We start from the raw sequence: 72,089 nt of genomic DNA, 5'->3' as shown, positions 1-72,089 counted from the left end.
CTGGTGGAGCCACGCCCTAGAGCGAAGCCTAGGTTGCCCGGAACGTAGAATTGGCCATCACTTTCAAACTGGTTGCAATTACTCCTGTTATATGATGGAAACACTGTTGTATTTTTTTTGCATTTTATGGTTCGGGCGTTGACTTCTAAGGCCCTAACTATTCAATCTGTTGGAGCAACGCCCTAGGGTGAAGCCTAGGTTGCTCGGAAAGTAGAAATGACCATAAGTTTCATACTGGTTGCAATTCTTCGTTTTATACGATGGAAAAGCTGTTGTATTTATATCGTACTTTATGCTTCTGGCGTTGACTTCTTAGGCCGTATCTTCTCGGTCCGGTGGAGCAACGCCCTGGAGTGAAACCTAGGTTGCACGGAACGTAGAATTGGCCATCACTTTCAAACTGGTTGAATTATTCCTGTTATATGATGGAAACACTGTTGTATTTTTTTTGCATTTTATGGTTAGGGCGTCGACTTCTAAGGTCCTAACTATTCAATCTGTTGGAGCAACGCCCTAGGGTGAAGCCTAGGTTGCTCGGAAAGTAGAAATGACCATAAGTTTCATGCTGGTTGCAATTATTCGTTTTATACGATGGAAAAACTGTTGTATTTATATTGTATTTTATGCTTCTGGCGTTGACTTCTAAGGCACTAACTATTCGATCTGGTGGAGCAACGCAATAGAGTGATGCCTAGGTTGCTCGGAACGTAGAATTGGCCATCAATTTCAAACTGGTTGCAATTATACCTGTTATATGATGGAAACACTGTTGTATTTTTTTTGCATTTTATGGTTAGGGCGTCGACTTCTAAGGTCCTAACTATTCAATCTGTTGGAGCAACGCCCTAGGGTGAAGCCTAGGTTGCTCGGAAAGTAGAAATGACCATAAGTTTCATACTGGTTGCAATTATTCGTTTTATACGATGTAAGAGCTGTTGTATTTATATCGTACTTTATGCTTCTGGCGTTGACTTCTTAGGCCGTAACTATTCGGTCTGGTGGAGCAACGCCCTGGAGTGAAACCTAGGTTGCCCGGAACGTAGAATTGGCCATCACTTTCAAACTGGTTGCAATTATTCCTGATATATGATGGAAACACTGTTGTATTTTTATTGCATTTTATGCTTCGGGCGTAGACTTCTAAGGCCCTAACTATTCGATCTGTTGGAGCAACGCCCTAGAGTGAAGCCTAGGTTGCCCGGAACGTAGAATTGGCCATCACTTTCAAACGGGTTGCAATTATTCCTGTTATATGATGGATACACTGTTGTATTCTTATTGCATTTTATGTTTCGGGCGTTGACTTCTAAGGCCCTAACTATTCAATCTATTGGAGCAACGCCCTAGGCTGAAGCCTAGCTTGCTCGGAAAGTAGAAATGACCATAAGTTTCATACTGGTTGCAATTATTCGTTTTATACGATGGAAAAGCTGTTGTATTTATATAGTATTTTATGCTTCTGGCGTTGACTTCTTAGGCCGTAACTATTCGGTCTGGTGGAGCAACGCCCTGGAGTGAAACCTAGGTTGCCCGGAACGTAGAATTGGCCATCAATTTCAAACTGGTTGCAATTATACCTGTTATATGATGGAAACACTGCTGTATTTTTTTTGCATTTTATGGTTCGGGCGTTGACTTCTAAGGCCCTAACTATTCAATCCGTTGGAGCAACGCCCTAGGGTGAAGCCTTGGCTGCTCGGAAAGTTGAAATGACCATAAGTTTCATACTGGTTGCAATTATTCGTTTTATACGATGGAAAAACTGTTGTATTTATATTGTATTTTATGCTTCTGGCGTTGACTTCTAAGGCACTAACTATTCGATCTGGTGGAGCCACGCCCTAGAGCGAAGCCTAGGTTGCCCGGAACGTAGAATTGGCCATCACTTTCAAACTGGTTGCAATTACTCCTGTTATATGATGGAAACACTGTTGTATTTTTTTTGCATTTTATGGTTCGGGCGTTGACTTCTAAGGCCCTAACTATTCAATCTGTTGGAGCAACGCCCTAGGGTGAAGCCTAGGTTGCTCGGAAAGTAGAAATGACCATAAGTTTCATACTGGTTGCAATTCTTCGTTTTATACGATGGAAAAGCTGTTGTATTTATATCGTACTTTATGCTTCTGGCGTTGACTTCTTAGGCCGTATCTTCTCGGTCCGGTGGAGCAACGCCCTGGAGTGAAACCTAGGTTGCACGGAACGTAGAATTGGCCATCACTTTCAAACTGGTTGAATTATTCCTGTTATATGATGGAAACACTGTTGTATTTTTTTTGCATTTTATGGTTAGGGCGTCGACTTCTAAGGTCCTAACTATTCAATCTGTTGGAGCAACGCCCTAGGGTGAAGCCTAGGTTGCTCGGAAAGTAGAAATGACCATAAGTTTCATGCTGGTTGCAATTATTCGTTTTATACGATGGAAAAACTGTTGTATTTATATTGTATTTTATGCTTCTGGCGTTGACTTCTAAGGCACTAACTATTCGATCTGGTGGAGCAACGCAATAGAGTGATGCCTAGGTTGCTCGGAACGTAGAATTGGCCATCAATTTCAAACTGGTTGCAATTATACCTGTTATATGATGGAAACACTGTTGTATTTTTTTTGCATTTTATGGTTAGGGCGTCGACTTCTAAGGTCCTAACTATTCAATCTGTTGGAGCAACGCCCTAGGGTGAAGCCTAGGTTGCTCGGAAAGTAGAAATGACCATAAGTTTCATACTGGTTGCAATTATTCGTTTTATACGATGTAAGAGCTGTTGTATTTATATCGTACTTTATGCTTCTGGCGTTGACTTCTTAGGCCGTAACTATTCGGTCTGGTGGAGCAACGCCCTGGAGTGAAACCTAGGTTGCCCGGAACGTAGAATTGGCCATCACTTTCAAACTGGTTGCAATTATTCCTGATATATGATGGAAACACTGTTGTATTTTTATTGCATTTTATGCTTCGGGCGTAGACTTCTAAGGCCCTAACTATTCAATCTGTTGGACCAACGCCCTAGGGTGAAGCCTAGCTTGCTCGGAAAGTAGAAATGACCATAAGTTTCATGCTGGTTGCAATTATTCGTTTTATACGATGGAAAAACTGTTGTATTTATATTGTATTTTATGCTTCTGGCGTTGACTTCTAAGGCACTAACTATTCGATCTGGTGGAGCAACGCAATAGAGTGATGCCTAGGTTGCTCGGAACGTAGAATTGGCCATCAATTTCAAACTGGTTGCAATTATACCTGTTATATGATGGAAACACTGTTGTATTTTTTTTGCATTTTATGGTTAGGGCGTCGACTTCTAAGGTCCTAACTATTCAATCTGTTGGAGCAACGCCCTAGGGTGAAGCCTAGGTTGCTCGGAAAGTAGAAATGACCATAAGTTTCATACTGGTTGCAATTATTCGTTTTATACGATGTAAGAGCTGTTGTATTTATATCGTACTTTATGCTTCTGGCGTTGACTTCTTAGGCCGTAACTATTCGGTCTGGTGGAGCAACGCCCTGGAGTGAAACCTAGGTTGCCCGGAACGTAGAATTGGCCATCACTTTCAAACTGGTTGCAATTATTCCTGATATATGATGGAAACACTGTTGTATTTTTATTGCATTTTATGCTTCGGGCGTAGACTTCTAAGGCCCTAACTATTCAATCTGTTGGACCAACGCCCTAGGGTGAAGCCTAGCTTGCTCGGAAAGTAGAAATGACCATAAGTTTCATACTGGTTGCAATTATTCGTTTTATACGATGGAAAAGCTGTTGTATTTATATCGTATTTTATGCTTCTGGCGTTGACTTCTTAGGCCGTAACTATTCGGTCTGGTGGAGCAACGCCCTGGAGTGAAACCTAGGTTGCCCGGAACGTAGAATTGGCCATCACTTTCATACTGGTTGCAATTATTCCTGATATATGATGGAAACACTGATGTATTTTTTTTGCATTTTATGGTTCGGGCGTTGACTTCTAAGGCCCTAACTATTCAATCTGTTGTAGCAACGCCCTAGGGTGAAGCCTAGGTTGCTGGGAAAGTAGAAATGACCATAAATTTCATACTGGTTGCAATTATTCGTTTTATACGATGGAAAAACTGTTGTATTTATATTGCATTTTATGCTTCTGGCGTTGACTTCTAAGGCACTAACTATTCGATCTGGTGGAGCAACGCCCTAGGGTGAAGCCTAGGTTGCCCGGAACGTAGAATTGGCCATCACTTCCAAACTGGTTGCAATTATTCCTGTTATATGATGGATACACTGTTGTATTCTTATTGCATTTTATGCTTCGGGCGTTGACTTCTAAGGCCCTAACTATTCAATCTGTTGGAGCAACGCCCTAGGGCGAAGCCTAGCTTGCTCGGAAAGTAGAAATGACCATAAGTTTCATACTGGTTGCAATTATTCGTTTTATACGATGGAAAAGCTGTTGTATTTATATCGTATTTTATGCTTCTGGCGTTGACTTCTTAGGAAGTAACTATTCGGTCTGGTGGAGCAACGCCCTGGAGTGAAACCTAGGTTGCCCGGAACGTAGAATTGGCCATCACTTTCAAACTGGTTGCAATTATTCCTGATATATGATGGAAACACTGTTGTATTTTTATTGCATTTTATGCTTCGGGCGTAGACTTCTAAGGCCCTAACTATTCAATCTGTTGGACCAACGCCCTAGGGTGAAGCCTAGCTTGCTCGGAAAGTAGAAATGACCATAAGTTTCATACTGGTTGCAATTACTCGTTTTATACGGTGGAAAAGCTGTTGTATTTATATCGTATTTTATGCTTCTGGCGTTGACTTCTTAGGTCGTAACTATTCGGTCTGGTGGAGCAACGCTCTGGAGTGAAACCTAGGTTGCCCGGAACGTAGAATTGGCCATCACTTTCATACTGGTTGCAATTATTCCTGATATATGATGGAAACACTGTTGTATTTTTTTTGCATTTTATGGTTCGGGCGTTGACTCCTAAGGCCCTAACTATTCAATCTGTTGGCGCAACGCCCTAGGGTGAAGCATAGGTTGCTCGGAAAGTAGAAATGTCCATAAGTTTCATACTGGTTGCAATTATTCGTTTTATACGATGGAAAAACTGTTGTATTTATATTGTATTTTATGCCTCTGGCGTTGACTTCTAAGGCACTAACTATTCGATCTGGTGGAGCAACGCAATAGAGTGATGCCTAGGTTGCTCGGAACGTAGAATTGGCCATCAATTTCAAACTGGTTGCAATTATACCTGTTATATGATGGAAACACTGCTGTATTTTTTTTGCATTTTATGGTTCGGGCGTTGACTTCTAAGGCCCTAACTACTCAATCCGTTGGAGCAACGCCCTAGGGTGAAGCCTTGGCTGCTCGGAAAGTTGAAATGACCATAAGTTTCATGCTGGTTGCAATTATTCGTTTTATACGATGGAAAAACTGTTGTATTTATATTGTATTTTATGCTTCTGGCGTTGACTTCTAAGGCACTAACTATTGGATCTGGTGGAGCCACGCCCTAGAGTGAAGCCTAGGTTGTCGGGAACGTAGAATTGGCCATCACTTTCAAACTGGTTGCAATTATTCCCGTTATATGATGGAAACACTGTAGTATTTTCTTTGCATTTTATGGTTCGGGCGTTGTCTTCTAAGGCCCTCACTATTCAATCTGTTGGAGCAACGCCCTAGGGTGAAGCCTAGGTTGCTCGGAAAGTAGAAATGACCATAAGTTTCATACTGGTTGCAATTATTCGTTTTATACGATGTAAAAACTGTTCTATTTATTTTGCATTTTATGCCTCGGGCGTCGACTTCTAAGGCCCTAACTGATTGATCTGGAGGAGCAACGCCCTAGAGTGAAGCCTAGATTGCCCGGAACGTTGAAATGACCATAACTTTCACACTGGTTGCTAATATTCGTTTTATACGATGGAAAAACTGTTATATTTCTATTGTATTTTATACTTATGGCGTTGAATTCTATGTCCCTAGCTAGTTGATCTGGTGGAGCAACGCCCTAGAGTGAAACCTAGGTTACCCGGAACGTAGAAAGGACCAGTACTTTCACACTGTTTGCAGTTATTCCTGTTATACGATGGAAAAACCGTTGCATCTTTATTGTATTTTATGCTTCTGGCGTTGACTTCTAAGACCCTAGCTATTCGATTTGGTGGAGCAACGCCCTAGAGTGGGGCCTAGGTTGCACGGTACGTAGAAATGTCCATTACTTTCACACTGTTTGCAAATATACATTATATACGATGGAAAATCTGTTGTATTTATGTTGCATTTTATGCTTCTGGCGTTGACTTCTTAGGCCCTAACTATGTGATCTGGTGGAGCAACGCCCTAAAGTGAAGCCTAGGTTGCCCGGAACGTAGAAGTGACCATAACTTCCACACTGGTTGCTATCACTCGTTTTATATGATGGAAAAACTGTTCTATTTATATCGTATTTTATGCTTCTGGCGTTGACTACTAAGGCCCTCAACTATCCGATCTGGTGGAGGAACGCCCTAGAGTGAAGCCTAGGTTGCCCGGAACGTAGAAATGACCATTACTTTCACACTGTTTGCAATTATTCGTTTTATACGATGGCAATGCTGTTGTATTTATATCGTATTTTATGCTTCGGGCGTTGACTTCTTAGGCCCTAACATTTCGATCTGGTGGAGGAACCCTCTACAGTGAAGCCTATGTTGCCCGGAACGTAGATATGACCATAACCTTCACACAGGTTGCAATTACTCGTTTTATACGGTGTAAAGGCTGTTGTGTTTATTTTGTATTTTATTATTCTGGTGTTGACTTCTTAGGCCCTAACTATTCGATCTGGTGGAACAACGCCTTAGCGTGAAGCCTAGGTTACCCGGAACGTAGAAATGACCATTACTTTCACACTGTTTGCAATTATTCCTGTTATACGATGGAAAAACTCTCGTATATTTATCGTATTTTATGCTTCGGGCGTTGACTTCTATGGCCCTACCTATTCGATCTTGTGGAGCAACTCCCTACAGTGAAGCCTAGCTTGCCCGGAACGTAGATATGTCCATAACCATCACACAGGTTGCAATTATTCGTTTTATACGATGGAAAGACTGTTGTATTTATTCTGTAGTTTATGCTTCTGGCGTTGATTTCTAAGGCCCTAACTATTCCATCTGGTGGAACGACGCCCTAGGGTGAAGCCTAGGTTGCCCGGAACGTAGAAATGACCATAACTTTCACACTGTTTGCAATTATTCATTTTATACGATGGAAAAGCTGTTGTATTTATATCGTATTTTATGCTTCTGGCGTTGACTTCTAAGGACCTAACTATTCGATCTGGTGGTGCAACGCCCTACAATGATGGCTAGGTTGCCCGGAACGTAGATACGACCATAACCTTCACTCTGGTTGCAAATTATTCCTGCTATACGATGGAAAAACTGTTGTATTTTTACTGCATTTTATGCTTCGGGCATTGACTTCTAAGGCCCTAACTATGCAATCTGTTGGAGCAACGCCCTAGGGGGAAGCCTAGGTTGCCCGGAACGTAGAAATGACCATAACTTTCACACTGGTTACCATTATTCGTTTTATATGATGGAAAAGCTGTTGTATTTATATCGTATTTTATGCTTCTGGCGTTGACTTTGAAGGCCGTAGCTATTAGATGTGGTGGAGCAACGCCCTAGAGTGTCGCATGGGTTGCCCGGAACGTAGAAATGACCATTACTTTCACAATGTTTGCAAATATTCATTTTATACGATGGAAAAACTGTTGTACTTATATTGTATTTTATTCTTCTGGCGTTGAATTCTAAGTCCCTAGCTATTCTATCTGGTGGAGCAACGGCCTAGAGTGAAACCTAGGTTACCCGGAACGTAGACATGACCATTACTTTCACACTGTTTGCAATTATTCATTTTATACGATGGAAAAGCTGTTGTATTTATAATGTATTTTATGCTCCTGGCGTTGACTTCTAAGGCCGTAGCTATTAGATGTGGTGGAGCAACCCATTAGAGTGACGCCTAGGTTGAACGGAACGTAGAAATGACCATTACTTTCACAATGTCTGCAATTATTCATTTTATACGATGGAAAAACTGTTGTAATTATATTGTATTTTATGCTTCCAGTGTTAGCTTCTAAGGCCGTAGCTATCAGATGTGGAGCAGCAACGCCCTAGAGTGACGCGTAGGTCTCCAGGCACTTAGAAATGACCATTACTTTCACAATGTTCGCAATCATTCATTTTATACGATGGAAAAGCTGTTGTACTTATATTGTATTTTATGCTTCGGGCGTTGACTTCTAAGGACCTAACTATTCGATCTGGTGGTGCAACGCCCTACAGTGATGGCTAGGTTGCCCGGAACGTAGATACGACCATAACCTTCACTCTGGTTGCAAATTATTCCTGCTATACGATGGAAAAACTGTTGTATTTTTACTGCATTTTATGCTTCGGGCATTGACTTCTAAGGCCCTAACTATGCAATCTGATGGAGCAACGCCCTAGGGGGAAGCCTAGGTTGCCCGGAACGTAGAAATGACCATAACTTTCACACTGGATGCAATTATTCGTTTTATACGATGGAAAAGCTGTTGAATTTATATCGTATTTTAAGCTTCTGGCGTTGACTTCTTAGGCCCTAACTATTCCATCTGGTGGATCAACGCCCTTGGGGGAAGCGTAGGTTGCCCGGAAAGTAGAAATGACCATAACTCTCACACTGGTTGCTATTATTCGTTTTATACGATTGAAAAGCTGTTATATTTATATTTCATTTGATGCTTCTGGCATTGAATTCTAAGTCCCTAGCTATTCCACCTGGTGGAGCAACAGCCTGGAGTGAAGCCTAGGTTGCCCGGAAAGTAGAAGTGACCATTACTTCCACACTGTTTGCAAATATACATTATATACGATGGAAAAGCTGTTGTACTTATATTGTAATTTATGCTTCTTGCGTTGACTTCTTAGGCCCTAACTATTTGATCTGGTGGAGCACCGCACTAGAGTGAAGCCTAGGTTGCCCGGAACGTAGAACATACCATTTCCTTCACACTGGTTGCAATTATTCCTGTTATACGATGGAAAAACTGTTGCACCTTTATTGTATTTTATTCTCCTCGCGTTGAATTCTAAGTCCCTAGCTATTCCATCTGGTGGAGCAATGCCCTAGAGTGAAACCTAGGTTGACCGGAACGTAGAAATGACCATAACTTTCACACTGGTTACCATTATTCGTTTTATATGATGGAAAAGCTGTTGTATTTATATCGTATTTTATGCTTCTGGCGTTGACTTTGAAGGCCGTAGCTATTAGATGTGGTGGAGCAACGCCCTAGAGTGTCGCATGGGTTGCCCGGAACGTAGAAATGACCATTACTTTCACAATGTTTGCAAATATTCATTTTATACGATGGAAAAACTGTTGTACTTATATTGTATTTTATTCTTCTGGCGTTGAATTCTAAGTCGCTAGCTATTCTATCTGTTGGAGCAACGCCCTAGAGTGAAACCTAGGTTACCCGGAACGTAGACATGACCATTACTTTCACACTGTTTGCAATTATTCATTTTATACGATGGAAAAACTGTTGTAATTATATTGTATTTTATGCTTCCAGTGTTAGCTTCTAAGGCCGTAGCTATCAGATGTGGAGCAGCAACGCCCTAGTGTGACGCGTAGGTTGCCAGGCACGTAGAAATGACCATTACTTTCACACTGTTTGCAATTACTCATTTAATACGATGGAAATGCTGTTGTATTTATATCGTATTTTATGCTTCGGGCGTAGACTTCTTAGGCCCTCACATTTCGATCTGGTGGAGCAACGCCCGACAGTGAAGCCTAGGTTGCCCGGAACGTAGATATGACCATAACCTACACACAGGTTGCAATTATTCGTTTTATACGGTGTAAAGGCTGTTGTATTCATTTTGTATTTTATTCTTCTGGTGTTGACTTCTTAGGCCCTAACTATTCGATCTGGTGGAACAACGCCGTATAGTGAAGCCTAGGTTGCCCGGAACGTAGAAATGACCATTACTTTCACACTGTTTGCAATTATTCCTTTTATAAGATGGAAAAGCTGTTGTATTTATATCGTATTTTATGTTTCTGGCGTTGACTTCTTAGGCCCTAACTACTCGACCTGGTGGAGCAACGCCCTAGAGTGAAACCTAGGTTGCCCGGAACGTAGAAATGACCATTACATTCACACTGGTTGCAATTATTCCTGTTATACGATGGAAAAACTGTTGAATTTTTATGGTATTCTATGCTTCTGGCGTTTAATTCTAAGTCGCTAGCTATTTGATCTGGTGGAGCAACGCCCTAGAGTGAAACCTAGGTTATCCGGAACGTAGAAATGACCAGTACATTCACACTGGTTGCAGTTATTCCTGTTAAACGATGGAAAAACTGTTGCATCTTTATTGTATTTTATGCTTCTGGCGTTGACTTCTTAGGCCGTAACTATTCGATCTGGTGGAGCAACGGCCTGGAGTGAAACCTGGGTTGCCCGGAACGTAGAAATGACCACTACTATCACTCTGGTTGCAAATTATTCCTGCTATACGATGGAAAAACTGTTGTATTTTTATTGCATTTTATGCTTCTGGCGTTCACTTCTTAGGACCTAACTATTCGATCTGGTGGAACAACGGCCTAGGGTGAAGCCTAGGTTGCCCGGAACGTAGAGATGACCATAACTTTCACACTGGTTGCAATTATTTGTTTTATACGATGGAAAAGCTGTTGTATTTATATAGTATTTTATGCTTCTGGCGTTGACTTCTTAGGCCCTAACTATTCAGTCTGTTGGAGCAACGTCCTAGGGTGATGCCTAGGTTGCCCGGAACGTAGAAATGACCATAACTTTCACACAGGTTGCAATTATTCGTTTTATACGATGGAAAAGCTGTTGTATTTATATCGTATTTTATGCTTATGGCGTTGAATTCTAAGTCCCTAGCTATTCGATCTGGTGGAGCAACGCCCTAGAGCGAAACCTAGGTTACCCGGAACGTAGAAATGACCAGTACTTTCACACTGTTTGCAGTTATTCCTGTTATACGATGGAAAAACTGTTGCATCTTTATTGTATTTTATGCTTCTGGCGTTGACTTCCAAGGCCCTAACTATTCGATCAGGTGGAGCAACGCCCTAGAGTGAAACCTAGGTTACCCGGAACGTAGAAATGTCCATTACTTTCACACTGTTTGCAAATATACATTATATACGATGGAAAATCTGTTGTATTTATGTTGCATTTTATGCTTCTGGCGTTGACTTCTTGGGCCCTAACTATTTGATCTGGTGGAGCAACGCCCTAGAGTGAAGCCTAGGTTGCCCGAAACGTAGAAGTGACCATAACTTCCACACTGGTTGCTATCACTCGTTTTATATGATGGAAAAACTGTTCTATTTATATCGTATTTTATGCTTCTGGCGTTGACTACTAAGGCCCTCAACTATCCGATCTGGTGGAGGAACGCCCTAGAGTGAAGCCTAGGTTGCCCGGAACGTAGAAATGACCATTACTTTCACACTGTTTGCAATTATTCGTTTTATACGATGGCAATGCTGTTGTATTTATATCGTATTTTATGCTTCGGGCGTTGACTTCTTAGGCCCTAACATTTCGATCTGGCGGAGGAACTCTCTACAGTGAAGCCTATGTTGCCCGGAACGTAGATATGACCATAACCTTCCCACAGGTTGCAATTACTCGTTTTATACGGTGTAAAGGCTGTTGTGTTTATTTTGTATTTTATTATTCTGGTGTTGACTTCTTAGGCCCTAACTATTCGATCTGGTGGAACAACGCCTTAGCGTGAAGCCTAGGTTACCCGGAACGTAGAAATGACCATTACTTTCACACTGTTTGCAATTATTCCTTTTATACGATGGAAAAGCTGTTCTATTTATATCGTATTTTACGCTTCTGGCTTTGACATCTAAGGCCCTAGCTATTCGATTTGGTGGAGCAACGCCCTAGAGTGGAGCGTAGGTTGCCCGGTACGTAGAAATGACCATTACTTTCACAATGTTTGCAAATATACATTATATACGATGGAAAGTCAGTTGTATTTATGTTGTATTTTATGCTCCTGGCGTTGACTTCTTAGGCCATAACTATTTGATCTGGTGGTACAACGCCCTAGAGTGAAAGCTAGGTTGCCTGCAACGTAGAAATGACCATCACTTTCACACTGGTTGCAATTATTCCTGTTATACGATGGAAAAACTCTCGTATATTTATCGTATTTTATGCTTCGGGCGTTGACTTCTATGGCCCTACCTATTCGATCTGGTGGAGCAACACCCTACAGTGAAGCCTAGTTTGCCCGGAACGTAGATATGTCCATAACCATCACACAGGTTGCAATTATTCGTTTTATACGATGGAAAGACTGTTGTATTTATTCTGTAGTTTATGCTTCTGGCGTTGACTTCTAAGGCCCTAACTATTCCATCTGGTGGAACGACGCCCTAGGGTGAAGCCTAGGTTGCCCGGAACGTAGAAATGACCATAACTTTTACACTGGTTGCAGTTATTCGTTTTATACAATGGAAAAACTGTTCTATTTATTTTGTATTTTATGCTTCGGGCGATGACTTCTAAGGCCCTAACTGTTTGATCTGGTGGAACAACGCCCTAGGGTGAAGCCTAGGTTGCCGGGAACGTAGAAATGACCATAACTTTCACACTGTTTGCAATTATTCATTTTATACGATGGAAAAGCTGTTGTATTTATATCGTATTTTATGCTTCTGGCGTTGACTTCTAAGGACCTAATTATTCGATCTGGTGGTGCAACACCCTACAGTGATGGCTAGGTTGCCCGGAACGTAGATACGACCATAACCTTCAGTCTGGTTGCAAATTATTCCTGCTATACGATGGAAAAACTGTTGTATTTTTACTGCATTTTATGCTTCGGGCATTGACTTCTAAGGCCCTAACTATGCAATCTGTTGGAGCAACGCCCTAGGGGGAAGCCTAGGTTGCCCGGAACGTAGAAATGACCATAACTTTCACACTGGATGCAATTATTCGTTTTATACGATGGAAAAGCTGTTGAATTTATATCGTATTTTATGCTTCTGGCGTTGACTTCTTAGGCCCTAACTATTCCATCTGGTGGATCAACGCCCTTGGGGGAAGCGTAGGTTGCCCGGAAAGTAGAAATGACCATAACTTTCACACTGGTTGCTATTATTCGTTTTATACGATGGAAAAGCTGTTATATTTATATTTCATTTGATGCTTCTGGCATTGAATTCTAAGTCCCTAGCTATTCCACCTGGTGGAGCAACACCCTGGAGTGAAGCCTAGGTTGCCCGGAACGTAGAAATGACCATAACTTTCACACTGTTTGCAATTATTCATTTTATACGATGGAAAAGCTGTTGTATTTATATCGTACTTTATGCTTCTGGCGTTGACTTCTAAGGACCTAACTATTCGATCTGGTGGTGCAACGCCCTACAGTGATGGCTAGGTTGCCCGGAACGTAGATACGACCATAACCTTCACACTGGTTGCAAATTATTCCTGCTATACGATGGAAAAACTGTTGTATTTTTACTGCATTTTATGCTTCGGGCATTGACTTCTAAGGCCCTAACTATGCAATCTGTTGGAGCAACGCCCTAGGGGGAAGCCTAGGTTGCCCGGAACGTAGAAATGACCATAACTTTCACACTGGATGCAATTATTCGTTTTATACGATGGAAAAGCTGTTGAATTTATATCGTATTTTATGCTTCTGGCGTTGACTTCTTAGGCCCTAACTATTCGATCTGGTGGAGAAACGCCCTAGAGTGAAGCCTAGGTTGCCCGGTACGTAGAAATGACCATCAGTTTCAAACTGGTTGCAATTATTCCTGTTGTATGATGGAAAAACCGTTGTATTTTTATTGCATTTTATGCTTCGGGCATTGACTTCTAAGGCCTTAACTATTCACTCTGTTGGAGCAACGCCCTAGGGTGAAGCCTAGGTTGTCCGGAAAGTAGAAATGACCGTAACTTTCATACTGGTTGCTATTATTCGTTTTATATGGTGGAAAAACTGTTGTATTTATATTGTATTTTATTATTCTGGCGTTGACTTCTAAGGCCCCAACTATTCGATCAGGTGGAGCAACGCCCTAGAGTGAAGCCTAGGTTGCTCGACGTGTAGAAATGACCATAACATTCACATTGGTTACAATTATTCGTTTTATACGATGGAAAAGCTGTTGTATTTATATCGTATTTTATGCCTCTGGCGTTGACTTCTTAGGCCCTAACTATTCCATCTGGTGGAACAACGCCCTAGGGTAAAGCCAAGATTGCGCGGAACGTAGAAATGACCATAACTTTCATACTGGTTGGAATTATTCGTTTTATATGGTGGAAAAACTGTTGTATTTATATTGTATTTTATGCTTCTGGCGTTGACATCTAAGGCCCTAACTATTCGATCAGGTGGAGCAGCGCCCTAGAGTGAAGCCTAGGTTGCTCGAAATGTAGAAATGACCATAACTTTCACACTGGCTGCAATTATTCGTTTTATACGATGGAAAAAATGTTGTATTTATATTGTATTTTATGCTTCTGGCGTTCACTTCTTAGGCCCTAACTATTCGATCTGGTGGTACAACGCCAAAGGGTGAAGCCAAGATTGCGCGGAACGTAGAAATGACGATAACTTTCATACTGGTTGCAATTATTCGTTTTATATGGTGGAAAAACTGTTGTATTTATATTGTATTTTATGCTCCTGGCGTTGACTTCTAAGGCCGTAGCTATTAGATGTGGTGGAGCAACCCATTAGAGTGACGCCTAGGTTGACCGGAACGTAGAATTGACCATTACTTTCACAATGTCTGCAATTATTCATTTTATACGATGGAAAAACTGTTGTAATTATATTGTATTTTATGCTTCCAGTGTTAGCTTCTAAGGCCGTAGCTATCAGATGTGGAGCAGCAACGCCCTAGAGTGACGCGTAGGTTGCCAGGCACGTAGAAATGACCATTACTTTCACAATGTTCGCAATCATTCATTTTATACGATGGAAAAACTGTTGTACTTATATTGTATTTTATGCTTCGGGCGTTGACTTCTAAGGCCCTAACTATTCGATTTGGTGGAGCAACGCCCTACAGTGTAGCCTAGATTGCCCGGAACGTAGATATGCCCATAACCATCACACAGGTTGCAATTATTCGTTTTATACGATGGAAAGACTGTTGTATTTATTCTGTAGTTTATGCTTCTGGCGTTGACTTCTAAGGCGCTAACTATTCCATCTGGTGGAACGACGTCCTAGGGTGAAGCCTAGGTTGCCCGGAACGTAGAAATGACCATAACTTTTACACTGGTAGCAATTATTCGTTTTATACAATGGAAAAACTGTTCTATTTATTTTGTATTTTATGCTTCGGGCGTTGACTTCTAAGGCCCTAACTGTTTGATCTGGTGGAACAACGCCCTAGGGTGAAGCATAGGTTGCCCGGAACGTAGAAATGACCATAACTTTCACACTGTTTGCAATTATTCATTTTATACGATGGAAAAGCTGTTGTATTTATATCGTATTTTATGCTTCTGGCGTTGACTTCTAAGGACCTAACTATTCGATCTGGTGGTGCAACGCCCTACAGTGATGCCTAGGTTGCCCGGAACGTAGATACGACCATAATCTTCACACTGGTTGCAAATTATTCCTGCTATACGATGGAAAAACTGTTGTATTTTTACTGCATTTTATGCTTCGGGCATTGACTTCTAAGGCCCTAACTATGCAATCTGTTGGAGCAACGCCCTAGGGGGAAGCCTAGGTTGCCCGGAACGTAGAAATGACCATAACTTTCACACTGGATGCAATTATTCGTTTTATACGATGGAAAAGCTGTTGAATTTATATCGTATTTTATGCTTCTGGCGTTGACTTCTTAGGCCCTAACTATTCCATCTGGTGGATCAACGCCCTTGGGGGAAGCGTAGGTTGCCCGGAAAGTAGAAATGACCATAACTTTCACACTGGTTGCTATTATTCGTTTTATACGATGGAAAAGCTGTTATATTTATATTTCATTTGATGCTTCTGGCATTGAATTCTAAGTCCCTAGCTATTCCACCTGGTGGAGCAACACCCTGGAGTGAAGCCTAGGTTGCCCGGAACGTAGAAATGACCATAACTTTCACACTGTTTGCAATTATTCATTTTATACGATGCAAAAGCTGTTGTATTTATATCGTACTTTATGCTTCTGGCGTTGACTTCTAAGGACCTAACTATTCGATCTGGTGGTGCAACGCCCTACAGTGATGGCTAGGTTGCCCGGAACGTAGATACGACCATAACCTTCACACTGGTTGCAAATTATTCCTGCTATACGATGGAAAAACTGTTGTATTTTTACTGCATTTTATGCTTCGGGCATTGACTTCTAAGGCCCTAACTATGCAATCTGTTGGAGCAACGCCCTAGGGGGAAGCCTAGGTTGCCCGGAACGTAGAAATGACCATAACTTTCACACTGGATGCAATTATTCGTTTTATACGATGGAAAAGCTGTTGAATTTATATCGTATTTTATGCTTCTGGCGTTGACTTCTTAGGCCCTAACTATTCGATCTGGTGGAGAAACGCCCTAGAGTGAAGCCTAGGTTGCCCGGTACGTAGAAATGACCATCAGTTTCAAACTGGTTGCAATTATTCCTGTTGTATGATGGAAAAACCGTTGTATTTTTATTGCATTTTATGCTTCGGGCATTGACTTCTAAGGCCTTAACTATTCACTCTGTTGGAGCAACGCCCTAGGGTGAAGCGTAGGTTGTCCGGAAAGTAGAAATGACCGTAACTTTCATACTGGTTGCTATTATTCGTTTTATATGGTGGAAAAACTGTTGTATTTATATTGTATTTTATTATTCTGGCGTTGACTTCTAAGGCCCCAACTATTCGATCAGGTGGAGCAACGCCCTAGAGTGAAGCCTAGGTTGCTCGACGTGTAGAAATGACCATAACATTCACATTGGTTACAATTATTCGTTTTATACGATGGAAAAGCTGTTGTATTTATATCGTATTTTATGCCTCTGGCGTTGACTTCTTAGGCCCTAACTATTCCATCTGGTGGAACAACGCCCTAGGGTAAAGCCAAGATTGCGCGGAACGTAGAAATGACCATAACTTTCATACTGGTTGGAATTATTCGTTTTATATGGTGGAAAAACTGTTGTATTTATATTGTATTTTATGCTTCTGGCGTTGACATCTAAGGCCCTAACTATTCGATCAGGTGGAGCAGCGCCCTAGAGTGAAGCCTAGGTTGCTCGAAATGTAGAAATGACCATAACTTTCACACTGGCTGCAATTATTCGTTTTATACGATGGAAAAAATGTTGTATTTATATTGTATTTTATGCTTCTGGCGTTCACTTCTTAGGCCCTAACTATTCGATCTGGTGGTACAACGCCAAAGGGTGAAGCCAAGATTGCGCGGAACGTAGAAATGACGATAACTTTCATACTGGTTGCAATTATTCGTTTTATATGGTGGAAAAACTGTTGTATTTATATTGTATTTTATGCTCCTGGCGTTGACTTCTAAGGCCGTAGCTATTAGATGTGGTGGAGCAACCCATTAGAGTGACGCCTAGGTTGACCGGAACGTAGAATTGACCATTACTTTCACAATGTCTGCAATTATTCATTTTATACGATGGAAAAACTGTTGTAATTATATTGTATTTTATGCTTCCAGTGTTAGCTTCTAAGGCCGTAGCTATCAGATGTGGAGCAGCAACGCCCTAGAGTGACGCGTAGGTTGCCAGGCACGTAGAAATGACCATTACTTTCACAATGTTCGCAATCATTCATTTTATACGATGGAAAAACTGTTGTACTTATATTGTATTTTATGCTTCGGGCGTTGACTTCTAAGGCCCTAACTATTCGATTTGGTGGAGCAACGCCCTACAGTGTAGCCTAGATTGCCCGGAACGTAGATATGCCCATAACCATCACACAGGTTGCAATTATTCGTTTTATACGATGGAAAGACTGTTGTATTTATTCTGTAGTTTATGCTTCTGGCGTTGACTTCTAAGGCGCTAACTATTCCATCTGGTGGAACGACGTCCTAGGGTGAAGCCTAGGTTGCCCGGAACGTAGAAATGACCATAACTTTTACACTGGTAGCAATTATTCGTTTTATACAATGGAAAAACTGTTCTATTTATTTTGTATTTTATGCTTCGGGCGTTGACTTCTAAGGCCCTAACTGTTTGATCTGGTGGAACAACGCCCTAGGGTGAAGCATAGGTTGCCCGGAACGTAGAAATGACCATAACTTTCACACTGTTTGCAATTATTCATTTTATACGATGGAAAAGCTGTTGTATTTATATCGTATTTTATGCTTCTGGCGTTGACTTCTAAGGACCTAACTATTCGATCTGGTGGTGCAACGCCCTACAGTGATGCCTAGGTTGCCCGGAACGTAGATACGACCATAATCTTCACACTGGTTGCAAATTATTCCTGCTATACGATGGAAAAGCTGTTGTATTTTTACTGAATTTTATGCTTCGGGCATTGCCTTCTAAGGCCCTAACTATGCAATCTGTTGGAGCAACGCCCTAGTGGGAAGCCTAGGATGCCCGGAACGTAGAAATGACCATAACTTTCACACTGGTTGCAATTATTCGTTTTATACGATGGAAAAGCTGTTGAATTTATATCGTATTTTATGCTTCTGACGTTGACTTCTTAGGCCCTAACTATTCCATCTGGTGGATCAACGCCCTAGGGGGAAGCGTAGGCTGCCCGGAAAGTAGAAATGACCATAACTTTCAGACTGGTAGCAACTATTCGTTTTATACGATGGAAAAACTGTTCTATTTATTTTATACTTTATGCTTCGGGCGTTGGCTTCTAAGGCCCTAACTATTCGATCTGGTGGAGCAACGCCCTAGAGTGAAGCCTAGGTTGCCCGGTACGTAGAAATGACCATCACTTTCAAACTGGTTGCAATTATTCCTGTTATATGATGGAAAAACCGTTGTATTTTTATTGCATTTTATGCTTCGGGCATTGACTTCTAAGGCCCTAACTATTCACTCTGTTGGAGCAACGCCCTAGGGTGAAGCCTAGGTTGTCCGGAAAGTAGAAATGACCGTAACTTTCATACTGGTTGCTATTATTCGTTTTATATGGTGGAAAAACTGTTGTATTTAGATTGTATTTTATTATTCTGGCGTTGACTTCTAAGGCCCCAGCTATTCGACCAGGTGGAGCAACGCCCTAGAGTGAAGCCTAGGTTGCTCGACGTGTAGAAATGACCATAACATTCACATTGTTTGCAATTATTCGTTTTATACGATGGAAAAGCTGTTGTATTTATATCGTATTTTATGCCTCTGGCGTTGACTTCTTAGGCCCTAACTATTCCATCTGGTGGAACAACGCCCTAGGGTAAAGCCAAGATTGCGGGGAACGTAGAAATGACCATAACTTTCATACTGGTTGCAATTATTCGTTTTATATGGTGGAAAAACTGTTGTATTTATATTGTATTTTATGCTTCTGGCGTTGACTTCTAAGGCCCTAACTATTCGATCAGGTGGAGCAGCGCCCTAGAGTGAAGCCTAGGTTGCTCGAAATGTAGAAATGACCATAACTTTCACACTGGCTGAAATTATTCGTTCTATACGATGAAAAAACTGTTGTATTTATATTGTATTTTATGCTTCTGGCGTTCACTTCTTAGGCCCTAACTATTCGATCTGGTGGTACAACGCCATAGAGTGAAGCCAAGATTGCGCGAAACGTAGAAATGACCATAACTTTCACACTCGCTGCAATTATTCGTTTTATGCGATGGAAAAACTGTTGTATTTATATTGTATTTTATGCTTCTGGCGTTCACTTCTTAGGCCCTAATTATTCGATCTGGTGGTACAACGCCATAGGGTGAAGCCTAGGTTGCCCGGAACGTAGATATGACCATTACTTTCACACTGTTTGCAATTATTCCTTTTATACGATGGAAAAGCTGTTGTATTTATATCGTATTTTATGCTTCTGGCGTTGACTTCTAAGGACCTAACTATTCGATCTGGTGGAGCAACGCCCTACAGTGATGCCTAGGTTGCCCGGAACGTAGATACGACCATAACCTTCACACTGGTTGCAAATTATTCCTGCTATACGATGGAAAAACTGTTGTATTTTTACTGCATTTTATGCTTCTGGCGTTCACTTCTTAGGCCCTAACTATTCGATCTGGTGGTACAACGCCATAGAGTGAAGCCAAGATTGCGCGAAACGTAGAAATGACCATAACTTTCACACTCGCTGCAATTATTCGTTTTATGCGATGGAAAAACTGTTGTATTTATATTGTATTTTATGCTTCTGGCGTTCACTTCTTAGGCCCTAATTATTCGATCTGGTGGTACAACGCCATAGGGTGAAGCCTAGGTTGCCCGGAACGTAGATATGACCATAACCTTCACACAGGTTGCAATTATTCGTTTTATACGGTGTAAAGGCTGTTGTACTTATTTTGTATTTTATTCTTCTGGTGTTGATTTCTTAGGCCCTAACTATTCGATCTGGTGGAACAACGACGCAGAGTGAAGCCTAGGTTGCCCGGAACGTAGAAATGACCATTACTTTCACACTGTTTGCAATTATTCCTTTTATACGATGGAAAAGCTGTTGTATTTATATCGTATTTTATGCTTCTGGCGTTGACTTCTAAGGACCTAACTATTCGATCTGGTGGAGCAACGCCCTACAGTGATGCCTAGGTTGCCCGGAACGTAGATACGACCATAACCTTCACACTGGTTGCAAATTATTCCTGCTATACGATGGAAAAACTGTTGTATTTTTACTGCATTTTATGCTTCTGGCGTTGACTTCTTAGGCCCTAACTATTCCATCTGGTGGAACAACGCCCTAGGGTAAAGCCAAGATTGCGCGGAACGTAGAAATGACGATAACTTTCAATCTGGTTGCAATTATTCGTTTTGTATGGTGGAAAAACTGTTGTATTTAAATTGTATTTTATGATTCTGGCGTTGACTTCTAAGGCCCTAACTATTCGATCAGGTGGAGCAACGCCCTAGAGTGATGCCTAGGTTGCTCGAAATGTAGAAATGACCATAACTTTCACACTGGTTGCAATTATTCGTTTTATACGATGGAAAAACTGTTGCATTTATATTGTATTTTATGCTTCTGGCGTTCACTTCTTAGGCCCTAACTATTCGATCTGGTGGTACAACGACCTAGGGTGAAGCCTAGGTTGCCCGGAACGTAGATATGACCATAACCTTCACACAGGTTGCAATTATTCGTTTTATACGGTGTAAAGGCTGTTGTACTTATTTTGTATTTTATTCTTCTGGTGTTGATTTCTTAGGCCCTAACTATTCGATCTGGTGGAACAACGCCCTAGAGTGAAGCCTAGGTTGCACGGAACGTAGAAATGACCATCACTTTCAAACTGTTTGCAATTAATCCTGTTATACGATGGAAAAACTGTTGTATTTTTATTGCATTTTATACTTCGGGCGTTGACTTCTAAGGCCCTACCTAATCAATCTGTTGGAGCAACGCCCTAGAGTGAAGCCTAGGTTGCTCGGAATGTAGAAATGACCATAACTTTCACACTGGTTGCAATTATTCGTTTGATACGTTGGAAAAGCTGTTGTATTTATATTGTATTTTATGCTTCTGGCGTTCACTTCTTAGGCCCTAACTATTCGATCTGGTGGAACAACGCCCTAGGGTAAAGCCTGGGTTGCCCGGAACGTAGAAATGACCATAACTTTTACACTGGTAGCAATTATTCGTTTTATACAATGGAAAAACTGTTCTTTCTATTTTGTATTTTATGCTTCGGGCGTTGACTTCTAAGGCCCTAACTGTTTGATCTGGTGGAGCAACGCCCTAGAGTGAAGCTTAGGTTGCCCGGAACGTAGAAATGACAATTACTTTCACACTGTTTTCAATTATTCCTTTTATACTATGCAAAAGCTGTTGTATTTATATCGTATTTTCTGCTTCTGGCGTTGACTTCTAAGGCCCTAACTATTCGATCAGGTGGAGCAACGCCCTACAGTGATGCCTAGGTTGCTCGAAATGTAGAAATGACCATAACTTTCACACAGGTTGCAATTATTCGTTTTATACGGTGTAAAGGCTGTTGTACTTATTTTGTATTTTATTCTTCTGGTGTTGATTTCTTAGGCCCTAACTACTCGATCTGGTGGAACAACGCCCTAGAGTGAAGCCTAGGTTGCCGGAACGTAGAAATGACCATCACTTTCAAACTGTTTGCAATTAATCCTGTTATACGATGGAAAAACTGTTGTATTTTTATTGCATATTATGCTTCGGGCGTTGACTTCTAAGGCCCTAACTAATCAATCTGTTGGAGCAACGCCCTAGAGTGAATCCTAGGTTGCTCGGAATGTAGAAATGACCATAACTTTCACACTGGTTGCAATTATTCGTTTGATACGATGGAAAAGCTGTTGTATTTATATTGTATTTTATGCTTCTGGCGTTCACTTCTTAGGCCCTAACTATTCGATCTGGTGGAACAACGCCCTAGGGTGAAGCCTGGGTTGCCCGGAACGTAGAAATGACCATAACTTTTACACTGGTAGCAATTATTCGTTTTATACAATGGAAAAACTGTTCTTTCTATTTTGTATTTTATGCTTCGGGCGTTGACTTCTAAGGCCCTAACTGTTTGATCTGGTGGAGCAACGCCCTAGAGTGAAGCCTAGGTTGCCCGGAACGTAGAAATGACAATTACTTTCACACTGTTTTCAATTATTCCTTTTATACTATGCAAAAGCTGTTGTATTTATATCGTATTTTCTGCTTCTGGCGATGACTTCTAAGGCCCTAACTGTTTGATCTGGTGGAACAACGCCCTAGGGTGAAGCCTAGGTTGCCGGGAACGTAGAAATGACCATAACTTTCACACTGTTTGCAATTATTCATTTTATACGATGGAAAAGCTGTTGTATTTATATCGTATTTTATGCTTCTGGCGTTGACTTCTAAGGACCTAACTATTCGATCTGGTGGTGCAACACCCTACAGTGATGGCTAGGTTGCCCGGAACGTAGATACGACCATAACCTTCAGTCTGGTTGCAAATTATTCCTGCTATACGATGGAAAAACTGTTGTATTTTTACTGCATTTTATGCTTCGGGCATTGACTTCTAAGGCCCTAACTATGCAATCTGTTGGAGCAACGCCCTAGGGGGAAGCCTAGGTTGCCCGGAACGTAGAAATGACCATAACTTTCACACTGGATGCAATTATTCGTTTTATACGATGGAAAAGCTGTTGAATTTATATCGTATTTTATGCTTCTGGCGTTGACTTCTTAGGCCCTAACTATTCCATCTGGTGGATCAACGCCCTTGGGGGAAGCGTAGGTTGCCCGGAAAGTAGAAATGACCATAACTTTCACACTGGTTGCTATTATTCGTTTTATACGATGGAAAAGCTGTTGAATTTATACCGTATTTTATGCTTCTGGCGTTGACTTCTAAGGCCCTAACTATTCCATCTGGTGGTACAACGCCAAAGGGTGAAGCCAAGATTGCGCGGAACGTAGAAATGACGATAACTTTCATACTGGTTGCAATTATTCGTTTTATATGGTGGAAAAACTGTTGTATTTATATTGTATTTTATGCTCCTGGCGTTGACTTCTAAGGCCGTAGCTATTAGATGTGGAGCAGCAACGCCCTAGAGTGACGCGTAGGTTGCCAGGCACGTAGAAATGACCATTACTTTCACAATGTTCGCAATCATTCATTTTATACGATGGAAAAACTGTTGTACTTATATTGTATTTTATGCTTCGGGCGTTGACTTCTAAGGCCCTAACTATTCGATTTGGTGGAGCAACGCCCTACAGTGTAGCCTAGATTGCCCGGAACGTAGATATGCCCATAACCATCACACAGGTTGCAATTATTCGTTTTATACGATGGAAAGACTGTTGTATTTATTCTGTAGTTTATGCTTCTGGCGTTGACTTCTAAGGCGCTAACTATTCCATCTGGTGGAACGACGTCCTAGGGTGAAGCCTAGGTTGCCCGGAACGTAGAAATGACCATAACTATAACACTGGTAGCAATTATTCGTTTTATACAATGGAAAAACTGTTCTATTTATTTTGTATTTTATGCTTCGGGCGTTGACTTCTAAGGCCCTAACTGTTTGATCTGGTGGAACAACGCCCTAGGGTGAAGCATAGGTTGCCCGGAACGTAGAAATGACCATAACTTTCACACTGTTTGCAATTATTCATTTTATACGATGGAAAAGCTGTTGTATTTATATCGTATTTTATGCTTCTGGCGTTGACTTCTAAGGACCTAACTATTCGATCTGGTGGTGCAACGCCCTACAGTGATGCCTAGGGTGCCCGGAACGTAGATACGACCATAATCTTCACACTGGTTGCAAATTATTCCTGCTATACGATGGAAAAACTGTTGTATTTTTACTGAATTTTATGCTTCGGGCATTGACTTCTAAGGCCCTAACTATGCAATCTGTTGGAGCAACGCCCTAGTGGGAAGCCTAGGTTGCCCGGAACGTAGAAATGACCATAACTTTCACACTGGTTGCAATTATTCGTTTTATACGATGGAAAAGCTGTTGAATTTATATCGTATTTTATGCTTCTGACGTTGACTTCTTAGGCCCTAACTATTCCATCTGGTGGATCAACGCCCTAGGGGGAAGCGTAGGCTGCCCGGAAAGTAGAAATGACCATAACTTTCAGACTGGTAGCAACTATTCGTTTTATACGATGGAAAAACTGTTCTATTTATTTTATACTTTATGCTTCGGGCGTTGACTTCTAAGGCCCTAACTATTCGATCTGGTGGAGCAACGCCCTTGAGTGAAGCCTAGGTTGCCCGGTACGTAGAAATGACCATCACTTTCAAACTGGTTGCAATTATTCCTGTTATATGATGGAAAAACCGTTGTATTTTTATTGCATATTATGCTTCGGGCATTGACTTCTAAGGCCCTAACTATTCCATCTGGTGGAACAACGCCCTAGGGTAAAGCCAAGATTGCGGGGAACGTAGAAATGACCATAACTTTCATACTGGTTGCAATTATTCGTTTTATATGGTGGAAAAACTGTTGTATTTATATTGTATTTTATGCTTCTGGCGTTGACTTCTAAGGCCCTAACTATTCGATCAGGTGGAGCAGCGCCCTAGAGTGAAGCCTAGGTTGCTCGAAATGTAGAAATGACCATAACTTTCACACTGGCTGAAATTATTCGTTCTATACGATGGAAAAACTGTTGTATTTATATTGTATTTTATGCTTCTGGCGTTCACTTCTTAGGCCCTAACTATTCGATCTGGTGGTACAACGCCATAGAGTGAAGCCAAGATTGCGCGAAACGTAGAAATGACCATAACTTTCACACTCGCTGCAATTATTCGTTTTATGCGATGGAAAAACTGTTGTATTTATATTGTATTTTATGCTTCTGGCGTTCACTTCTTAGGCCCTAATTATTCGATCTGGTGGTACAACGCCATAGGGTGAAGCCTAGGTTGCCCGGAACGTAGATATGACCATAACCTTCACACAGGTTGCAATTATTCGTTTTATACGGTATAAAGGCTGTTGTACTTATTTTGTATTTTATTCTTCTGGTGTTGATTTCTTAGGCCCTAACTATTCGATCTGGTGGAACAACGACGCAGAGTGAAGCCTAGGTTGCCCGGAACGTAGAAATGACCATTACTTTCACACTGTTTGCAATTATTCCTTTTATACGATGGAAAAGCTGTTGTATTTATATCGTATTTTATGCTTCTGGCGTTGACTTCTAAGGACCTAACTATTCGATCTGGTGGAGCAACGCCCTACAGTGATGCCTAGGTTGCCCGGAACGTAGATACGACCATAACCTTCACACTGGTTGCAAATTATTCCTGCTATACGATGGAAAAACTGTTGTATTTTTACTGCATTTTATGCTTCTGGCGTTGACTTCTTAGGCCCTAACTATTCCATCTGGTGGAACAACGCCCTAGGGTAAAGCCAAGATTGCGCGGAACGTAGAAATGACGATAACTTTCAAACTGGTTGCAATTATTCGTTTTGTATCGTGGAAAAAATGTTGTATTTAAATTGTATTTTATGATTCTGGCGTTGACTTCTAAGGCCCTAACTATTCGATCAGGTGGAGCAACGCCCTAGAGTGATGCCTAGGTTGCTCGAAATGTAGAAATGACCATAACTTTCACACTGGTTGCAATTATTCGTTTTATACGATGGAAAAACTGTTGCATTTATATTGTATTTTATGCTCCTGGCGTTCACTTCTTAGGCCCTAACTATTCGATCTGGTGGTACAACGACCTAGGGTGAAGCCTAGGTTGCCCGGAACGTAGATATGACCATAACCTTCACACAGGTTGCAATTATTCGTTTTATACGGTGTAAAGGCTGTTGTACTTATTTTGTATTTTATTCTTCTGGTGTTGATTTCTTAGGCCCTAACTATTCGATCTGGTGGAACAACGCCCTAGAGTGAAGCCTAGGTTGCCCGGAACGTAGAAATGACCATCACTTTCAAACTGTTTGCAATTAATCCTGTTATACGATGGAAAAACTGTTGTATTTTTATTGCATTTTATACTTCGGGCGTTGACTTCTAAGGCCCTACCTAATCAAACTGTTGGAGCAACGCCCTAGAGTGAAGCCTAGGTTGCTCGGAATGTAGAAATGACCATAACTTTCACACTGGTTGCAATTATTCGTTTGATACGATGGAAAAGCTGTTGTATTTATATTGTATTTTATGCTTCTGGCGTTCACTTCTTAGGCCCTAACTATTCGATCTGGTGGAACAACGCCCTAGGGTAAAGCCTGGGTTGCCCGGAACGTAGAAATGACCATAACTTTTACACTGGTAGCAATTATTCGTTTTATACAATGGAAAAACTGTTCTTTCTATTTTGTATTTTATGCTTCGGGCGTTGACTTCTGAGGCCCTAACTGTTTGATCTGGTGGAGCAACGCCCTAGAGTGAAGCTTAGGTTGCCCGGAACGTAGAAATAACAATTACTTTCACACTGTTTTCAATTATTCCTTTTATACTATGCAAAAGCTGTTGTATTTATATCGTATTTTCTGCTTCTGGCGTTGACTTCTAAGGCCCTAACTATTCGATCAGGTGGAGCAACGCCCTACAGTGATGCCTAGGTTGCTCGAAATGTAGAAATGACCATAACTTTCACACTGGTTGCAATTATTCGTTTTATACGATGGAAAAACTGTTGTATTTATATTGTATTTTATGCTTCTGGCGTTCACTTCTTAGGCCCTAACTATTCGATCTGGTGGTACAACGCCCTAGGGTGAAGCCTAGGTTGCCCGGAACGTAGATATGACCATAACCTTCACACAGGTTGCAATTATTCGTTTTATACGGTGTAAAGGCTGTTGTACTTATTTTGTATTTTATTCTTCTGGTGTTGATTTCTTAGGCCCTAACTATTCGATCTGGTGGAACAACGCCCTAGAGTGAAGCCTAGGTTGCCGGAACGTAGAAATGACCATCACTTTCAAACTGTTTGCAATTAATCCTGTTATACGATGGAAAAACTGTTGTATTTTTATTGCATTTTATGCTTCGGGCGTTGACTTCTAAGGCCCTAACTAATCAATCTGTTGGAGCAACGCCCTAGAGTGAATCCTAGGTTGCTCGGAATGTAGAAATGACCATAACTTTCACACTGGTTGCAATTATTCGTTTGATACGATGGAAAAGCTGTTGTATTTATATTGTATTTTATGCTTCTGGCGTTCACTTCTTAGGCCCTAACTATTCGATCTGGTGGAACAACGCCCTAGGGTGAAGCCTGGGTTGCCCGGAACGTAGAAATGACCATAACTTTTACACTGGTAGCAATTATTCGTTTTATACAATGGAAAAACTGTTCTTTCTATTTTGTATTTTATGCTTCGGGCGTTGACTTCTAAGGCCCTAACTGTTTGATCTGGTGGAGCAACGCCCTAGAGTGAAGCCTAGGTTGCCCGGAACGTGGAAATGACAATTACTTTCACACTGTTTTCAATTATTCCTTTTATACTATGCAAAAGCTGTTGTATTTATATCGTATTTTCTGCTTCTGGCGTTGACTTCTAAGGCCCTAACTATTCGATCTGGTGGAGCAACGCCCTAGAGTGAAGCCTAGGTTGCTCGGAATGTAGAAATAACCATAACTTTCACACTGGTTGCAATTACGCGTTTTTTACGATGGAAAAGCTGTTGTATTTATCTTGTATTTTATGCCTCTGGCGTTGACTTCTAAGGCCCTAGCTATTCGATCTAGTGGAGCAACGCCCTAGAGTGAAGCCTAGGTTGCCGGGAACGTAGAAATGACCATCACTTTCAAACTGTTTGCAATTATTCCTGTTGTATGATGGAAAAACCGTTGTATTTTTATTGCATTTTATGCTTCGGGCATTGACTTCTAAGGCCTTAACTATTCACTCTGTTGGAGCAACGCCCTAGGGTGAAGCCTAGGTTGTCCGGAAAGTAGAAATGACCGTAACTTTCATACTGGTTGCTATTATTCGTTTTATATGGTGGAAAAACTGTTGTATTTATATTGTATTTTATTATTCTGGCGTTGACTTCTAAGGCCCCAACTATTCGATCAGGTGGAGCAACGCCCTAGAGTGAAGCCTAGGTTGCTCGACGTGTAGAAATGACCATAACATTCACATTGGTTACAATTATTCGTTTTATACGATGGAAAAGCTGTTGTATTTATATCGTATTTTATGCCTCTGGCGTTGACTTCTTAGGCCCTAACTATTCCATCTGGTGGAACAACGCCCTAGGGTAAAGCCAAGATTGCGCGGAACGTAGAAATGACCATAACTTTCATACTGGTTGGAATTATTCGTTTTATATGGTGGAAAAACTGTTGTATTTATATTGTATTTTATGCTTCTGGCGTTGACATCTAAGGCCCTAACTATTCGATCAGGTGGAGCAGCGCCCTAGAGTGAAGCCTAGGTTGCTCGAAATGTAGAAATGACCATAACTTTCACACTGGCTGCAATTATTCGTTTTATACGACGGAAAAAATGTTGTATTTATATTGTATTTTATGCTTCTGGCGTTCACTTCTTAGGCCCTAACTATTCGATCTGGTGGTACAACGCCAAAGGGTGAAGCCAAGATTGCGCGGAACGTAGAAATGACGATAACTTTCATACTGGTTGCAATTATTCGTTTTATATGGTGGAAAAACTGTTGTATTTATATTGTATTTTATGCTCCTGGCGTTGACTTCTAAGGCCGTAGCTATTAGATGTGGTGGAGCAACCCATTAGAGTGACGCCTAGGTTGACCGGAACGTAGAATTGACCATTACTTTCACAATGTCTGCAATTATTCATTTTATACGATGGAAAAACTGTTGTAATTATATTGTATTTTATGCTTCCAGTGTTAGCTTCTAAGGCCGTAGCTATCAGATGTGGAGCAGCAACGCCCTAGAGTGACGCGTAGGTTGCCAGGCACGTAGAAATGACCATTACTTTCACAATGTTCGCAATCATTCATTTTATACGATGGAAAAACTGTTGTACTTATATTGTATTTTATGCTTCGGGCGTTGACTTCTAAGGCCCTAACTATTCGATTTGGTGGAGCAACGCCCTACAGTGTAGCCTAGATTGCCCGGAACGTAGATATGCCCATAACCATCACACAGGTTGCAATTATTCGTTTTATACGATGGAAAGACTGTTGTATTTATTCTGTAGTTTATGCTTCTGGCGTTGACTTCTAAGGCGCTAACTATTCCATCTGGTGGAACGACGTCCTAGGGTGAAGCCTAGGTTGCCCGGAACGTAGAAATGACCATAACTTTTACACTGGTAGCAATTATTCGTTTTATACAATGGAAAAACTGTTCTATTTATTTTGTATTTTATGCTTCGGGCGTTGACTTCTAAGGCCCTAACTGTTTGATCTGGTGGAACAACGCCCTAGGGTGAAGCATAGGTTGCCCGGAACGTAGAAATGACCATAACTTTCACACTGTTTGCAATTATTCATTTTATACGATGGAAAAGCTGTTGTATTTATATCGTATTTTATGCTTCTGGCGTTGACTTCTAAGGACCTAACTATTCGATCTGGTGGTGCAACGCCCTACAGTGATGCCTAGGTTGCCCGGAACGTAGATACGACCATAATCTTCACACTGGTTGCAAATTATTCCTGCTATACGATGGAAAAGCTGTTGTATTTTTACTGAATTTTATGCTTCGGGCATTGCCTTCTAAGGCCCTAACTATGCAATCTGTTGGAGCAACGCCCTAGTGGGAAGCCTAGGATGCCCGGAACGTAGAAATGACCATAACTTTCACACTGGTTGCAATTATTCGTTTTATACGATGGAAAAGCTGTTGAATTTATATCGTATTTTATGCTTCTGACGTTGACTTCTTAGGCCCTAACTATTCCATCTGGTGGATCAACGCCCTAGGGGGAAGCGTAGGCTGCCCGGAAAGTAGAAATGACCATAACTTTCAGACTGGTAGCAACTATTCGTTTTATACGATGGAAAAACTGTTCTATTTATTTTATACTTTATGCTTCGGGCGTTGGCTTCTAAGGCCCTAACTATTCGATCTGGTGGAGCAACGCCCTAGAGTGAAGCCTAGGTTGCCCGGTACGTAGAAATGACCATCACTTTCAAACTGGTTGCAATTATTCCTGTTATATGATGGAAAAACCGTTGTATTTTTATTGCATTTTATGCTTCGGGCATTGACTTCTAAGGCCCTAACTATTCACTCTGTTGGAGCAACGCCCTAGGGTGAAGCCTAGGTTGTCCGGAAAGTAGAAATGACCGTAACTTTCATACTGGTTGCTATTATTCGTTTTATATGGTGGAAAAACTGTTGTATTTAGATTGTATTTTATTATTCTGGCGTTGACTTCTAAGGCCCCAGCTATTCGACCAGGTGGAGCAACGCCCTAGAGTGAAGCCTAGGTTGCTCGACGTGTAGAAATGACCATAACATTCACATTGTTTGCAATTATTCGTTTTATACGATGGAAAAGCTGTTGTATTTATATCGTATTTTATGCCTCTGGCGTTGACTTCTTAGGCCCTAACTATTCCATCTGGTGGAACAACGCCCTAGGGTAAAGCCAAGATTGCGGGGAACGTAGAAATGACCATAACTTTCATACTGGTTGCAATTATTCGTTTTATATGGTGGAAAAACTGTTGTATTTATATTGTATTTTATGCTTCTGGCGTTGACTTCTAAGGCCCTAACTATTCGATCAGGTGGAGCAGCGCCCTAGAGCGAAGCCTAGGTTGCTCGAAATGTAGAAATGACCATAACTTTCACACTGGCTGAAATTATTCGTTCTATACGATGAAAAAACTGTTGTATTTATATTGTATTTTATGCTTCTGGCGTTCACTTCTTAGGCCCTAACTATTCGATCTGGTGGTACAACGCCATAGAGTGAAGCCAAGATTGCGCGAAACGTAGAAATGACCATAACTTTCACACTCGCTGCAATTATTCGTTTTATGCGATGGAAAAACTGTTGTATTTATATTGTATTTTATGCTTCTGGCGTTCACTTCTTAGGCCCTAATTATTCGATCTGGTGGTACAACGCCATAGGGTGAAGCCTAGGTTGCCCGGAACGTAGATATGACCATAACCTTCACACAGGTTGCAATTATTCGTTTTATACGGTGTAAAGGCTGTTGTACTTATTTTGTATTTTATTCTTCTGGTGTTGATTTCTTAGGCCCTAACTATTCGATCTGGTGGAACAACGACGCAGAGTGAAGCCTAGGTTGCCCGGAACGTAGAAATGACCATTACTTTCACACTGTTTGCAATTATTCCTTTTATACGATGGAAAAGCTGTTGTATTTATATCGTATTTTATGCTTCTGGCGTTGACTTCTAAGGACCTAACTATTCGATCTGGTGGAGCAACGCCCTACAGTGATGCCTAGGTTGCCCGGAACGTAGATACGACCATAACCTTCACACTGGTTGCAAATTATTCCTGCTATACGATGGAAAAACTGTTGTATTTTTACTGCATTTTATGCTTCTGGCGTTCACTTCTTAGGCCCTAACTATTCGATCTGGTGGTACAACGCCATAGAGTGAAGCCAAGATTGCGCGAAACGTAGAAATGACCATAACTTTCACACTCGCTGCAATTATTCGTTTTATGCGATGGAAAAACTGTTGTATTTATATTGTATTTTATGCTTCTGGCGTTCACTTCTTAGGCCCTAATTATTCGATCTGGTGGTACAACGCCATAGGGTGAAGCCTAGGTTGCCCGGAACGTAGATATGACCATAACCTTCACACAGGTTGCAATTATTCGTTTTATACGGTGTAAAGGCTGTTGTACTTATTTTGTATTTTATTCTTCTGGTGTTGATTTCTTAGGCCCTAACTATTCGATCTGGTGGAACAACGACGCAGAGTGAAGCCTAGGTTGCCCGGAACGTAGAAATGACCATTACTTTCACACTGTTTGCAATTATTCCTTTTATACGATGGAAAAGCTGTTGTATTTATATCGTATTTTATGCTTCTGGCGTTGACTTCTAAGGACCTAACTATTCGATCTGGTGGAGCAACGCCCTACAGTGATGCCTAGGTTGCCCGGAACGTAGATACGACCATAACCTTCACACTGGTTGCAAATTATTCCTGCTATACGATGGAAAAACTGTTGTATTTTTACTGCATTTTATGCTTCTGGCGTTGACTTCTTAGGCCCTAACTATTCCATCTGGTGGAACAACGCCCTAGGGTAAAGCCAAGATTGCGCGGAACGTAGAAATGACGATAACTTTCAATCTGGTTGCAATTATTCGTTTTGTATGGTGGAAAAACTGTTGTATTTAAATTGTATTTTATGATTCTGGCGTTGACTTCTAAGGCCCTAACTATTCGATCAGGTGGAGCAACGCCCTAGAGTGATGCCTAGGTTGCTCGAAATGTAGAAATGACCATAACTTTCACACTGGTTGCAATTATTCGTTTTATACGATGGAAAAACTGTTGCATTTATATTGTATTTTATGCTTCTGGCGTTCACTTCTTAGGCCCTAACTATTCGATCTGGTGGTACAACGACCTAGGGTGAAGCCTAGGTTGCCCGGAACGTAGATATGACCATAACCTTCACACAGGTTGCAATTATTCGTTTTATACGGTGTAAAGGCTGTTGTACTTATTTTGTATTTTATTCTTCTGGTGTTGATTTCTTAGGCCCTAACTATTCGATCTGGTGGAACAACGCCCTAGAGTGAAGCCTAGGTTGCACGGAACGTAGAAATGACCATCACTTTCAAACTGTTTGCAATTAATCCTGTTATACGATGGAAAAACTGTTGTATTTTTATTGCATTTTATACTTCGGGCGTTGACTTCTAAGGCCCTACCTAATCAATCTGTTGGAGCAACGCCCTAGAGTGAAGCCTAGGTTGCTCGGAATGTAGAAATGACCATAACTTTCACACTGGTTGCAATTATTCGTTTGATACGTTGGAAAAGCTGTTGTATTTATATTGTATTTTATGCTTCTGGCGTTCACTTCTTAGGCCCTAACTATTCGATCTGGTGGAACAACGCCCTAGGGTAAAGCCTGGGTTGCCCGGAACGTAGAAATGACCATAACTTTTACACTGGTAGCAATTATTCGTTTTATACAATGGAAAAACTGTTCTTTCTATTTTGTATTTTATGCTTCGGGCGTTGACTTCTAAGGCCCTAACTGTTTGATCTGGTGGAGCAACGCCCTAGAGTGAAGCTTAGGTTGCCCGGAACGTAGAAATGACAATTACTTTCACACTGTTTTCAATTATTCCTTTTATACTATGCAAAAGCTGTTGTATTTATATCGTATTTTCTGCTTCTGGCGTTGACTTCTAAGGCCCTAACTATTCGATCAGGTGGAGCAACGCCCTACAGTGATGCCTAGGTTGCTCGAAATGTAGAAATGACCATAACTTTCACACAGGTTGCAATTATTCGTTTTATACGGTGTAAAGGCTGTTGTACTTATTTTGTATTTTATTCTTCTGGTGTTGATTTCTTAGGCCCTAACTACTCGATCTGGTGGAACAACGCCCTAGAGTGAAGCCTAGGTTGCCGGAACGTAGAAATGACCATCACTTTCAAACTGTTTGCAATTAATCCTGTTATACGATGGAAAAACTGTTGTATTTTTATTGCATATTATGCTTCGGGCGTTGACTTCTAAGGCCCTAACTAATCAATCTGTTGGAGCAACGCCCTAGAGTGAATCCTAGGTTGCTCGGAATGTAGAAATGACCATAACTTTCACACTGGTTGCAATTATTCGTTTGATACGATGGAAAAGCTGTTGTATTTATATTGTATTTTATGCTTCTGGCGTTCACTTCTTAGGCCCTAACTATTCGATCTGGTGGAACAACGCCCTAGGGTGAAGCCTGGGTTGCCCGGAACGTAGAAATGACCATAACTTTTACACTGGTAGCAATTATTCGTTTTATACAATGGAAAAACTGTTCTTTCTATTTTGTATTTTATGCTTCGGGCGTTGACTTCTAAGGCCCTAACTGTTTGATCTGGTGGAGCAACGCCCTAGAGTGAAGCCTAGGTTGCCCGGAACGTAGAAATGACAATTACTTTCACACTGTTTTCAATTATTCCTTTTATACTATGCAAAAGCTGTTGTATTTATATCGTATTTTCTGCTTCTGGCGATGACTTCTAAGGCCCTAACTGTTTGATCTGGTGGAACAACGCCCTAGGGTGAAGCCTAGGTTGCCGGGAACGTAGAAATGACCATAACTTTCACACTGTTTGCAATTATTCATTTTATACGATGGAAAAGCTGTTGTATTTATATCGTATTTTATGCTTCTGGCGTTGACTTCTAAGGACCTAACTATTCGATCTGGTGGTGCAACACCCTACAGTGATGGCTAGGTTGCCCGGAACGTAGATACGACCATAACCTTCAGTCTGGTTGCAAATTATTCCTGCTACACGATGGAAAAACTGTTGTATTTTTACTGCATTTTATGCTTCGGGCATTGACTTCTAAGGCCCTAACTATGCAATCTGTTGGAGCAACGCCCTAGGGGGAAGCCTAGGTTGCCCGGAACGTAGAAATGACCATAACTTTCACACTGGATGCAATTATTCGTTTTATACGATGGAAAAGCTGTTGAATTTATATCGTATTTTATGCTTCTGGCGTTGACTTCTTAGGCCCTAACTATTCCATCTGGTGGATCAACGCCCTTGGGGGAAGCGTAGGTTGCCCGGAAAGTAGAAATGACCATAACTTTCACACTGGTTGCTATTATTCGTTTTATACGATGGAAAAGCTGTTGAATTTATACCGTATTTTATGCTTCTGGCGTTGACTTCTAAGGCCCTAACTATTCCATCTGGTGGAACGACTCCCTAGGGTGAAGCCTAGGTTGCCCGGAACGTAGAAATGACCATAACTTTTACACTGGTAGCAATTATTCGTTTTATACAATGGAAAAACTGTTCTATTTATTTCGTATTTTATGCTTCGGGCGATGACTTCTAAGGCCCTAACTGTTTGATCTGGTGGAACAACGCCCTAGGGTGAAGCCTAGGTTGCCGGGAACGTAGAAATGACCATAACTTTCACACTGTTTGCAATTATTCATTTTACACGATGGAAAAGCTGTTGTATTTATATCGTACTTTATGCTTCTGGTGTTGACTTCTAAGGACCTAACTATTCGATCTGGTGGTGCAACGCCCTACAGTGATGGCTAGGTTGCCCGGAACGTAGATACGACCATAACCTTCACACTGGTTGCAAATTATTCCTGCTATACGATGGAAACACTGTTGTATTTTTACTGCATTTTATGCTTCGGGCATTGACTTCTAAGGCCCTAACTATGCAATCTGTTGGAGCAACGCCCTAGGGGGAAGCCTAGGTTGCCCGGAACGTAGAAATGACCATAACTTTCACACTGGATGCAATTATTCGTTTTATACGATGGAAAAGCTGTTGAATTTATATCGTATTTTATGCTTCTGGCGTTGACTTCTTAGGCCCTAACTATTCGATCTGGTGCAGCAACGCCCTAGAGTGAAGCCTAGGTTGCCCGGTACGTAGAAATGACCATCAGTTTCAAACTGGTTGCAATTATTCCTGTTATATGATGGAAAAACCGTTGTATTTTTATTGCATTTTATGCTTCGGGCATTGACTTCTAAGGCCCTAACTATTCACTCTGTTGGAGCAACGCCCTAGGGTGAAGCCTAGGTTGTCCGGAAAGTAGAAATGACCGTAACTTTCATACTGGTTGCTATTATTCGTTTTATAAGGTGGAAAAACTGTTGTATTTATATTGTATTTTATTATTCTGGCGTTGGCTTCTAAGGCCCCAACTATTCGATCAGGTGGAGCAACGCCCTAGAGTGAAGCCTAGGTTGCTCGACGTGTAGAAATGACCATAACATTCACATTGGTTACAATTATTCGTTTTATACGATGGAAAAGCTGTTGTATTTATATCGTATTTTATGCCTCTGGCGTTGACTTCTTAGGCCCTAACTATTCCATCTGGTGGAACAACGCCCTAGGGTAAAGCCAAGATTGCGCGGAACGTAGAAATGACCATAACTTTCATACTGGTTGGAATTATTCGTTTTATATGGTGGAAAAACTGTTGTATTTATATTGTATTTTATGCTTCTGGCGTTGACATCTAAGGCCCTAACTATTCGATCAGGTGGAGCAGCGCCCTAGAGTGAAGCCTAGGTTGCTCGACGTGTAGAAATGACCATAACTTTCACACTGGCTGCAATTATTCGTTTTATACGATGGAAAAGCTGTTGTATTTATATCGTATTTTATGCCTCTGGCGTTGACTTCTTAGGCCCTAACTATTCCATCTGGTGGAACAACGCCCTAGGGTAAAGCCAAGATTGCGGGGAACGTAGAAATGACCATAACTTTCATACTGGTTGCAATTATTCGTTTTATATGGTGGAAAAACTGTTGTATTTATATTGTATTTTATGCTTCTGGCGTTGACTTCTAAGGCCCTAACTATTCGATCAGGTGGAGCAGCGCCCTAGAGTGAAGCCTAGGTTGCTCGAAATGTAGAAATGACCATAACTTTCACACTGGCTGAAATTATTCGTTCTATACGATGAAAAAACTGTTGTATTTATATTGTATTTTATGCTTCTGGCGTTCACTTCTTAGGCCCTAACTATTCGATCTGGTGGTACAACGCCATAGAGTGAAGCCAAGATTGCGCGAAACGTAGAAATGACCATAACTTTCACACTCGCTGCAATTATTCGTTTTATGCGATGGAAAAACTGTTGTATTTATATTGTATTTTATGCTTCTGGCGTTCACTTCTTAGGCCCTAATTATTCGATCTGGTGGTACAACGCCATAGGGTGAAGCCTAGGTTGCCCGGAACGTAGATATGACCATAACCTTCACACAGGTTGCAATTATTCGTTTTATACGGTGTAAAGGCTGTTGTACTTATTTTGTATTTTATTCTTCTGGTGTTGATTTCTTAGGCCCTAACTATTCGATCTGGTGGAACAACGACGCAGAGTGAAGCCTAGGTTGCCCGGAACGTAGAAATGACCATTACTTTCACACTGTTTGCAATTATTCCTTTTATACGATGGAAAAGCTGTTGTATTTATATCGTATTTTATGCTTCTGGCGTTGACTTCTAAGGACCTAACTATTCGATCTGGTGGAGCAACGCCCTACAGTGATGCCTAGGTTGCCCGGAACGTAGATACGACCATAACCTTCACACTGGTTGCAAATTATTCCTGCTATACGATGGAAAAACTGTTGTATTTTTACTGCATTTTATGCTTCTGGCGTTCACTTCTTAGGCCCTAACTATTCGATCTGGTGGTACAACGCCATAGAGTGAAGCCAAGATTGCGCGAAACGTAGAAATGACCATAACTTTCACACTCGCTGCAATTATTCGTTTTATGCGATGGAAAAACTGTTGTATTTATATTGTATTTTATGCTTCTGGCGTTCACTTCTTAGGCCCTAATTATTCGATCTGGTGGTACAACGCCATAGGGTGAAGCCTAGGTTGCCCGGAACGTAGATATGACCATAACCTTCACACAGGTTGCAATTATTCGTTTTATACGGTGTAAAGGCTGTTGTACTTATTTTGTATTTTATTCTTCTGGTGTTGATTTCTTAGGCCCTAACTATTCGATCTGGTGGAACAACGACGCAGAGTGAAGCCTAGGTTGCCCGGAACGTAGAAATGACCATTACTTTCACACTGTTTGCAATTATTCCTTTTATACGATGGAAAAGCTGTTGTATTTATATCGTATTTTATGCTTCTGGCGTTGACTTCTAAGGACCTAACTATTCGATCTGGTGGAGCAACGCCCTACAGTGATGCCTAGGTTGCCCGGAACGTAGATACGACCATAACCTTCACACTGGTTGCAAATTATTCCTGCTATACGATGGAAAAACTGTTGTATTTTTACTGCATTTTATGCTTCTGGCGTTGACTTCTTAGGCCCTAACTATTCCATCTGGTGGAACAACGCCCTAGGGTAAAGCCAAGATTGCGCGGAACGTAGAAATGACGATAACTTTCAATCTGGTTGCAATTATTCGTTTTGTATGGTGGAAAAACTGTTGTATTTAAATTGTATTTTATGATTCTGGCGTTGACTTCTAAGGCCCTAACTATTCGATCAGGTGGAGCAACGCCCTAGAGTGATGCCTAGGTTGCTCGAAATGTAGAAATGACCATAACTTTCACACTGGTTGCAATTATTCGTTTTATACGATGGAAAAACTGTTGCATTTATATTGTATTTTATGCTTCTGGCGTTCACTTCTTAGGCCCTAACTATTCGATCTGGTGGTACAACGACCTAGGGTGAAGCCTAGGTTGCCCGGAACGTAGATATGACCATAACCTTCACACAGGTTGCAATTATTCGTTTTATACGGTGTAAAGGCTGTTGTACTTATTTTGTATTTTATTCTTCTGGTGTTGATTTCTTAGGCCCTAACTATTCGATCTGGTGGAACAACGCCCTAGAGTGAAGCCTAGGTTGCACGGAACGTAGAAATGACCATCACTTTCAAACTGTTTGCAATTAATCCTGTTATACGATGGAAAAACTGTTGTATTTTTATTGCATTTTATACTTCGGGCGTTGACTTCTAAGGCCCTACCTAATCAATCTGTTGGAGCAACGCCCTAGAGTGAAGCCTAGGTTGCTCGGAATGTAGAAATGACCATAACTTTCACACTGGTTGCAATTATTCGTTTGATACGTTGGAAAAGCTGTTGTATTTATATTGTATTTTATGCTTCTGGCGTTCACTTCTTAGGCCCTAACTATTCGATCTGGTGGAACAACGCCCTAGGGTAAAGCCTGGGTTGCCCGGAACGTAGAAATGACCATAACTTTTACACTGGTAGCAATTATTCGTTTTATACAATGGAAAAACTGTTCTTTCTATTTTGTATTTTATGCTTCGGGCGTTGACTTCTAAGGCCCTAACTGTTTGATCTGGTGGAGCAACGCCCTAGAGTGAAGCTTAGGTTGCCCGGAACGTAGAAATGACAATTACTTTCACACTGTTTTCAATTATTCCTTTTATACTATGCAAAAGCTGTTGTATTTATATCGTATTTTCTGCTTCTGGCGTTGACTTCTAAGGCCCTAACTATTCGATCAGGTGGAGCAACGCCCTACAGTGATGCCTAGGTTGCTCGAAATGTAGAAATGACCATAACTTTCACACAGGTTGCAATTATTCGTTTTATACGGTGTAAAGGCTGTTGTACTTATTTTGTATTTTATTCTTCTGGTGTTGATTTCTTAGGCCCTAACTACTCGATCTGGTGGAACAACGCCCTAGAGTGAAGCCTAGGTTGCCGGAACGTAGAAATGACCATCACTTTCAAACTGTTTGCAATTAATCCTGTTATACGATGGAAAAACTGTTGTATTTTTATTGCATATTATGCTTCGGGCGTTGACTTCTAAGGCCCTAACTAATCAATCTGTTGGAGCAACGCCCTAGAGTGAATCCTAGGTTGCTCGGAATGTAGAAATGACCATAACTTTCACACTGGTTGCTATTATTCGTTTTATACGATGGAAAAGCTGTTGAATTTATATCGTATTTTATGCTTCTGGCGTTGACTTCTTAGGCCCTAACTATTCCATCTGGTGGATCAACGCCCTTGGGGGAAGCGTAGGTTGCCCGGAAAGTAGAAATGACCATAACTTTCACACTGGTTGCTATTATTCGTTTTATACGATGGAAAAGCTGTTGAATTTATACCGTATTTTATGCTTCTGGCGTTGACTTCTAAGGCCCTAACTATTCCATCTGGTGGAACGACTCCCTAGGGTGAAGCCTAGGTTGCCCGGAACGTAGAAATGACCATAACTTTTACACTGGTAGCAATTATTCGTTTTATACAATGGAAAAACTGTTCTATTTATTTCGTATTTTATGCTTCGGGCGATGACTTCTAAGGCCCTAACTGTTTGATCTGGTGGAACAACGCCCTAGGGTGAAGCCTAGGTTGCCGGGAACGTAGAAATGACCATAACTTTCACACTGTTTGCAATTATTCATTTTATACGATGGAAAAGCTGTTGTATTTATATCGTACTTTATGCTTCTGGTGTTGACTTCTAAGGACCTAACTATTCGATCTGGTGGTGCAACGCCCTACAGTGATGGCTAGGTTGCCCGGAACGTAGATACGACCATAACCTTCACACTGGTTGCAAATTATTCCTGCTATACGATGGAAACACTGTTGTATTTTTACTGCATTTTATGCTTCGGGCATTGACTTCTAAGGCCCTAACTATGCAATCTGTTGGAGCAACGCCCTAGGGGGAAGCCTAGGTTGCCCGGAACGTAGAAATGACCATAACTTTCACACTGGATGCAATTATTCGTTTTATACGATGGAAAAGCTGTTGAATTTATATCGTATTTTATGCTTCTGGCGTTGACTTCTTAGGCCCTAACTATTCGATCTGGTGCAGCAACGCCCTAGAGTGAAGCCTAGGTTGCCCGGTACGTAGAAATGACCATCAGTTTCAAACTGGTTGCAATTATTCCTGTTATATGATGGAAAAACCGTTGTATTTTTATTGCATTTTATGCTTCGGGCATTGACTTCTAAGGCCCTAACTATTCACTCTGTTGGAGCAACGCCCTAGGGTGAAGCCTAGGTTGTCCGGAAAGTAGAAATGACCGTAACTTTCATACTGGTTGCTATTATTCGTTTTATAAGGTGGAAAAACTGTTGTATTTATATTGTATTTTATTATTCTGGCGTTGGCTTCTAAGGCCCCAACTATTCGATCAGGTGGAGCAACGCCCTAGAGTGAAGCCTAGGTTGCTCGACGTGTAGAAATGACCATAACATTCACATTGGTTACAATTATTCGTTTTATACGATGGAAAAGCTGTTGTATTTATATCGTATTTTATGCCTCTGGCGTTGACTTCTTAGGCCCTAACTATTCCATCTGGTGGAACAACGCCCTAGGGTAAAGCCAAGATTGCGCGGAACGTAGAAATGACCATAACTTTCATACTGGTTGGAATTATTCGTTTTATATGGTGGAAAAACTGTTGTATTTATATTGTATTTTATGCTTCTGGCGTTGACATCTAAGGCCCTAACTATTCGATCAGGTGGAGCAGCGCCCTAGAGTGAAGCCTAGGTTGCTCGAAATGTAGAAATGACCATAACTTTCACACTGGCTGCAATTATTCGTTTTATACGATGGAAAAAATGTTGTATTTATATTGTATTTTATGCTTCTGGCGTTCACTTCTTAGGCCCTAACTATTCGATCTGGTGGTACAACGCCAAAGGGTGAAGCCAAGATTGCGCGGAACGTAGAAATGACGATAACTTTCATACTGGTTGCAATTATTCGTTTTATATGGTGGAAAAACTGTTGTATTTATATTGTATTTTATGCTCCTGGCGTTGACTTCTAAGGCCGTAGCTATTAGATGTGGAGCAGCAACGCCCTAGAGTGACGCGTAGGTTGCCAGGCACGTAGAAATGACCATTACTTTCACAATGTTCGCAATCATTCATTTTATACGATGGAAAAACTGTTGTACTTATATTGTATTTTATGCTTCGGGCGTTGACTTCTAAGGCCCTAACTATTCGATTTGGTGGAGCAACGCCCTACAGTGTAGCCTAGATTGCCCGGAACGTAGATATGCCCATAACCATCACACAGGTTGCAATTATTCGTTTTATACGATGGAAAGACTGTTGTATTTATTCTGTAGTTTATGCTTCTGGCGTTGACTTCTAAGGCGCTAACTATTCCATCTGGTGGAACGACGTCCTAGGGTGAAGCCTAGGTTGCCCGGAACGTAGAAATGACCATAACTATAACACTGGTAGCAATTATTCGTTTTATACAATGGAAAAACTGTTCTATTTATTTTGTATTTTATGCTTCGGGCGTTGACTTCTAAGGCCCTAACTGTTTGATCTGGTGGAACAACGCCCTAGGGTGAAGCATAGGTTGCCCGGAACGTAGAAATGACCATAACTTTCACACTGTTTGCAATTATTCATTTTATACGATGGGAAAGCTGTTGTATTTATATCGTATTTTATGCTTCTGGCGTTGACTTCTAAGGACCTAACTATTCGATCTGGTGGTGCAACGCCCTACAGTGATGCCTAGGGTGCCCGGAACGTAGATACGACCATAATCTTCACACTGGTTGCAAATTATTCCTGCTATACGATGGAAAAACTGTTGTATTTTTACTGAATTTTATGCTTCGGGCATTGACTTCTAAGGCCCTAACTATGCAATCTGTTGGAGCAACGCCCTAGTGGGAAGCCTAGGTTGCCCGGAACGTAGAAATGACCATAACTTTCACACTGGTTGCAATTATTCGTTTTATACGATGGAAAAGCTGTTGAATTTATATCGTATTTTATGCTTCTGACGTTGACTTCTTAGGCCCTAACTATTCCATCTGGTGGATCAACGCCCTAGGGGGAAGCGTAGGCTGCCCGGAAAGTAGAAATGACCATAACTTTCAGACTGGTAGCAACTATTCGTTTTATACGATGGAAAAACTGTTCTATTTATTTTATACTTTATGCTTCGGGCGTTGACTTCTAAGGCCCTAACTATTCGATCTGGTGGAGCAACGCCCTTGAGTGAAGCCTAGGTTGCCCGGTACGTAGAAATGACCATCACTTTCAAACTGGTTGCAATTATTCCTGTTATATGATGGAAAAACCGTTGTATTTTTATTGCATATTATGCTTCGGGCATTGACTTCTAAGGCCCTAACTATTCCATCTGGTGGAACAACGCCCTAGGGTAAAGCCAAGATTGCGGGGAACGTAGAAATGACCATAACTTTCATACTGGTTGCAATTATTCGTTTTATATGGTGGAAAAACTGTTGTATTTATATTGTATTTTATGCTTCTGGCGTTGACTTCTAAGGCCCTAACTATTCGATCAGGTGGAGCAGCGCCCTAGAGTGAAGCCTAGGTTGCTCGAAATGTAGAAATGACCATAACTTTCACACTGGCTGAAATTATTCGTTCTATACGATGGAAAAACTGTTGTATTTATATTGTATTTTATGCTTCTGGCGTTCACTTCTTAGGCCCTAACTATTCGATCTGGTGGTACAACGCCATAGAGTGAAGCCAAGATTGCGCGAAACGTAGAAATGACCATAACTTTCACACTCGCTGCAATTATTCGTTTTATGCGATGGAAAAACTGTTGTATTTATATTGTATTTTATGCTTCTGGCGTTCACTTCTTAGGCCCTAATTATTCGATCTGGTGGTACAACGCCATAGGGTGAAGCCTAGGTTGCCCGGAACGTAGATATGACCATAACCTTCACACAGGTTGCAATTATTCGTTTTATACGGTATAAAGGCTGTTGTACTTATTTTGTATTTTATTCTTCTGGTGTTGATTTCTTAGGCCCTAACTATTCGATCTGGTGGAACAACGACGCAGAGTGAAGCCTAGGTTGCCCGGAACGTAGAAATGACCATTACTTTCACACTGTTTGCAATTATTCCTTTTATACGATGGAAAAGCTGTTGTATTTATATCGTATTTTATGCTTCTGGCGTTGACTTCTAAGGACCTAACTATTCGATCTGGTGGAGCAACGCCCTACAGTGATGCCTAGGTTGCCCGGAACGTAGATACGACCATAACCTTCACACTGGTTGCAAATTATTCCTGCTATACGATGGAAAAACTGTTGTATTTTTACTGCATTTTATGCTTCTGGCGTTGACTTCTTAGGCCCTAACTATTCCATCTGGTGGAACAACGCCCTAGGGTAAAGCCAAGATTGCGCGGAACGTAGAAATGACGATAACTTTCAAACTGGTTGCAATTATTCGTTTTGTATCGTGGAAAAAATGTTGTATTTAAATTGTATTTTATGATTCTGGCGTTGACTTCTAAGGCCCTAACTATTCGATCAGGTGGAGCAACGCCCTAGAGTGATGCCTAGGTTGCTCGAAATGTAGAAATGACCATAACTTTCACACTGGTTGCAATTATTCGTTTTATACGATGGAAAAACTGTTGCATTTATATTGTATTTTATGCTCCTGGCGTTCACTTCTTAGGCCCTAACTATTCGATCTGGTGGTACAACGACCTAGGGTGAAGCCTAGGTTGCCCGGAACGTAGATATGACCATAACCTTCACACAGGTTGCAATTATTCGTTTTATACGGTGTAAAGGCTGTTGTACTTATTTTGTATTTTATTCTTCTGGTGTTGATTTCTTAGGCCCTAACTATTCGATCTGGTGGAACAACGCCCTAGAGTGAAGCCTAGGTTGCCCGGAACGTAGAAATGACCATCACTTTCAAACTGTTTGCAATTAATCCTGTTATACGATGGAAAAACTGTTGTATTTTTATTGCATTTTATACTTCGGGCGTTGACTTCTAAGGCCCTACCTAATCAAACTGTTGGAGCAACGCCCTAGAGTGAAGCCTAGGTTGCTCGGAATGTAGAAATGACCATAACTTTCACACTGGTTGCAATTATTCGTTTGATACGATGGAAAAGCTGTTGTATTTATATTGTATTTTATGCTTCTGGCGTTCACTTCTTAGGCCCTAACTATTCGATCTGGTGGAACAACGCCCTAGGGTAAAGCCTGGGTTGCCCGGAACGTAGAAATGACCATAACTTTTACACTGGTAGCAATTATTCGTTTTATACAATGGAAAAACTGTTCTTTCTATTTTGTATTTTATGCTTCGGGCGTTGACTTCTGAGGCCCTAACTGTTTGATCTGGTGGAGCAACGCCCTAGAGTGAAGCTTAGGTTGCCCGGAACGTAGAAATAACAATTACTTTCACACTGTTTTCAATTATTCCTTTTATACTATGCAAAAGCTGTTGTATTTATATCGTATTTTCTGCTTCTGGCGTTGACTTCTAAGGCCCTAACTATTCGATCAGGTGGAGCAACGCCCTACAGTGATGCCTAGGTTGCTCGAAATGTAGAAATGACCATAACTTTCACACTGGTTGCAATTATTCGTTTTATACGATGGAAAAACTGTTGTATTTATATTGTATTTTATGCTTCTGGCGTTCACTTCTTAGGCCCTAACTATTCGATCTGGTGGTACAACGCCCTAGGGTGAAGCCTAGGTTGCCCGGAACGTAGATATGACCATAACCTTCACACAGGTTGCAATTATTCGTTTTATACGGTGTAAAGGCTGTTGTACTTATTTTGTATTTTATTCTTCTGGTGTTGATTTCTTAGGCCCTAACTATTCGATCTGGTGGAACAACGCCCTAGAGTGAAGCCTAGGTTGCCGGAACGTAGAAATGACCATCACTTTCAAACTGTTTGCAATTAATCCTGTTATACGATGGAAAAACTGTTGTATTTTTATTGCATTTTATGCTTCGGGCGTTGACTTCTAAGGCCCTAACTAATCAATCTGTTGGAGCAACGCCCTAGAGTGAATCCTAGGTTGCTCGGAATGTAGAAATGACCATAACTTTCACACTGGTTGCAATTATTCGTTTGATACGATGGAAAAGCTGTTGTATTTATATTGTATTTTATGCTTCTGGCGTTCACTTCTTAGGCCCTAACTATTCGATCTGGTGGAACAACGCCCTAGGGTGAAGCCTGGGTTGCCCGGAACGTAGAAATGACCATAACTTTTACACTGGTAGCAATTATTCGTTTTATACGATGGAAAAACTGTTCTTTCTATTTTGTATTTTATGCTTCGGGCGTTGACTTCTAAGGCCCTAACTGTTTGATCTGGTGGAGCAACGCCCTAGAGTGAAGCCTAGGTTGCCCGGAACGTGGAAATGACAATTACTTTCACACTGTTTTCAATTATTCCTTTTATACTATGCAAAAGCTGTTGTATTTATATCGTATTTTCTGCTTCTGGCGTTGACTTCTAAGGCCCTAACTATTCGATCTGGTGGAGCAACGCCCTAGAGTGAAGCCTAGGTTGCTCGGAATGTAGAAATAACCATAACTTTCACACTGGTTGCAATTACGCGTTTTTTACGATGGAAAAGCTGTTGTATTTATCTTGTATTTTATGCCTCTGGCGTTGACTTCTAAGGCCCTAGCTATTCGATCTAGTGGAGCAACGCCCTAGAGTGAAGCCTAGGTTGCCGGGAACGTAGAAATGACCATCACTTTCAAACTGTTTGCAATTAATCCTGTTATACGATGGAAAAACTGTTGTATTTTTATTGCATTTTATGCTTCTGGCGTTGACTTCTTAGGCCCTAACTATTCCATCTGGTGGAACAACGCCCTAGGGTAAAGCCAAGATTGCGCGGAACGTAGAAATGACGATAACTTTCAAACTGGTTGCAATTATTCGTTTTATATGGTGGAAAAACTGTTGTATTTATATTGTATTTTATGATTCTGGCGTTGACTTCTAAGGCCCTAACCATTCGATGAGGTCGATCAACGCCCTAGAGTGATGCCTAGGTTGCTCGAAATGTAGAAATGACCATAACTTTCACACTGGTTGCAATTATTCGTTTTATACGATGGAAAAACTGTTGTATTTATCTTGTATTTTATGCCTCTGGCGTTGATTTCTTAGGCCCTAACTATTCGATCTGGTGGAACAACGCCCTAGAGTGAAGCCTAGGTTGCCCGGAACGTAGAAATGACCATCACTTTCAAACTGTTTGCAATTAATCCTGTTATACGATGGAAAAACTGTTGTATTTTTATTGCATTTTATGCTTCTGGCGTTGACTTCTTAGGCCCTAACTATTCCATCTGGTGGAACAACGCCCTAGGGTAAAGCCAAGATTGCGCGGAACGTAGAAATGACGATAACTTTCAAACTGGTTGCAATTATTCGTTTTATATGGTGGAAAAACTGTTGTATTTATATTGTATTTTATGATTCTGGCGTTGACTTCTAAGGCCCTAACCATTCGATGAGGTCGATCAACGCCCTAGAGTGATGCCTAGGTTGCTCGAAATGTAGAAATGACCATAACTTTCACACTGGTTGCAATTATTCGTTTTATACGATGGAAAAACTGTTGTATTTATCTTGTATTTTATGCCTCTGGCGTTGATTTCTTAGGCCCTAACTATTCGATCTGGTGGAACAACGCCCTAGAGTGAAGCCTAGGTTGCCCGGAACGTAGAAATGACCATCACTTTCAAACTGTTTGCAATTAATCCTGTTATACGATGGAAAAACTGTTGTACTTATATTGTATTTTATGCTTCGGGCGTTCACTTCTTAGGCTCTAACTATTCGATCTGGTGGAACAACGCCCCAGAGTGAAGCCTAGGTTGCTCGGAACGTAGATATGACCATAACCTTCACACAGGTTGCAATTATTCGTTTTATACGGTGTAAAGGCTGTTGTACTTATTTTGTATTTTATTCTTCTGGTGTTGACTTCTAAGGACCTAACTATTCGATCTGGTGGAGCAACGCCCTACAGTGATGCCTAGGTTGCCCGGAACGTAGATACGACCATAACCTTCACACTGGTTGCAAATTATTCCTGCTATACGATGGAAAAACTGTTGTATTTTTACTGCATTTTATGCTTCGGGCATTGACTTCTTAGGCCCTAACTATGCAATCTGTTGGAGCAACGCCCTAGAGTAAAGCCTAGGTTGATCGGAATGTAGAAATGACCATAACTTTCACACTGGTTGCAATTATTCGTTTTATACGATGGAAAAACTGTTGTATTTATATGGTATTTTATGCTTCTGGCGTTCACTTCTTAGGCCCTAACTATTCGATCTGGTGGAACAACGCCCTAGAGTGAAGCCTAGGTTGCTCGGAACGTAGAAATGACCATCACTTTCAAACTGTTTGCAATTAATCCTGTTATACGATGGAAAAACTGTTGTATTTTTATTGCATTTTATGCTTCGGGCGTTGACTTCTTAGGCCCTAACTATTCCATCTGGTGCAAAAACGCCCTAGGGTAAAGCCAAGATTGCGCGGAGCGTAGAAATGACCATAACTTTCATACTGGTTGCAATTATTCGTTTTATAAGGTGGAAAAACTGTTGTATTTATATTGTATTTTATGCTTCTGGCGTTGACTTCTAAGGCCCTATCTATTCGATCAGGTGGAGCAACGCCCTAGAGTGAAGCCTAAGTTGCCCGGAACGTAGCAATTACCATCACTTTCAAACTGGTTGCAAATATTCCTGTTATATGATGGAAGAACTCTTGTATATTTATTGTATTTTATGCTTCGGGCATTGACTTCTAAGGTCCCAACTGTTCAATCTGTTGGAGCATCGACCTAGGGTGAAGACTAGGTTGCGCGGAAAGTAGAAATGACTATAACTTTCACACTGGGTGCAATTATTCGTTTTATACGCTGGAAAAGCAGTTGCATCTTCATTGTATTTTATGCTTCTGTCGTTGACGTCTAAGGCCGTAGCTGTTAGATGTGGTGGAGCAACGCACTAGAGTGACGCCTAGGTTGCCCGGAACGTGGAATGACCATTACTTTCGCAATGTTTGCAATTATTCATTTTATACGATGGAAAAACTGTTGTACTTATATTGTATTTTATGCTTCTGGCGTTGACTTCTAAGGCCCTAACTATTCGATCTGGTGGAGCAACGCCCTAGAGTGAAGCCTACGTTGCCCGGAACGTTGAAATGAACATAACTTTCACACTGGTTGCTATTATTCCTTTTATACGATGGAAAAGCTGTTAAATTTATATTGCATTTTATGCTTCTGGCATTGAATTCTAAGTCCCTAGCAATTCCACCTGGTGGAGCAACACACTGGAGTGAAGCCTAGGTTGCCCGGAACGTAGAAGTGACCATTACTTCCACACTGCTTGCAAATATACATTATATACGATGGAAAAGCTGTTGTACTCATATTGTAATTTATGCTTCTGGCGTTGACTTCTTAGGCCCTAACTATTTGATCTGGTGGAGCACCGCCCTAGAGTGAAGCCTAGGTTGCCCGGAACGTAGAACATACCATTACCTTCACACTGGTTGCAATTATTCCTGTTATACGATGGAAAAACTGTTGCACCTTTATTGTATTTTATGCTTCTGGCGTTGACTTCATAGGCCCTAACTATTCGATCTGGTGGAGCAACGTCATAGAGTGAAGCCAAGGTTGACCGGAACGTAGAAAGGACCATAACTTTCACACTGGTTACCATTATTCGTTTTATATGATGGGAAAGCTGTTGTATTTATATCGTATTTTATGCTTCTGGCGTTGACTTTTAAGGCCGTAGCTATTAGATGTGGTGGAGAAAGGCCCTAGAGTGTCGCATGGGTTGCCCGGAACGTAGAAATGACCATTACTTCCACACTGATTGCAAATATACATTATATACGATGGAAATGCTGTTGTACTTATATTGTAATTTATGCTTCTGGCGTTCACTTCTTAGGCCCTAGCTATTCGATGTGGTGGAACAACGCCCTAGGGTGAAGCCTAGGTTGCCCGGAACGTAGAAATGACCATAATTTTTACACTGGTAGCAAGTGTCCGTTTTATACCATGGAAAAACTGTTCTATTTATTTTGTATTTTATGCTTCGGGCGTTGACTTCTTAGGCACTAACTATTCGATCTGGTGGAAGAACGCCCTATGGTGAAGCCTAGGTTGCCCGGAACGTAGAAATGACCATAACTTTCATACTGGTTGCAATTATTCGCTTTATATGATGGAAAGACTGTTGTATTTATATTGTATGTTATGCTTCGGGCGTTGACTGCTAAGGCCCTAACTATTCAATCTGTTGGATCAACGCCCTAGAGTGAAGCCTAGGTTGCTCGGAACGTAGAAATGACCATAACATTCACACTGGTTGAAATTATTCGTTTAATACGATGGAAAAGCTGTTGCATCTTTATTGTATTTTATGCTTCGGCCGTGGACTTCTAAGGCCCTAGTTATTCGATCTGGTTGAGGAACGCCCTAGAGTGAAGCCTAGGTTGCCCGGAACGTAGAAATGACCATCACTTTCAAACTGGTTGCAATTAATCCTTTTATAGGATGGAAAAACTGTTGTATTTTTATTGCATTATATGCTTCCGGCGTTGACTTCTAAGGCCCTAGCTATTCAATCTGTTGGAGCAGCGCCCTAGGGTGAAGCCTAGGTTGCCCGGAAGGTAGAAATGACGTTAACTTTCATACTGGTTGCAATTATTCGTTTTATACGATGGAAAAACTGTTGTATTTATATTGTGTTTTATGCTTCTGGCGTTGACTTCTAAGGCACTAACTATTCGATCTGGTGGAGCAACGCCCTAGAGTGAAGCCTAAGTTGCCTGGAACGTAGCAATTACCATCACTTTCAAACTGGTTGCAAATATTCCTGTTATATGATGGAAGAACTCTTGTATATTTATTGTATTTTATGCTTCGGGCATTGACTTCTAAGGTCCCAACTGTTCAATCTGTTGGAGCAACGCCCTAGAGTGAAGCCTAGGTTGCGCGGAACGTAGAAATGACCATAACTTTCACACAGGTTGCTATTATTCGTTTTATACAATGGAAAAACTGTTCTATTTATCTTGTATTTGATGCTTCGGGCGTTGATTTCTAAGGCCCTAACTGTTTGATCTGGTGGAGCAACGCCCTAGAGTGAAGCCTAGGTTGCCCGGAACGTAGAAGTGACCATAACTTTCACACTTGTTGCTATTATTCGTTCTATACGATGGAAAAACTGTTATATTTATATTGTAGCTTATGCTTCTGGCGTTGACTTCTTAGGCCCTAACAATTCGATCTTGTGGAACAACGCCCTAGAGTGAAGCCTAGGTTGCCTGGAACGTACAAATGACCATCACTTTCACACGGGTTTCAACTATTCCTGTTATAGGACGGAAAGACTGTTGTATTTTTATTGTATTCTATGCTTCAGGCGTTGACTTGAGGCCGTAGCTATTCGATGTGGTGGAAGAACGCCATAGAGTGAAGCCTAGGTTGCCCGGAACGTGGAAATGACCATAACTTTCATACTGGTTGCAATTATTCGTTTTATACGATGGAAAAACTGTTGTATTTATATTGTATTTTATGCTTCTGGCGTTGACTTCTAAGGCACTAACTATTCGATCTGGTGGAGCAACGCTCTGGAGTGAAGCCTAGGTTGCCCGGAACGTAGAAATGACCATCACTTTCAAACTGGTTGCTATTACTCCTGTTATATGATGGAAAGACTGTTGTATTTATATTGTATTTTATGCTTCGGGCGTTGACTGCTAAGGCCCTAACTATTCAATCTGTTGGGTCAACGCCCTAGAGTGATGCCTAGGTTGCTCGGAATGTAGATAACGTTCACACTGGTTGAAATTATTCGTTTAATACGATGGAAAAGCTGTTGCATCTTTATTGTATTTTATGATTCTGGCGTTGACTTCTAAGGACCTAACTATTCGATCTGGTGGAGCAACGCCCTAGAGTGAAGCCTAGGTTGCCCGGAACGTATAAATGACGTTAAATTTCATACTGGTTGCAATTATTCGTTTTATACGACGGAAAAACAGTTCTATTTATTTTGTATTTTATGCTTCGGCCGTGGACTTCTAAGGCACTAACTATTCGATCCGTTGGAGCAACGCCCTAGGGTGCAGCCTGGGTTGCCCTGAAAGTAGAAATGACCACAACTTTCATACTGGTTGCAATTACTCGTTTTATATGATGGAAAAACTGTTGTATTTATATTGTATTTTATGCTTCTGGCGTTCACTTCTTAGGCCCTAACTATTCGATCTGGTGGAACAACGCCCTAGGGTGAAGCCTAGGTTGCCCGGAACGTAGAAATGACCATAACTTTTACACTGGTAGCAATTGTTCGTTTTATGCAATGGAAAAACTGTTCTATTTATTTTGTATTTTATGCTTCGGGCGTTGACTTCTAAGGCCCTAACTGTTTGATCTGGTGGAGCAACGCCCTAGGCGTGAAGCCTAGGCTGCCCGGAAAGTAGAAATGACCATAACTTTCACACTGGTTGCTATTATTCGTTCTATACGATGGAAAAACTGTTGTATTTATATTGTGTTTTATGCTTCTGGCGTTGACTTCTAAGGCCCTAACTATTCAATCTGTAAGAGCAACGCCCTATTGTGTAGCCTAGGTTGCCCGTAACGTAGAAATGACCATAGCTTTCATACTGGTTGCAATTATTCGTTTTGTATGATGGAAAAACTGTTGTATTTATATTGTATTTTATGCTTCTGGCGTTCACTTCTTAGGCCCTAACTATTCGATCTGGTGGAACAACGCCCTGGGGTGAAGCCTATGTTGCCGGAACTTAGAAATGATCATAACTTTCACACTGGTTGCTATTATTCGTTTTATACTATGGAAAAACTGTTCTATTTATTTTGTATTTTATGCTTCGGGCGTTGACTTCTAAGGAACTAACTGTTTGATCTGGTGGAGCAACGCCCTAGAGTGAAGCCTAGGTTGCCCGGAACGTAGAAATGACCATAACTTTCACACTGGATGCTATTATTCGTTCTATACGATGGAAAAACTGTTATATTTATATTGTATCTTATGCTACTGGCGTTGACTTCTTAGGCCCTAACAATTCGATCTGGTGGTACAACGCCCTAGAGTGAAGCCTAGGTTGCCTGGAACGTACAAATGACCATCACTTTCACACGGGTTGCAACTATTCCAGTTATAGGATGGAAAGACTGTTGTATTTTGATTGTATTCTATGCTTCAGGCGTTGACTTCTGAGGCCGTAGCTATTCGATGTGGTGGAAGAACGCCATAGAGTGAAGCCTAGGTTGCCCGGAACGTAGAAATGACCATAACCTTCATACTGGTTGCAATTATCCGTTTTATATGATGGAAGAACTGTTGTATTTATATTGTATTTTATACTGCTGGCGTTCACCTCTTAGGACCTAACTATTCGCTCTGGTGGAACAACTACCTGGGGTGAAGCCTTGGATGCCCGGAACGTAGAAATGACCATAACTTTCACACTGGTTGCTATTATTCGTTCTATACGATGGAAAAACTGTTGTATTTATATTGTGTTTTATGCTTCTGGCGTTGACTTCTAAGGCCCTAGCTATTCAATCTGTAAGAGCAACGCCCTATTGTGTAGCCTAGGTTGCCCGTAAAGTAGAAATGACCATAGCTTTCATACTGGTTGCAATTATTCGTTTTGTATGATGGAAAAACTGTTGTATTTATATTGTATTTTATGCTGCTGGCGTTCACTTCTTAGGCCCTAACTATTCGATCTGGTGGAACAACGCCCTGGGGTGAAGCTTAGGTTGCCGGAACGTACAAATGATCATAACTTTCACACTGGTTGCTATTATTTGTTTTATACTATGGAAAAACTGTTCTATTTATTTTGTATTTTATGCTTCGGGCGTTGACTTCTAAGGAACTAACTGTTTGATCTGGTGGAGCAACGCCCTAGAGTGAAGCCTAGGTTGCCCGGAACGTAGCAATTACCATCACTTTCAAACTGGTTGCAAATATTCCTGTTATATGATGGAAGAACTCTTGTATATTTATTGTATTTTATGCTTCGGGCATTGACTTCTAAGGTCCCAACTGTTCAATCTGTTGGAGCATCGACCTAGGGTGAAGACTAGGTTGCGCGGAATGTAGAAATGACTATAACTTTCACACTGGGTGCAATTATTCGTTTTATACGCTGGAAAAGCAGTTGCATCTTCATTGTATTTTATGCTTCTGTCGTTGACGTCTAAGGCCGTAGCTGTTAGATGTGGTGGAGCAACGCACTAGAGTGACGCCTAGGTTGCCCGGAACGTGGAATGACCATTACTTTCGCAATGTTTGCAATTATTCATTTTATACGATGGAAAAACTGTTGTACTTATATTGTATTTTATGCTTCTGGCGTTGACTTCTAAGGCCCTAACTATTCGATCTGGTGGAGCAACGCCCTAGGGTGAAGCCTAGGTTGCCCGGAACGTAGAAATGACCATCACTTTCAAACTGGTTGCAATTAATCCTTTTATACGATGGAAAAACTGTTGTATTTTTATTGCATATCATGCTTCCGGCGTTGACTTCTAAGGCCCTAACTATTCAATCTGTAGGAGCAACGCCCTATTGTGTAGCCTAGGTTGCCCGTAAAGTAGAAATGACCATAGCTTTCATACTGGTTGCAATTATTCGTTTTGTATGATGGAAAAACTGTTGTATTTATATTGTATTTTATGCTTCTGGCGTTCACATCTTGGGCCCTAACTACTCGATCTGGTGGAACAACGCCCTATGGGGAAGCCTAGGTTGACCGGAACGTAGAAATGACCATAACTTTCACACCGGTAGCAATTATTCGTTTTACACAATGGAAAAACTGTTCTATTTATTTTGTATTTTATGCATCGGGCGTTGACTTCTAAGGCCCTAACTATTCAATCTGTTGGAGCAACGTCCTAGGGTGAAGCCTAGGTTGCCCGGAAAGTAGAAATGACATTAACCTTCACACTGGTTGCTATTGTCCGTTCTATAGGATGGAAAAATTGTTATATTTATATTGTATTTTATGCTTCGGGCGTTGACTTCTAAGGCTCTAGCTGTTTGATCTGGTGGAGCAACGCCCTAGAGTGAAGCCTAGGTTGCGCGGAACGTAGAAATGACCATAACTTTCACACAGGTTGCTATTATTCGTTTTATACAATGGAAAAACTGTTCTATTTATCTTGTATTTGATGCTTCGGGCGTTGATTTCTAAGGCCCTAACTGTTTGATCTGGTGGAGCAACGCCCTAGAGTGAAGCCTAGGTTGCCCGGAACGTAGAAGTGACCATAACTTTCACACTTGTTGCTATTATTCGTTCTATACGATGGAAAAACTGTTATATTTATATTGTAGCTTATGCTTCTGGCGTTGACTTCTTAGGCCCTAACAATTCGATCTTGTGGAACAACGCCCTAGAGTGAAGCCTAGGTTGCCTGGAACGTACAAATGACCATCACTTTCACACGGGTTTCAACTATTCCTGTTATAGGACGGAAAGACTGTTGTATTTTTATTGTATTCTATGCTTCAGGCGTTGACTTGAGGCCGTAGCTATTCGATGTGGTGGAAGAACGCCATAGAGTGAAGCCTAGGTTGCCCGGAACGTGGAAATGACCATAACTTTCATACTGGTTGCAATTATTCGTTTTATACGATGGAAAAACTGTTGTATTTATATTGTATTTTATGCTTCTGGCGTTGACTTCTAAGGCACTAACTATTCGATCTGGTGGAGCAACGCTCTGGAGTGAAGCCTAGGTTGCCCGGAACGTAGAAATGACCATCACTTTCAAACTGGTTGCTATTACTCCTGTTATATGATGGAAAGACTGTTGTATTTATATTGTATTTTATGCTTCGGGCGTTGACTGCTAAGGCCCTAACTATTCAATCTGTTGGGTCAACGCCCTAGAGTGATGCCTAGGTTGCTCGGAATGTAGATAACGTTCACACTGGTTGAAATTATTCGTTTAATACGATGGAAAAGCTGTTGCATCTTTATTGTATTTTATGATTCTGGCGTTGACTTCTAAGGACCTAACTATTCGATCTGGTGGAGCAACGCCCTAGAGTGAAGCCTAGGTTGCCCGGAACGTATAAATGACGTTAAATTTCATACTGGTTGCAATTATTCGTTTTATACGACGGAAAAACAGTTCTATTTATTTTGTATTTTATGCTTCGGCCGTGGACTTCTAAGGCACTAACTATTCGATCCGTTGGAGCAACGCCCTAGGGTGCAGCCTGGGTTGCCCTGAAAGTAGAAATGACCACAACTTTCATACTGGTTGCAATTACTCGTTTTATATGATGGAAAAACTGTTGTATTTATATTGTATTTTATGCTTCTGGCGTTCACTTCTTAGGCCCTAACTATTCGATCTGGTGGAACAACGCCCTAGGGTGAAGCCTAGGTTGCCCGGAACGTAGAAATGACCATAACTTTTACACTGGTAGCAATTGTTCGTTTTATGCAATGGAAAAACTGTTCTATTTATTTTGTATTTTATGCTTCGGGCGTTGACTTCTAAGGCCCTAACTGTTTGATCTGGTGGAGCAACGCCCTAGGCGTGGAGCCTAGGCTGCCCGGAAAGTAGAAATGACCATAACTTTCACACTGGTTGCTATTATTCGTTCTATACGATGGAAAAACTGTTGTATTTATATTGTGTTTTATGCTTCTGGCGTTGACTTCTAAGGCCCTAACTATTCAATCTGTAAGAGCAACGCCCTATTGTGTAGCCTAGGTTGCCCGTAACGTAGAAATGACCATAGCTTTCATACTGGTTGCAATTATTCGTTTTGTATGATGGAAAAACTGTTGTATTTATATTGTATTTTATGCTTCTGGCGTTCACTTCTTAGGCCCTAACTATTCGATCTGGTGGAACAACGCCCTGGGGTGAAGCCTATGTTGCCGGAACTTAGAAATGATCATAACTTTCACACTGGTTGCTATTATTCGTTTTATACTATGGAAAAACTGTTCTATTTATTTTGTATTTTATGCTTCGGGCGTTGACTTCTAAGGAACTAACTGTTTGATCTGGTGGAGCAACGCCCTAGAGTGAAGCCTAGGTTGCCCGGAACGTAGAAATGACCATAACTTTCACACTGGATGCTATTATTCGTTCTATACGATGGAAAAACTGTTATATTTATATTGTATCTTATGCTACTGGCGTTGACTTCTTAGGCCCTAACAATTCGATCTGGTGGTACAACGCCCTAGAGTGAAGCCTAGGTTGCCTGGAACGTACAAATGACCATCACTTTCACACGGGTTGCAACTATTCCTGTTATAGGATGGAAAGACTGTTGTATTTTGATTGTATTCTATGCTTCAGGCGTTGACTTCTGAGGCCGTAGCTATTCGATGTGGTGGAAGAACGCCATAGAGTGAAGCCTAGGTTGCCCGGAACGTAGAAATGACCATAACCTTCATACTGGTTGCAATTATCCGTTTTATATGATGGAAGAACTGTTGTATTTATATTGTATTTTATACTGCTGGCGTTCACCTCTTAGGACCTAACTATTCGCTCTGGTGGAACAACTACCTGGGGTGAAGCCTTGGTTGCCCGGAACGTAGAAATGACCATAACTTTCACACTGGTTGCTATTATTCGTTCTATACGATGGAAAAACTGTTGTATTTATATTGTGTTTTATGCTTCTGGCGTTGACTTCTAAGGCCCTAGCTATTCAATCTGTAAGAGCAACGCCCTATTGTGTAGCCTAGGTTGCCCGTAAAGTAGAAATGACCATAGCTTTCATACTGGTTGCAATTATTCGTTTTGTATGATGGAAAAACTGTTGTATTTATATTGTATTTTATGCTGCTGGCGTTCACTTCTTAGGCCCTAACTATTCGATCTGGTGGAACAACGCCCTGGGGTGAAGCTTAGGTTGCCGGAACGTACAAATGATCATAACTTTCACACTGGTTGCTATTATTTGTTTTATACTATGGAAAAACTGTTCTATTTATTTTGTATTTTATGCTTCGGGCGTTGACTTCTAAGGAACTAACTGTTTGATCTGGTGGAGCAACGCCCTAGAGTGAAGCCTAGGTTGCCGGGAACGTAGAAATGACCATAACTTTCACACTGGATGCTATTATTCGTTCTATACGATGGAAAAACTTTTATATTTATATTGTATATTATGCTTCTGGCGTTGACTTCTTAGGCCCTAACAATTCGATCTGGAGGTACAACGCCCTAGAGTGAAGCCTAGGTTGCCTGGAACGTACAAATGACCATCACTTTCACACGGGTTGCAATTATTCCAGTTATAGGATGGAAAGACTGTTGTATTTTTATTGTATTCTATGCTTCAGGCGTTGACTTCTGAGGCCGTAGCTATTCGATGTGGTGGCAGAACGCCATAGAGTGAAGCCTAGGTTGCCCGGAACGTAGAAATGACCATAACCTTCATACTGGTTGCAATTTATCCTTTTATACGAAGGAAAAGCTGTTGTATTTATATCGTATTTTATGCGTCTGGCGTTTACTTCTAAGGACCTAACTATTCGATCTGGTGGAGCAACGCCCTAGAGTGAAGTCTAGGTTGCTCGGAATGTGGAAATGACCATAACTTTCACACTGGTTGCAAATATTCGTTTTATACGATGGAAACGCTGTTGTATTTATATTGTATTTTATGCCTCTGGCGATGACCTCTGAGGCCGTAGCTATTAGATGTGGTGGAACAACGCCCTAGGGTGAAGCCTAGGTTGCCTGGTACGTAGAAATGACCATTACTCTCACACTGTTTGCAATTATTCGTTTTATTCGATGGAAAAACTGTTGCATCTTTATTGTATTTTATGCTTCCGGCGTCGACTTCTAAGGCCCTAACTACTCGTTCAGGTGGAGCATCGCCCTAGAGTAAAGCCTAGGTTGCTCGGAATGTAGAAATGACCATAACTTTCACACTGGTTGCAATTATTCATTTTATACGATGGAAAAACTGTTGTACTTATATTGTATTTTATCCTTATGGCGTTGAATTCTAAGTCCCTAGCTATTCCATCTGGTGGAGCAACGCCCTAGAGTGAAGCCTAGGTTGCTCGGGAGGTAGAAATGTCCATAACTTTCGCACTATTTGCAACTATTCGTTTTATACGATGGAAAAGCTGTTGTATTTTTATTGCATTTTATGCTTCGGGCGTTGACTTCTAAGGGCTTAACTATTCAATCTGTTGGAGCAACACCTTGGGTCAAACCTAGGCTGCCAGGAAAGTAAAAATGACCATAACTTTCACACTGGTTGCAATTACTCGTTTTATACGATGGAAAAGCTGTTGTATTTATATTGTAATTTATCCTTCTGGCGTTGACTTCTTAGGCCCTAACTATTCGTTCTGGTGTAACAACGCCCTAGAGTGAAGCCTAGGTTGCCCGGAACGTAGAAATGACCATCACCTTCAAACTGGTTGGAATTATTCCTGTTACACGATGGAATAACTGTTGTAGTTTTATTGCATTTTATGCTTCGGGCGTTGACTTCTAAGGCCCTAACTATTCGATCTGGTGGAGCAACGCCCTAGAGTGAAAGCTAGCTTACCTGGAACGTAGAAATGACCAGTACTTTCACACTGGTTGCAGTTACTCCTGTTATACGATGGAAAAACTGCTGCATGTTTATTGTATTTTATGCTTCTGACGTTGACTTCTAAGGCCCTAACTATTCGATCTGGTGGACCAACGCCCTATGGTGAAGCCTCGGGTGCCCGGAACGTAGAAATGACCGTCACTTTCACACTGGTTACAATTATTCCCGTTATACGAAGGGAAAGCTGTTTTATTTTTATTGTATTTTATGCTAGTGGCGTTGACTTCTTACGCCCTATCTATTCGATCTGGTTTAGCAACGCCCTGGAGCGAAGCCTAGGTTTCCCGGAACGTAGAACAGACCGTTACCTTCACACTGGTTGCAATTATTCCTGTTATACGATGGAAAAACTGCTGCATCTTTATTGTACTTTATGCTTTTAGCGTTGAATTCTAAGTCCCTAGCTATTCGATCTGGTGGAGCAACGCCCTAGAGTGAAGCCTAGGTTGCCCGGAACGTAGAAGTGACCATTACTTTCACACTGTTTGCAATTATTCATTTTATACGTCGGAAATGCTGTTGTATTTATATTGTATTTTATGTTTCGGGCGTTGACTTCTATGGCCCTACCTATTCGATCTGGTGGAGCAACGCCCTACAGTGAAGCCTATGTTGCCCGGAACGTAGATATGACCATAACCTTCACACAGGTTGCAATTATTCGTTTTATACGATGTAAAGGCTGTTGTATTTATTTTGTAGTTTATGCATCTGGCGTTGATTTCAAAGGCCCTAACTCTTCTATCTGGTGGAGTAACGCTTCATAGTTAAGTCTAGGATGCCCGAAACGTCGAAATGATCATTACTTTCGCACTGGTTGCAATTAGCCATGCTATAGGATGGAAAAACTGTTGCATTTTTATTGTATTTTCTGCTTCAGGCTTTGACTTCTAAGGTCGTAGCTATTCGATCTGGTGGAGCAACGCCCTAGAATGAAGCCTAGGTTGCCCGGAACGTACAAATGACCATCACTTTCACACGGGTTGCAATTATTCATTTTATACGATGGAAAAACTGTTGTAATTATATTGTATTTTATGCTTCCGGCGTTAGCCTCTAAGGCCGTAGCTATCAGATGTGGAGCAGAAACGCCCTAGAGTGACGCGTAGGTTGCCAGGCACGTAGAAATGACCATTACTTTCACAATGTTCGCAATCATTCATTTTATACGATGGAAAAACTGTTGTACTTATATTGTATTTTATGCTTCGGGCGTTAACTTCTAAGGCCCTAACTATTCGATTTGGTGGAGCAACGCCCTACAGTGAAGCCTAGATTGCCCGGAACGTAGATATGTCCATAACCATCACACAGGTTGCAATTATTCGTTTTATACGATGGAAAGCCTGTTGTATTTATTTTGTAGTTTATGCATCTGGCGTTGACTTCTAAGGCCCTAGCTATTCCATCTGGTGGAACGACGCCCTAGGGTGAAGCCAAGGTTGCCCGGAACGTAGAAATGACCAGTACTTTCACACTGGTTGCAGTTATTCGTTTTATACGATGGAAAAAATGTTCTATTTATTTTGCATTTTATGCTTTGGGCGTAGACTTCTAAGGCCCTAGCTGTTCCATCTGGTGGCGCAACACCCTAGCGTGAAGCCTACGTTGCCCGGAACGTAGAAATGACCATTACTTCCACACTGATTGCAAATATACATTATATACGATGGAAAAGCTGTTGTACTTATATTGTAATTTATGCTTCTGGCGTTCACTTCTTAGGCCCTAACTATTCGATCTGGTGGAACAACGCCCTAGGGTGAAGCCTGGGTTGCCCGGAACGTAGAAATGACCATAACTTTTACACTGGTAGCAATTATTCGTTTTATACAATGGAAAAACTGTTCTTTTTATTTTGTATTTTATGCTTCGGGCGTTGACTTCTAAGGCCCTAACCGTTTGATCTGGTGGAGCAACGCCGTAGAGTGAAGCCTAGGTTGCCCGGAACGTAGAAATGACCATTACTTTCACACTGTTTGCAATTATTCCTTTTATACGATGGAAAAGCTGTTGTATTTATAACGTATTTTATGCTTCTGGCGTTGACTTCTGAGGCCGTTGCTATTCGATGTAGTGGAAGAACGCCATAGAGTGAAGCCTAGGTTGCCCGGAACGTAGAAATGACCATAACTTTCATACTGGTTGCAATTGTTCGTTTCATACGATGGAAAAACTGTTATATTTATATTGTATTTTATGCTTCTGGCGTTGACTTCTAAGGCACTAACTATTCGATCTGGTGGAGCAACGCTCTAGCGTGAAGCCTAGGTTGCCCGGAACGTAGAAATGACCGTCACTTTCAAACTGGTTGCTATTATTCCTGTTATATGATGGAAAGACTGTTGTATTTATATTGTATGTTATGCTTCGGGCGTTGACTGCTAAGGCCCTAACTATTCAATCTGTTGGATCAACGCCCTAGAGTGAAGCCTAGGTTGCACGGAACGTAGAAATGACGTTAACTTTCATACTGGTTGCAATTATTCGTTTGATACGACGGAAAAACAGTTCTATTTATTTTGTATTTTATGCTTCGGCCGTGGACTTCTAAGGCACTAACTATTCGATCTGTTGGAGCAACGCCCTAGGGTGTAGCCTGGGTTGCCCGGAAAGTAGAAATGACCACAACTTTCATACTGGTTGCAATTACTCGCTTTATATGATGGAAAAACTGTTGTATTTATTTTGTATTTTATGCATCGGGCGTTGACTTCTAAGGCCCTAACTATTCAATCCGTTGGAGCAACGCCCTAGGGTGAAGCCTAGGTTGCTCGGAAAGTAGAAATGACCATATGTTTGATACTGGTTGCAAATATTTGTTTCATACGATGGAAAAACTGTTGTATTTATATTGTATTTTATGCTTCTGGCGTTGACTTCAAATGCACTAACTATTCGATCTGGTGGAGCAACGCCCTAGAGTGAAGCCTAGGTTGCCCGGAACGTAGAATTGGCCATCACTTTCAAACTGGTCGAAATTATTCCTGTTATATGATGGAAACACTGTTGTATTTTTTTTGCATTTTATGGTTCTGGCGTAGACTTCTAAGGCCCTAACTATTCAATTTGTGGGAGCAACGCCCTAGGGTGAAGCCTAGCTTGCTCGGAAAGTAGAAATGACCATAAGTTTCATAGTGGTTGCAATTATTCGTTTTATACGATGGAAAAGCTGTTGTATTTATATTGTATTTTATGCTTCTGGCGTTGACTTCTAAGGCACTAACTATTCGATCTGGTGGAGCAACGCCCTAGAGTGAAGCCTAGGTTGCCCGGAACGTAGAATTGGCCATCACTTTCCAAATTGGTTGCAATTATTCCTGTTACATTATGGAAACACTGTTGTATTTTTATTGCATTTTATGCTTCGGGCGTTGACTTCTAAGGCCCTAACTATTCAATCTGTTGGAGCAACGCACTAGGGTGAAGCCTAGGATGCTCGGAAAGTAGAAATGACCATAAGTTTCATACTGGTTGCAATTATTCGTTTTATACGATGGAAAAACTGTTGTATTTATATTGTATTTTACGCTTCTGGCGTTGACTTCTAAGGCGCTAGCTGTTCGATCTAGTGGAGCAACGCCATAGAGTGAAGCCTAGCTTGCCCGGAAAGGAGAAATGACCATCACGTTCAAACTGGTTGCAATTTATCCTTTTATACGAAGGAAAAGCTGTTGTATTTATATCGTATTTTATGCGTCTGGCGTTTACTTCTAAGGGCCTAACTATTCGATCTGGTGGAGCAACGCCCTAGAGTGAAGTCTAGGTTGCTCGGAATGTGGAAATGACCATAACTTTCACACTGGTTGTAATTATTCATTTTATACGATGGAAAAACTGTTGTACTTATATTGTATTTTATCCTTATGGCGTTGAATTCTAAGTCCCTAGCTATTCCATCTGGTGGAGCAACGCCCTAGAGTGAAGCCTAGGTTGCTCGGGAGGTAGAAATGTCCATAACTTTCGCACTATTTGCAACTATTCGTTTTATACGATGGAAAAGCTGTTGTATTTTTATTGCATTTTATGCTTCGGGCGTTGACTTCTAAGGGCTTAACTATTCAATCTGTTGGAGCAACACCCTAGGGTCAAACCTAGGCTGCCAGGAAAGTAAAAATGACCATAACTTTCACACTGGTTGCAATTACTCGTTTTATACGATGGAAAAGCTGTTGTATTTATATTGTAATTTATCCTTCTGGCGTTGACTTCTTAGGCCCTAACTATTCGTTCTGGTGTAACAACGCCCTAGAGTGAAGCCTAGGTTTCCCGGAACGTAGAAATGACCATCACTTTCAAACTGGTTGGAATTATTCCTGTTACACGATGGAATAACTGTTGTAGTTTTATTGCATTTTATGCTTCGGGCGTTGACTTCTAAGGCCCTAACTATTCGATCTGGTGGAGCAACGCCCTAGAGTGAAAGCTAGGTTACCCGGAACGTAGAAATGACCATTACTTTCACACTGGTTGCAGTTATTCCTGTTATACGATGGAAAAACTGTGGCATTTTAATTGTATTTTATACTTCTGGCGTTGAATTCTAAGTTCCTAATTATTCGATCTCGTGGAGCAACGACATAGAGTGAAGCCTAGGTTACACGAATCGTAGAAATGACCATAACCTTCACACTGGTTGCAATTACTCGTTTTATACGATGGAAAAGCTGTTGTATTTATATCGTATTTTATGCTCCTGGCGTTGAATTCTTAGGCCCTAACTATTCGATCTGGTGGAGCAACGCCATAGAGTGAAACGTAGGTTGCCCGGAACGTAGAAATGACCATTACATTCACACTGGTTGCAATCATTCCTGTTATACGATGGAAAAACTGTTGTATTTTTATTGTATTTTATGCTTCTGGCGTTGAATTCTAAGTCCCTAGCTTTTCGATCTGGTGGAGCAACGCCCTAGAGTGAAGCCTATGTTGCCCGGAAAGTAGAAATGTCCATAAATGTCACACTGGATGCAATTATGCGTTTTATACGATGGAAAGGCTGTTGTATTTATATTGTATTTTATGCTTCTGGCGTTGACTTCTAAGGCACTAACTATTCGATCTGGTGGAGCAACGCCCTAGAGTGAAGACTAGGTTGCCCGGAACGTAGAATTGTCCATCACTTTCAAACTGGTCGCAATTATTCCTGTTATATGATGGAAACACTGTTGTATTTTTATTGCATTTTATGCTTCGGGCGTTGACTTCTAAGGCCCAAACTATTCAATCTGTTGGAGCAACGCACTTGGGTGAAGCCTAGGTTGCTCGGAAAGTAGAAATGACCATAAGTTTCATACTGGTTGCAATTATTCGTTTTATACGATGGAAAAACTGTAGTATTTATATTGTATTTTATGCTGCTGGCGTTCACTTCATAGGCCCTAACTATTCGATCTGGTGGAGCAACGCGCTAGAGTGAAGCCTAGGTTGCTCGGAATGTGGAAATGACCATAACTTTCACACTGGTTGCAAATATTCGTTTTATGCGATGGAAACGCTGTTGTATTTATATTGTATTTTATGCCTCTGGCGTTGACTTCTGAGGCCGTAGCTATTAGATGTGGAGGAGCAACGCCCTAGAGTGACGCCTAGGGTGCTCGGAACGTAGAAATGACCATTACTTTCACACTGGTTGCAATTATTCGTTTTATACGATGGAAAAGCTGTTGTATTTATATCGTATTTTATGCTTCTGGCGTTGACTTCTTAGGCCGTAACTATTCGGTCTGGTGGAGCAACGCCCTGGAGTGAAACCTAGGTTGCCCGGAACGTAGAATTGGCCATCACTTTCAAACTGGTTGCAATTATTCCTTATAGATGATGGAATCACTGTTGTATTTTTTTTGCATTTTATGGTTTGGGCGTTAACTTCTAAGGCCCTAACTATTCAATCTGTTGGAGCAACGCCCTAGGGTGAAGCCTAGGTAGCTCGGAAAGTAGAAATGACCATAAGTTTCATACTAGTTGCAATTATTCGTTTTATACGATGGAAAAACTGTTGTATTTATATTGAGTTTTATGCTTCTGGCGTTGACTTCTAAGGCACTAACTATTCGATCTGGTGGAGCAACGCAATAGAGTGAAGCCTAGGTTGCCCGGAACGTAGAATTGGCCATCCATTTCAAACTGGTTGCAATTATACCTGTTATATGCTGGAAACACTGCTGTATTTTTTTTGCATTTTATGGTTCGAGCGTTGTCTTCTAAGGCCCTAACTATTCAATCTGTTGGAGCAACGCGCTAGGGTGAAGCCTAGGTTGCTCGGAAAGTAGAAATGACTATAAGTTTCATACTGGTTGCAACTATTCGTTTTATACGATGGAAACACTGTTGTATTTATATTGTATTTTATGCTTCTGGCGTTCACTTCTTAGGCCCTAACTATTTGATCTGGTGGTGCGACGGCCTAGGGTGAAGCCTAGGTTGCCCGGAACGTAGAAATGACCATAACATTTACACTGGTAGCAATTATTCGTTTTATACAATGGAAAAACGGTTCTATTTATTTTGTATTTAATGCTTCGGGCGTTGGCTTCTAAGGCCCTAACTGTTTGATCTGGTGGAGCAACACCCTAGAGTGAAGCCTACGTTGCCCGGAACGTAGAATTGGCCATCTATTTCAAACTGGTTGCAATTATACCTGTTATATGATGGAAACACTGCTGTATTTTTTTTGCATTTTATGGTTCGGGCGTTGGTTTCTAAGGCCCTAACTATTCAATATGTTGGAGCAACGCCCTAGGGTGAAGCCTAGGTTGCTCGGAAAGTAGAAATGACCATAAGTTTCATACTGGATGCAATTATTCGTTTTATACGATGGAAAATCTGTTGTATTTATATTGTATTTTATGCTTCTGGCGTTGACTTCTCATGCACTAACTATTCGATCTGGTGGAGCAACGTCCTAGAGTGAATCCTAGGTTTCCCGGAACGTAGAATTGGCCATCACTTTCAAACTGGTTGCAATTATTCCTGTTATATGATGGAAACACTGTTGTATTTTTATTGGATTTTATGCTTCGGGCGTTGACTTCTAAGGCCCTAACAATTCAATCTGTTGGAGCAACGCCCTAGGGTGAAGCCTAGGTTGCCCGGAAAGGAGAAATGACCATCACTTTCAAACTGGTTGCTATTATTCGTTTTATACAATGGAAACGCTGTTGTATTTATATTGTACTTTATGCCTCTGGCGTTGACTTCTAAGGCCGTAGCTATTAGATGTGGTGGAGCAACGCCCTAGAGTGACGCCTAGGTTGCTCGGAACGTAGAAATGACCATTACTTTCACACTGGTTGCAATTATTCGTTTTATACGACGGAAAAGCTGTTGTATTTATATCGTATTTTATGCTTCTGGCGCTGACTTCTTAGGCCGTAACTATTCGGTCTGGTGGAGCAATGCCCTGGAGTGAAACCTAGGTTGCCTGGAAAGTAGAATTGGCCATCACTTTCAAACTGGTTGCAATTATTCCTGTTATATGATGGAAACACTGTTGTATTTTTTTTGCATTTTATGGTTCGGGCGTAGACTTCTAAGGCCCTAACTATCCAATCTGTTGGAGCAACGCCCTGGGGTGAAGCCTAGGTTGCTCGGAAAGTAGAAATGACCGTAAGTTTCACACTGGTTGCTATTATTCATTTTATACGATGTAAAAGCTGTTGTATTTATATTGTATTTTATCCTCCTGGCGTTGACTTCTAAGGCCGTAGCTATTAGATGTGGTGGAGCAACGCATTAGAGTGACGCCTAGGTTGACCGGAACGTAGAAATGACCATTACTTTCACAATGTCTGCAATTATTCATTTTATACGATGGAAAACCTGTTGTAATTATATTGTATTTTATGCTTCCGGCGTTAGCCTCTAAGGCCGTAGCTATCAGATGTGGAGCAGAAACGCCCTAGAGTGACGCGTAGGTTGCCAGGCACGTAGAAATGACCATTACTTTCACAATGTTCGCAATCATTCATTTTATACGATGGAAAAACTGTTGTACTTATATTGTAGTTTATGCTTCTATCGTTGACTTCTAAAGCCCTAACTACTCCATCTGGTGGAACGACGCCCTAGGTTGAAGCCAAGGTTGCCCGGAACGTAGAAATGACCAGTACTTTCACACTGGTTGCAGTTATTCGTTTTATACAATGGAAAAAATGTTCTATTTATTTTGCATTTTATGCTTTGGGCGTTGACTTCTAAGGCCCTAGCTGTTCCATCTGGTGGAGCAACACCCTAGCGTGAAGCCTACGTTGCCCGGAACGTAGAAATGACCATTACTTCCACACTGATTGCAAATATACATTATATACGATGGAAAAGCTGTTGTACTTATATTGTAATTTATGCTTCTGGCGTTCACTTCTTAGGCCCTAACTATTCGATCTGGTGGAACAACGCCCTAGGGTGAAGCCTGGGTTGCCCGGAACGTAGAAATGACCATAACTTTTACACTGGTAGCAATTATTCGTTTTATACAATGGAAAAACTGTTCTTTTTATTTTGTATTTTATGCTTCGGCGTTGACTTCTAAGGCCCTAACCGTTTGATCTGGTGGAGCAACGCCCTAGAGTGAAGCCTAGGTTGCTCGAAATGTAGAAATGACCATTACCTTCACACTGTTTGCAAATTATTCCTGCTATACGATGGAAAAACTGTTGTATTTTTACTGCATTTTATGCTTCGGGCATTGACTTCTAGGGCCCTAACTATTCGATCAGGTGGAGCAGCGCCCTACAGTGATGCCTAGGTTGCCCGGAACGTAGATACGACCATAACCTTCACACTGGTTGCAAATTATTCCTGCTATACGATGGAAAAACTGTTGTATTTTTACTGCATTTTATGCTTCGGGCATTGACTTCTAAGGCCCTAACTATTCGATCAGGTGGAGCAGCGCCCTAGAGTGAAGCCTAGGTTGCTCGGAAAGTAGAAATGACCATCACTTTCAAACTGTTTGCAATTAATCCTGTTATACGATGGAAAAACTGTTGTATTTTTATTGCATTTTATGCTTCGGGCGTTGACTTCTTAGGCCCTAACTATTCCATCTGGTGGAAAAACGCCCTAGGGTAAAGCCAAGATTGTGCGGAACGTAGAAATGACCATAACTTTCATACTGGTTGCAATTATTCGTTTTATATGGTGGAAAAACTGTTGTATTTATATTGTATTTTATGCTTCTGGCGTTGACTTCTAAGGCCCTAACTATTCGATCAGGTGGAGCAGCGCCCTAGAGTGAAGCCTAGGTTGCCCGGAACGTAGAAATGACCATTACTTTCACACTGGTTGCAAGTATTCGTTTTCTACGATTGAACAGCTGTTGTATTTATATTGTATTTTATGCTTCTGGCGTTGACTTCTTAGGCCCTAACTATTCCCTATGGTGTATCAACGCCCTAGAGTGAAATCTAAGTTGCCCGGAACGTAGAAATGACCATTACTTTCACACTGTTTGCAAATATACATTATATACGATGGAAAAGCTGTTGTATTTATATTGTAGTTTATGCTTCTGGCGTTGACTTCTTACGCCCTAACTATTTGATCTGGTAGAGCACTAACCCAAGAGTGGAGCATAGGTTGCCCGGAACGTAGAACATACCATTACCTTCACACTGGTTGCAATTATTCCTGTTATACGATGGAAAGACTGTTGCATCTTTATTGTATTTTATGCTTCTGTCGTTCACTTCCTAGGCCCTAACTATTCGATCTGGTGGTACAACGCCCTAGAGTGAAGCCTAGGTTGCCTGGAACGTACAAATGACCATCACTTTCACACGGGTTGCAATTATTCCACTTATAGGATGGAAAGACTGTTGTATTTTTATTGTATTCGATGCTTCAGGCGTTGACTTCTGAGGCCGTAGCTATTCGATGTGGTGGAAGAACGCCATAGAGTGAAGCCAAGATTACCCGGAACGTAGATACGACCATAACCTTCACACAGGTTGCAATTATTCGTTTTCTACGATGGAAAAACTGTTCTATTTATTTTGTATTTTATGCTTCGGGCGCTGACTTCTAAGGCCCTAGTTATTCGAACTGGTGGAGCAACGCCCTAGAGTGAAGCCTAGGTTGCCCGGAACGTAGAAATGGCCATCACTTTCAAACTGGTTGCAATTAATCCTTTTATACGATGGAAAAACTGTTGTATCTTTATTGCATTATATGCTTCCGGCGTTGACTCCTCAGGCCCTAACTATTCAATCTGTTGGAGCAGCGCCCTAGGGTGAAGCCTAGGTTGCCCGGAACGTAGAGATGACCAGTACTTTCACACTGTTTGCAGTTATTCCTGCTATACGATGGAAAAACTGTTGCATCTTTATTGAATTTTATGCTTCTGGCGTTCACTTCTAAGGCCCTAACTATTCTATCTGGTGGACCAAGGCCCTAGTGTGAAGCCTAGGTTGCCCAGAACGTAGAAGTGACCATAACTTTCACACTGGTTGCTATTATTCGTTCTATACGATGGAAAAACTGTTATATTTATATTGTATCTTATGCTTCTGGCGTTGACTTCTTAGGCCCTAACAATTCGATCTGGTGGAACAACGCCCTAGAGTGAAGCCTAATTTGCCCGGAACGTAGCAATTACCATCACTTTCAAACTGGTTGCAAATATTCCTGTTATATGATGGAAAAACTGTTGTATTTTTATTGCACTTTATGCTTCGGGCGTTGACTTCTAAGGCCCTAACTATTCAATCTGTTGGAGCAACGCCCTAGGGTGAAGCCTAGGTTGCCCGGAAAGTAGAAATGACCATCACTTTCACAAGGGTTGCAATTATTCCAGTTATAGGATGGAAAGACTGTTGTATTTTTATTGTATTCGATGCTTCAGGCGTTGACTTCTGAGGCCGTAGCTATTCGATGTGGTGGAAGAACGCCATAGAGTGAAGCCAAGATTACCCGGAACGTAGATACGACCATAACCTTCACACAGGTTGCAATTATTCGTTTTCTACGATGGAAAAACTGTTCTATGTATTTTGTATTTTATGCTGCTGGCGTTCACTTCTTAGGCGCTAACTATTCGATCTGGTGGAACAACTACCTGGGGTGAAGCCTAGGTTGCCCGGAACGTAGAAATGACCATAACTTTCACACTGGTTGCTATTATTCGTTTTATACGATGGAAAAACTGTTATATTTATTTTGTATTTTATCCTTCGGCCGTGGACTTCTAAGGCATTGACTATTCGATCTGTTGGAGCAACGCCCTAGGGTGTAGCCTGGGTTGCCCGGAAAGTAGAAATGACCACAACTTTCATACTGGTTGAAATTATTCGTTTAATACGATGGAAAAGCTGTTGCATCTTTATTGTATTTTATGCTTCGGCCGTGGACTTCTAAGGCTCTAGCTATTCGATCTGTTGGAGCAACGCCCTAGGGTGTAGCCTGGGTTGCCCGGAAAGTAGAAATGACCACAACTTTCATACTGGTTGCAATTACTCGTTTTATATGATGGCAAAACTGTTGTATCTATTTTGTATTTTATGCATCGGGCGTTGACTTCTAAGGCCCTCACTATTCGACCTGCTGGAGCAACGCCCTAGGGTGAAGCCTAGGTTGCCCGGAAAGTAGAAATGACGTTAACTTTCACACTGGTTGCTATTATTCGTTCTATACGATGGAAAAACTGTTATATTTATTTTGTATTTTATCCTTCGGCCGTGGACTTCTAAGGCATTGACTATTCGATCTGTTGGAGCAACGCCCTAGGGTGTAGCCTGGGTTGCCCGGAAAGTAGAAATGACCACAACTTTCATACTGGTTGAAATTATTCGTTTAATACGATGGAAAAGCTGTTGCATCTTTATTGTATTTTATGCTTCGGCCGTGGACTTCTAAGGCTCTAGCTACTCGATCTGTTGGAGCAACGCCCTAGGGTGTAGCCTGGGTTGCCCGGAAAGTAGAAATGACCACAACTTTCATACTGGTTGCAATTACTCGTTTTATATGATGGCAAAACTGTTGTATCTATTTTGTATTTTATGCATCGGGCGTTGACTTCTAAGGCCCTAGCTGTTTGGTCTGGTAGAGCAACGCGCTATGGTAAAGCCTAGGTTGCCCGGAACGTAGAATTGACCATAACTTTCATACTGGTTGCAATTATTCGTTTTATATGATGGAAAAACTGTTGTATTTATATTGTATTTTATGCTTCTGGCGTTGACTTCTTAGGCCGTAACTATTCCGTCTGGTGGAGCAACGCCCTGGTGTGAAATCTAGGTTGCGCGGAACGTAG

This window comes from Calliopsis andreniformis, unplaced genomic scaffold (genome assembly GCF_051401765.1).
Source record: "Calliopsis andreniformis isolate RMS-2024a unplaced genomic scaffold, iyCalAndr_principal scaffold0007, whole genome shotgun sequence".
In the NCBI taxonomy this organism is placed as follows: domain Eukaryota; kingdom Metazoa; phylum Arthropoda; class Insecta; order Hymenoptera; family Andrenidae; genus Calliopsis; species Calliopsis andreniformis.
The sequence above is the reverse complement of the archived record's forward strand: the minus strand, read 5'-3'. Positions refer to the sequence as shown.